Here is a 69,386-nt window from a genome sequence, read left to right as displayed (position 1 = left end):
TGCACATCTATGAAGGGCTAACAGCAAACTGGGTAGTGCCAGCCCCAACTCCCTGATGAACCAGACTGGTCATACAATGCTCCACCAGATGCTTAAATTGCTGCTCAGATGTATTTACGTGCTTCCTTGAAAAACAGGGAATAAATAAATATGTAAAAATGTTAAAATTGCTTCATATATACCAAACTCAGCTATCTCAGCTTGTCTCCAGCCACCACCCAGCAGAGCACAGCAGAGGTCACCGCTTTCCTGAGAAGCCTGGCATGGAGAGTGGGGAATCCTATCAGCTCTGCCCATGGGTCACCCAACGTGCTTGGTGCCACATGCCAAAATGCCCCCAATGCCCCCAAACCATGTCTTTATGGGTATCAAAATGTTTCTCTGCAAGAGGTGGGAAAAGAAGAAGATTCTCATGGAAACGAGGAGATGCAAGAAGGGGATAAAACCACCTTAATAGATCAGATTTGTGTAGGCAGGGTCACCCAGCTGGACCAAGGTCCATCTCCAAATCCTGCTACAAAGGATTATGTTCCTCCAAATAAGAGACAAACAAAATACTGAAACTCATGCCTACTCCTGTGCTTTAAGGAGCTCATTTGGACAAAGAAACCTCTTGATCAAAACCTAATGGATATGACTTTGAGTTTGCCTTGCCCTTTTATGGATTGGTCCTGCTCCCCACAGCAGAGACTACCACATAGCTTAAATACGAGATCATAGAATCATAGAATGGTTTGGGTTGGAAGGAACCTTAAAGATCATCGAGTTCCAAGATCATGCATCCAAAGATCACTCGTTATGTTCCAGTGTAGATGGCTGTAGTTAAAACTGGGCAAAGCTTGACAAGCTACCACCTTTTCTGCAATCGTCCCCAACTTCACCAGCATCCAGCCACCTCTTTGTCCCCACCGCCTCCTCCAGCAGTTTTCAGACTATGTGGGACAAGGGAAACGCAGGCTGTGCTGGAGGATGTGTTTTTTATGGGAATCACCCACCAAAATAAAGCCCAGCCAAAAGAGTGGCTAAGGGAACAACTTCATAAAGCCTGAAAATTTCTTCATGAGATGCTGTGAAATAAGCATCTAATGGGTTAGAGAGATTAGATCCAACAGTTAGACAGTGGGAACACGAAGGCAGAGGCTGCTAAAATGAAGCATATAAATGATCCCATCAAAACATGTCAGAGTCAAGAGTCCTTTATGTTATAGAATACCTTTTTCAGGACTGGGAAAAAGCAAATGGTTTGTTAATGATAGAGCATTAAATGCTGTTGGACTTGGAGGCATTTTCGTTCAGAAGTTGGCGCTGAAAGGGAGAACTGGAGCTGGCAGACTTCACATCCCTGGAAAGATACTTAAAGATTGAGAGACTGGGAAAGCTATAGCCGTTCTTAAACGTGAATCCACCAGCTCTTGGCAACGACCTTTCTTTTGGTCCTACAGCAAAAGGTAAAGGTAAATTCTCGTGTTGTTCAAGCTGTCCTAGCAGAGGAGGGTTGGATGACGCTGTGGCCACTCCAGCCAGGGTCTGGGACTGACCACCCAGGAAGAATCCAGCGTTCAGAAGAAAGGCAGCAGCTGGGTTGTCCATCCTGTCTCTGCGTACAGCAGCGCCGGGTGAAGAGCATTGCTTTTCCAGCTGTCATACGCTGTAAATCGCTGCCCTGCTCTTACTTTGATCAATGAGATGTGCTGCCATAGAGAGGGGTCTGCTAACCTTGGCAAGCAGAGCTGCCACACGAGAAGACACAGTGCCTGACTCCCTCGGGGCTCCCCGCTTGCTGTAATTATCCTCAGCAATAGCCCACCCCAGGCTTCCTGCAGGCTGGTGTGTTTTAAACTGGCAGTCCAGGCTCCTTCCCTCCAGGGGAAATCCTTGAAATCGAGGACCCTCAGGAACCGGAGACCAAAATGGAATTGCTTCGAGCAGTGTCTGTGCTGCATTGACCAGCTAAGAAGGAACATCTGTATCTCATGGTCAATTCTGCTGGCAGCAGATTGATGTACGGTGACCCCGATGGATCTCTGTGGTCTCACAGCCTCCAAACTTGAGAGCATCTGCAGAGTTAAAAGAAAAAAAGAACAACAACAACAACAACTATCAAAATAATTCACAAGTTAGCAATCCTCCCTCTAGCCTCTTTGTTAAAATATTGCTCACAAGCAGCTGATAGACACCGAAATAAATAGCACTATGAGAGAGTTAAGTGATGCATTAGACTTCTCACCAGTCCCCTGACTAAAGCTACTATTGGAAAATCTGCCAAGAAATATTAGATGTGAAGTGGCTACGCAATGGGAGAGTAAAAAATATTAGGAACCGCCAAAAACCCTCATCTGATGAAGACAAAAAAGCTGGAGGAGGCATCTAAAACCTAGAAAAGCTTTCTAGGTACAAATCCACTGCTGATAGCAGGATGCTGCAGACTGAGGATATAAAACACAGGTAACAACTACGTGTCCAGATAATTTATTGCTGGTCCCGCAGAAGCAATTGTGGGATTCACTCGACCCTCGGGAGCACCCAGGTACAGCAGAGGTAGTAGTGAAGACCAGAGACACATCATGTCACGACCACGACAAATGTCACAGTACTGCCCTTTCCATGGCGGAGGAGTACGCGTCTAAGAAGGAGGAGTAAAAGGAATTTTTTGGGTGTCTCTGAACCCTAGTGAAGGCTTAGTAACCTCAGCATGAATTCATAATCTGTCATTGCTTTTCAAAATACTGTTGGAAAAAGAGACTCCTCACTTCGGACACCAGACTCTGTTGAAGACTTCATCTAGTCTTAAGACAACGTTTACATATAGTATTTTTACTGTTTTAAGTCATTCCCGTTCTGAGATGGCATAATAAAAGCAGGAGCTCTCCCAGCTCAGATGCAGCAGCATCCAGACAGAGGTGCCTTTATGTAGGTGTCGCACATTCCTACACATTTACGGCACCAGAGCAGCAGAAGCCCCTTTTCACAGGTATAACCACGGCTGCACTACAAGCTCCTCTCTCTCTACTCGCATCGCTCACGGACACGGGGGAGTAAAAGCGATACAGAAACAAAGTGTGGACCTGCCCAAGTGACTCCACTCTGTTCAGAAGAGACTTCCTGAGTCCCTCTGTGGCCAGTTACTGCAGAGGCTTCCCAGTTACACACATCAGCCCCAGATGTCCTCCACCTGGTAGACCTCAGGTGGGGGGGACCAAGCAAGGCACAAACTAGCAGGAGAATCTCAGGCCCTAATTCCTGGCTCTTTTTACCGTACTTATGGTTTAAAGCTTGATGTTAGCAAGTAAATGAAACATTTTAATCAGATTCACTCAGAAACTCATCCTAAAGCTGAACAAAAACAGGTATGTGGGTTCTCATCTGCTCAGATCTACCAAAACACGAGATGCTGACACCCTCCCTTCCCTTAATTCCCCTACAGGAATAGGGGTCAGGGCATCAGCCCGTTTTCAGAGCGCCTTACGGGAATTCCGAATTCCCTATGGGAATGGGAAGACTGTTTTAAGATCAATTGACCCAAATTGTCTCCTTCCTAGCATTTGTCCACTGTTTGGAGCAGGCAGATAGGAAGGGAGGAAGGAAGATCCTAACAGAACAACTTGCTCTACAGAAGGAAGATGTCCACTGGCATTTGGAAAGGCACCTTGGGACATCCCTAAGTAACATCACTCAGCTTGATCAACTCATTTGAAAGCCTCAGCTCTAATTACAGCTGATGAACCAAGCCAAGTGGTGGGGAACCTCCCACCTCTCCCCTGCAGCAAAAATCATTGCAAATCTCTAATACCCCAGCACTGCTGAAAAGCAGCAAGTCTTGTTATCAGAAGTCTGCGTAGGATCCTTGACGTCACCAAATCCATAAACATCATCTATAATGAGCGGAAGAGGAATGTTATATTACCTCTATTACAACAGGACAACAGAGCAGAACAGCCTCTGTCAATATACTGTGTTTTTGTGGGTCACAGGAAGGTTTTATTTCTCTCTTAGAGCCTTGAATCCCCGTTTTAAGACAACCAGGGGACACACAAGGCAGCTTTAGAGCTGCTCCTTTTACTTCTCACCTGATCTATATTTTGAGATGGCTTCTTAGAAGAAGGGCAAACGTAATAAGCCAGCCACTGTACTTTTTATAACTCTCAGCCAGGTCTTTGATTTGGGCCAGCAGGGCAGCTTGTTAGATCTGATACAGCAACGAAGCACCTCTGGAAAACGCTGTTAAAAGAACATGAAACAAATGAAAAGCTGGGACAGAGTTAATGGTAAATACAGGGCCTGGCAGTGCAGCACGGCTACATCCTGTTTGCCATTATTATTTAATACTGGCATCGATTGGCTGAAGGATGAGACAGACCAGGCAATTCTCTGCGGGGTTTACTTGAATACCATTTCACTTGGAGATTAAACAAGCCCACGAGCTTGGATCGCGCTGTCTTGTTGGGAAATTTTAATTAATTGATTTAATGTCAGGGAGTTTACTGCTGTGGTCAAGTAGTAAACACCACCTCTTTGATCACCTACATGGACAAACCAAGTCCCCGCTAACTATCAAGTAGTGCCCAACTCTGGGTTAGAAGCAGGGCAGTGTTAATGAGCTCCTCTGGAATAACAATCTGTACAGCCACCGTCCCACATGCTGGTAGCATAAGAAGTTTGTATGGAAACAGCTATTCATAGAATCATAGAATTGTTTAGGTTGGAAGGCACCTTTTAGATCATCTAGTCCAACCATCCACCTAACACTGACAAAAATCATTGCTAAACCATACTTCTGAGTACTGTGGTTGTGGCTTAAGCTCTTTGGGTTTTATATTAACTCTGAGAGCCCACAGAGGCTTAGAACAATTTACACCAGCTCTCCATTTCATATCAGGGACACAGGATATGAAGAGAAGCCTGAAGAGTAACTAGTTCCACCACCACCACGTCAGCTGCTCGCCTTTAATGGCAGAACATGGCCAGTGACACAGACAAGGAGGCTGAACTTAGCAGCTACTTCCATCACACACTGCAACCAAGGTAGCAAAACTCAGCCCAAGACCACAATTTTATATTTACAACTGATTTCACCCACTCATTCTTGCATGTTCATGTTCTCACTAGCACCAAGACATGTGTCTAGGTGAGGATTACCAGTAGTGACACATGTTCTCACTAGCACCAAGACATGTGTCTAGATGGTCTAGTGAGGATTGCCTGTAGTGACACGGAGGACAAGTCCTCATCATGCTTCTGTGATTCACCCTGGGAGGTGAAGACACTGTATGATATTTACAGTCTTTATAGTCTCTCTTAATACAGGCAGCTCTGGGTCTGCTTCGTTGCATCCCCCTGTTGTTTCTCCACATCTGCATTGTGCTCTCAGCTGAGGTATGGCCTTGCTGCCACCAGCACTCATTCCTTCTGCTATTACATTCTTCTCTGCTCTCCTCAGCCTCCTGAAGTGCAGCACATACACCCCTCTTTGCCACGATGACGTCCACAGAGAAACATCTGTCTTCCAAAGCTCTCTCAAAGCACTGAGCAATCCCCACGGACACCCAGGTATTTAATTCCTGTTTGATATACAGTGCAAACAAAAGGCTGGTTTGGCCAGCAGTTTATTCCCGAGTTGCCTCTGGTAAGGAAGGTCACTTTAGGTAGACCAAATAAATTATCTTCCAAACAGCCTGGCTGGAAATCTGTGGCTACAGGCATCAATTCCCAACCTCTGTCTTTACAACTAAGCATTACTCTTTCCACCACCAGCACCTAAACCTTTTCCTCAGAGGAAATTGCCAGAAGTTTGGAAGCAGGGGCATGGCAGAACAAAACCAGCCAAAAAACCAGAATGATGGAAAGATGAAGACAGAATACCTTGGAGTAGGGGAAGCTTCCTTCCCTGGTTTGGAGGGGCACAGCAGCATTGCAGGAGCTGCAGGAGAGCACAGCTGAATGGCCTGGAGCACGGCATCCTCTCCCCAAGATGGAGCAGCTATCCTGGAATTAGATGTGCAGCAAAGCTGGAAAGGAACAAGAAAGAGGACAGAAAGCAACTACTCTGTTTTCTACAGGTTCTAATGAGCATTTGTATTTTTCTCTCATATAAGCAGATGTGACACCCAGCCTGTCTCTCTTCAGGAGAATTCAGCTCTCTCTCAAGAAGCAAACCAACAATTTCTCTTCTCAACAGCCATTTTTATTGCTTTTGACATTACAACATTGGAGGGAAAAATAAATAATTTTCTGCTATTCTTCAGCTTCCATTAGAGTAAGTAAATTCCCTGGGACTATTGATAAAAGGTAAATGGTTAACTTTGCAGCCAAGCTGACAATGCAAGTAAAAAGAGTTGGAAATTTCCCAAAGCAGGCTACTCTGGTGTAAGAATAGCACCACAAAACTGCCCAAGTAACTACTCTACGGAGTAATTAACGAACATTTGCATGGAGAGCAAGTTCTTACAGCCATTGCTAACAAGACTGAAAGTCTGCGTCTCAAGATGACATGGCAGAGGCTTCAAAGTGTCACCAACGTTTAGTTCAAGCCAAGAATAATCAACTCAAACCCTTCCAGTGGTTCCAAGGGGCTTTGGCTGAGGTCCCTCACGCGCACACGCATGCATGCACACACACAATCTCTCCAAACAGCCAGAAACAGTATCCCGGAATCACGCCTTCACCTCCCAGCTCCTGCCACAGTCCAGCCTTCACCTACAAAATAAATACACACGACTTTAACAATGAGGAATATTTACTTTCCTTCATTCGATACGTTCTGTAAAGTGCTACGTTTCTAAATTACACTGAGTTAAAATGATATATCGCTCTAGTATTTTAAATACAATAAATATAGAACGAGCTGTGTGCAAGTTTTATTCTTTTTTTAGTAGAGATTCTAAATTTAGTAATCAAAATAGCCTCCAATAGTACTCCGTGAAAAACTAGTAAGAAGTTATAAATAAAATCACATCCTTCAAAGATATCCTACGCACTTCTTCTGTCCACATTGCATGGATAGACACAGTGTTCCTGCAAGCATATGGAACGAAGACAAATAAGGAAGCTGAAAATTACCTAACAATAAAAAGCAAAACCATATAAATTAATGCTACATATCCTCCCATAAACAGTCTGTTTTTTTACATTTAAGCTCGGGGCGTACAACCCAGTTCTTCTACTATTTTTTTTTTTTCCTCCCCATTAAAAAACTCTTCCAGGGAGAACATCTTGCAAGACACGGGTCGATTCATCTTCATCTTGCTCCTTTTTGCTGCAAAGTGGAAAAGATTCTTGAACAAACTGCCTACACATGGGACACTGCTGGAAATACTTAACGCAGCCATCACACAAGCAGGCATGTCTGCAGGGCAGGAGTACCCAGTTCACTGTCCCGTTCTGGCAAACAACACAGTCCTTGCTGTTTTCTTCATGAGATTCTGGTTCATCTTCAGCCAGTCCAGCCTTTTCTAGCAAGCTTCTGTCAGTGCTTCTCTCACCAGGGGACGTATCGCTTGGAGACGGTGAGGTACTATTTGCAGACATGAAGAGTTGCTAAAATACACATACACACAAACATTTAGAAGTCAACAAACTCTCCCCCGATACCTGTATGCATACATGTGATGTAAGCTCCACTGGGTCAGATTCACTGGTTTCCACTGGGACAAATAGTGCCAGACTCACTCTTTGCCAGAGTCCAGACAGTTGCCTGGCAGTTAAAAGTATTTCAGAAGCATAAAATGAGTCAAATCAACGCACATGCACAAACTTTAGCAGAACTGCCCAGGTTTTGAAGAGCTCAGCTTTCTGCTTCTGAACATTCTCTCTGCCTGGAAGGATGTTTCTATCCATTCCTACCAAAAATATATGTCCACTGAGCTGGCAAATCTACTCAACACATTCTGCTCTTGCTTGTATTAAAATCCCCTACTCCTTTTAGTCTTATGTGAAGCTCAAATTCTTCTGCGCATGGTCCCTGAATAAAGCCAGTAAACTATTACACAGCCAAAGATTCCCACAGAGAGCACACTACAAAACTACACAAAATGTAGCTGCGCAGTTATTTCTGTTCAGTTTAAGCACTGTTTCAACAACGGTAACCACAACGAAAAGAAAGCTTAAGGAAATCAACAGGAAAGTTTACGTGGATCAACTACGTCAGCAAAAAATGGCCAGGACAAACATTTCTTTGGACAAATCTGTTTCTGAATGAACGCTCCTCGAGTCAATAGAATTAATTTGGCCCAAATTCTACATTATCAATATCTGATGTTATTTTTATTATCACAGTAATATACAAGTGAATCACACCGAATCATGTCATCAACTGCCTGACAGACACAGGACAAAGACGGTCCCACAACACGCAGGAATGGAATAATTAAAACGTTGGTTTAACTTATAATGGTATGTGCTAGGCAGATTCCTTACATTTGGGCATTTATTGCAGTAAAAAGAAATTAAAAAACCAAAGTTTCTTCTGAGGGTCTCCCAACTGAAGGGCAATAAAGGATAAAGTGCTGGTTTGGGAGACTATAAGAAGGTAACAAATGTTCTGGAGAGAGGAACCATTCGACCCAGCTGGTTAATTCCTTATTACTGCTTTAATAAGTGGATACAAGCCAGGCCTCCTAGACTGGAATCAAGTATTTTCTCCAGGAAATCTTGAGTATTTTCATATAAAATATTTCTGTACAGTAACTTTGGCTGGAACTATAAAATAATTTTAACTATTACCCAGTTCTTTGCATAAAATAAAAGCCTTATACTAATTTTGGCTCCTGAAAGCCTTCACAAGCTCAACTTAATGCTGTCGCCCAAATGAAACAAGACTCAGTGTGCGTCTTACCTTCAGATCATGGTATTGGCCTTGAGCTAGAAGCAAATACTGATATAATATTCTGCAGGAAAGTCTGTAGCTCTCATCAGGAATGTGAATTACAGCCACCATTGAAATCTACCAAAAGAAAAACTATGTTTAATAACATTCTTTGTGTTACAGGATTCATATAGAATAGTTCGCTTGAAAGATTGCATACTTTGTTATAAACTCTGACCTGCTTATTTCTTTAGACAATCAGGACTTCAACAATGTTGACTTCAAGCACAGATCAAAAAACCATGCTGGACGAGGTAAAAACAGGATGTGGCAGAAGACAGCACTTCAGCTTTCTGCCCTGGCTCTCCACAGAGCACTTCTATGGCCAGTTCACAGTGGAGACCCGCTCTGACTGCTCTCACCTAATGGAATCAGGCCCCAAACCAAAAAAGCACTGAAGGACATGCACATTCTCTCACTTGCCTCCCAAAAAACCACAATTTTTAGACTCTGAAAAGCATTTAGAAGTGTCGTTGATTGGCTTGTAAACTGAACAGGCAAAAGACAAATTTCACTGGAAAGGATTCTGAAAGGACCCCACAGGCTGACTTCAGAGTCACTTTTCGGAGAACAAAAGCCCTCCAAGCTTGCATGCTGTGCCTAACCCTTCTCACCCTGCCCAAATGATGTAATAGCCTCTAAAAAGCAAGAGAAAAAGAAAGTGAAATTCAATATTATTGTAGTTCCCAGAAGCTGTCAAAAGAAAAATGAAATATAGAAGAAAACTGTTTTGTTTGAAAAAAAAAATTTAAAGGCAAATCAGTCTTGCACTTCAAAACCCACTACATGGCTAGTGACATGCAGAGTTTAAATACATATGTACCTATGCATTTATACCAACTGAATTTACTATTCTTTGGCAATAAGGTCTTTTCTAAATCACAATGCCTCCCAAGGCCCCCCACACCACTATTAGCTTTGTTTTGCAATCTGGAAGCTATTAAATCTCCATTAAAATGATAGATTTTGAGTTTTGATAATAAGAGTTTAAATGTTAATGGATCTCAGTGTATTTGTATTATGTCATCCCACCATAAGTGCTTTGTCAATGACAACCCAAGTCCTCAAGTCATAGTTTGTTCAGACACCTAGGCAACTTTTTAACTGTGAGTGGGACCAGTTCCTAACACAAGCATCTCTATCTTCAAGCTACTGTCTCCTCTGTTATGCTGTCCTGTAGTATAGAAATATATACAGAAATATATTCTGCTACAGTCTAGCAGAAATGCTGTGCTGTTGTAGGTTGGTTGTAGAAGACCTTCCCCTCGAGCATCAGGTATTTTCTCTCTCTGTAAATATTTGTACACCATCAGCAAGTTACTCTCAATCTTATTTTTTTATACAAAGGCCCTAAGTTTTCTTCCACTTTAGCCCTGCCAGTCTTCAAATAATTTCTGTAACTCTCCTATATGGTCATGCTAATTTTCTGGAGATAGAGGAAAATTACAGGGAAAAACCAAATGGGTGTGATCTGGCCACAAAAACAGTTAGGATGAAAATCAGAGCCCCCAAAAAAAAAAAAAAAAAAAGATAGTGGAACAGCATCCATAGCGATGGATGGACTCACATATTAATTCAAGATGGAGCTTGATGCACTGATGTGACAAACCATATCATCCCTCGTGGAAATACCATCCCCACAGGGGCAGAGATCTCTTTCCACACTACATTTTACAAGTTTGTTTCAACAACAACAGATGCAATTTGCCTGGCAGGGAGTTCAGGTGGAGTTACTCCTTTGACTGTATTATTAAGAGATTCTAGTTGTGTTACTTTTCTCCAAAACCAGGAGAAAAATACCTCCCCCGCTCTCCTTCCATCCCTTTCTTCTAGTTTAAGGAACAAAAGAGCGGTGTGACAAATTCACCTCCACGCTAATGTCAAACACATTCAAATATGAAATTTACATTCTCTTTATAAACTAATCTGAACTTTTAGCATACATAAATGTACTAATCTGGGAAATAGCTTGGGGCAAGGAGGGAGGAAGGCAGTCCTACTGTCAAGTCACAAGAAGTCAAGGCATCACCTGGAAAGGGAACAGATTTCTTAGGCACTGGTGTGACCACAAACCATTTCCAAACGAAATGTATGGAAAAGCATTCAGTGGATCTAGGCATTTTGCTTCTGAGGTCATTTATTATTGTTGAAGCAGTTAGTACTATCAGACTGTCAACCAAATAAAATATGTGAGATTAAAGTGTGTCCCAAATCATTCCAAAAAGAGTCAGTCAATTTAGAATTTAGAAGGAATATTGAACTGCATGGGACAAGGCTGAATCTGCTTCAACTGGAAGAAAGCAGGAGGAGACCTCTCCAGGGAGCTGACTGTCTCACATCAGTCCACTGCAAGACCTCCACACCTTCCAGTAAACGCCCTGGAGGGGCTACTGTGAGACAATGTCCTACATTACATAGACTTGGGCCTGTTGCAGAAAGGTAATTTCTATGTTCCTAACAGTCAAGTCAGCAATCAGCTCAAATATCTGTGCCAGACACTAAAAAAAAAAAAATTCCTCCTACCTTGCCAACAGCAATGCAAAAGACCAGATCAGTACAAGAGCTCCACCACAGGTTTATGTGATCAGAAAAATCAGAGTAATAGCTTACTAACCTACCACAACCCTGGTCCATCTGACCACAGGGCTTACCACAGAGATCTCTACATATATGAGCTTTCTGAAAAAAGTCACAAACATCTTTTGAATGGTGTACATAATTTTTATATAACAATTATCTTTTCTCTTCTGCCATGTTCTGGAGTCATCAGTGACAAAGGACCAAATTTTAGGGGACAGGGAAAGGAAACTGTTTTATTCAGGCCCATCTCCTGAAACAGTCAGACCTTAAATATAGCGATCTTAAAATACATTCTTATAGTACTTACAATATCATATATTTCTCTGTCTTCCTCATCAGCCAACGTCAACAATGCTATCAATGGATAGCGAGATCTAGGCACCGGGCCAAAATCGACAACTTGAGCATCTTCTGGTAACTGACAATATTTTTCTTCCTTGTCATTTTTTTTAATGCTTTATGTGTGTCAAGGAAAACAATCAGTGTCCCTGCAATTGTAGACAAATGTGACGTATGCATAAAGAATATTTTTCATCATATTTGTTCATAAATATATTGTGCCAAAAACTGCCGAGTGTTCCCAAGTCTCAACGCTCCTTGTGCCAACAAATTTGCATATTTTGTCAAAACAAGTTAAAAAAAGGATACAAGTACTGTTGTCGATAGAGGTATTCGCTGTACAGAGCATCTTCTAATGCCTGAGGAGTCTTTATTCTGAAGCAGTAGACATGTTTCTGCAACGCTTCATGGAGTTTTTGAACACTGCAACCCCAGTAGCATGTAAGAATACAGTCTTCCAGACAATCAGGTGTCAGTGTTATACCCCCTTGTAGAAAGAAAAGAAGGATTTCATTAACTCTCAATATGTAGGAATTCAGGAACTGCTAAGTGTAGGTTCTTAAAGAGCAAGCGGCAGAAAACAACTTCAGTCTCCCAAATTTTTACCATTATAATCTGATCTTTCTAAGAATTTAGACTAGATTTAATGCTTATGAAAGTCCATGGAGATGAGGAATGGCTGATTAAGCTAACAAAAGTAGCAAGTGCATTTTACAAAGGGTAAATTTTAACTTCTGGTAACATTTTACACACCCACTGGCAGATCCAAGAACACAACCCCTAGCCCAAAGTCCATTCCTTCTTTAGATAATGGTATTAATTGGATCACTGGCCAACAGCACCCTCTCTGGTCCCAAAGATTAAGGCCCTCTTGATCATGCAGGAGGAGGATAAAAAGGATCTACGTGCTCCATTTCTCTTCTAAAAATCTAGTACCCAACCCATTAACTTCTGAACACTTTGCAGAAACAGGAGCAGAACTCTTGGAAAGTCCCACCTAATTCAAGTGCTCAAACCTCCTGAAAAAATCCAAGTTACCTGAAGACTAAGTTGTTGGGTTTGCTGTTTTTTTGTGTTTTGGTTTTTTTTTGGAGGGTGAGGGGGGGAGTGTAGGGGATTTTTACTCCTGGGGAAGGATAAAACAGCTGCAGCTCCTTTCTCTTTCACAGGAAGGCTCCGCATCTGTGCTGGCAGAAGATACTCAGCCTTGCTTACTACTCCCCAGTGACATATGAGGGCATGAATTTCACTTCCTATGTGGGTGATTTCGAGGATTTTAGGAACTATTTGAACTTTGATCCTCCGAGTAGATATTTAAATTTAGGTTTCACTGAAGCACAGATAGAAAGAGAGGTAGATTTTTATTTATCTATTTATTACAAGTAGTGCACTTCCAAACACCACTGGAGATCTGGACTTAGATTTAGGTGGGCAGCATATATTCTATAATTAATTCTATAGAATTCTACAATTCTGCAAAGTTTACAAGAACGCCCACAGTAGCTGGTAATCTGCAAATGTTTCTGTTACTTAAAAAAAAAATCTGTTGTAGCAGGAAGTGTTTCATTAATAAGAACTAAACTGTACTTAAATATCCAAACATTTCACTTTTAAAAGCACCACATTTGTAAGCTGTGTGAAAATTATTTCTGTTGTAATGATGGGAGGAAGCATGTTTCTGAGCAATTCTGATAAAGGAAAAGGAGAGGAAGAAAACATTGTACTAAGTTCCAGAACCCAAACTGACAAAAAACAAGGACATCAGAAACCCACTAACTTGTTACTGAAGCTGCAGCAGGATGAGGGATTTCTAACCCAAAAGGATTCTTCACTTGTCTCATCCGCTTTTTCAAAACTCTTGTGCTCGATTCCGTTTCTTCTGAGTTTCTCAGAATAACAGGAACACCCAACCCAAACCTAGGAGACAGGAAACAAGAAGAACAAGTGGGTTAAGTGTTGGTGTTGACACATTTGAATTTTTCTTTAGCTCTAAATAGCAAATAGCACAACAAACAGAGCTGGCTTGGCTTTGCAGAATCTCTGCTAGGATGTGTGCATAAAATAGCCTGCCAAGCTGTCTCCAGCTTCTTGTGGCAGAAGGTCAGAGTCTTCACAGTGATACAGAAGGTCTATAAAGGGGGAATACTTTACTCCTGCAAGGTTTCCAGCAAGAGAATAAAATTAATGAGAATGGTCAATGCCCTCTAGTGGTAAACGGCTATCCAGAGCTTTCTCCCAATTAACATTCTGCACATCCTGTCATAGGACCAAAAATAATCACTGCTTGCAAAGATGGAACAGCCTTGATGGACTGGGTGCTCGAAAGGAAGACCTTGGGGTAAATCACTCAGCCCTGAACATTTCTAGCTGTAACTCCAGCCAGCGAGATGTTTTTATGGCAGACTAACACCCCTGATTTCCCACAAAAACCTCAATTACAATAATATGCTGATATTAAATCAGTGGCTGTAAGGCCTCTGCTTTGAGCCAGAAACGAAATGCAAAATAGTCAAGACTCTGAATCAAAGCTGAATCTCCAAGACGCCTTCAAAGCCGAAGCCAGCACGCTAGCCCAAGCGATAGACTAACCCTAAGAGGGTAACACAGGAAAGATTTAAAATTTTAGACACTCTATAAATCAAAATAGAAATTGAAGAAAGCAAGGAAGAATATTTTGAGATCTGACATCAATTAAAAACCCCAAGATTTTCATATTGCCTGGGGCATTTAAAAGAATCACTACACAAGATCAGGATCTGCAAAACAAGCTCCACAACAGACTTCCTTTTACACTTGGCTCAAAATAATTCACTTTTTAAGGTGATAACAACTTTCAATAACCAAAAGCCAACTAGAAAAACTGTCCCAGATATGCAATCAGAAGACTACTTTGGAGACTGAAGAGATGTTCTTAACTGCATTAATCCAGTCCTGTCTCATTAGTAAGGCAACAGGGAGAGGCTGTGGGAGTCTTTTGTTAATGCATTTTAGAAAACAGTTATTAATTAGCTCAGGCTGTGTGCTTTACTCAATTTATGCTTTTGTCGCTGCCACCTGTACTGGTGAAGTGATGGCCTCTTTAATGGCTTTGAATTTTGGGTTATGCAGTCATCAGCATATCGGGTGCTGGAAAACTGAATGGCATGAAGCATAGGCTCTTCCCTGCATCAATTGTTTCCATTTAGTATACTGAAATAGCAGCTGTTACAGTAAGATGGGTCTCATATCAATAACTCAAGCTGAAAAGGGCACTACCAACTTCAATGTAATCAGTTTGAAAATTGCTAAAGTAATTTCATGTACAATACAGCTCTGAGCCAAACAGACAATTTCATGGCTTAACTGCTCCTTTTTCCTGGGTTTAAAATCTTTTCCACCTCCTGTGTGTCAAACGAAGAAGAAAAGCAGAGCTTTTACTGACATTGGGCTCCTTTCTATTGATTCGTGTTGGAGGGGTGCCCTTTGAAAGACTAACAGGGAAAAGCATCAGTCAAAAGTGATTTTCAAGTTGAGGAAACTACTTAAAGAAAAAATTCTCAAAGCCATTCTCAATAGCAACAACCTGTTCCTGGCAGTCTAACAAATATTTGCCTTTACCATTTAACGTCTTGCTTGCCTGAGTGTCACAGATACACCAAAAAGGAAAGAGATTGATTGAGCCAGTGGAAAATACTCTATACTCATTCCTCCACCTTTGATAAATGTCTTTGGTTTGCTAGGTTTTGATGGAAACATTTGCATTTCTTCAATGATATAATCTAGGGCGCTCAGCCATACTTAGTTTGTGTGCATGGAGGGTCAAATCTCTGTCCAATGCAAGTAAAACACAACCACACTGACTTCACTGGGGCTGTAATAAAGTACACCAGTTAAACATCATACAAAGAAACCAGGTGCAGCAGCTGTTTCACTTATTCAATATCCAATACTCAATGGAGCTAATCTCTCCAGCACTACATAAAGATGCCTCCTGTTTTATACCATCTGGCCGATTCTGAAGTAAAAAACCCTGCTCTTTGGAAACTTTCTTCGCTGGTCAAAAGCAACAGGATAATCACATGAAAAGGAGCCATAGAAAAAAATCTCTATTACAGTTTTAGCAGCAGCTGAAGGGAGAAAGGCCTTTCTGTTCAACAATAAGGTATAGTGCTTCTGTAAACGTTCAGGTAGTATTCAGCGTATGAAGGACCAGTAAAAATACAGTTTTTCTTTTACAATCTAATAGTCTATCAGCCTAGATCACTACCTGGTACAGGGGGAAATGAATTTATTTTGAACAATGGTTTTGTTTATGAGTTAATTTCTCAACGAGCAGTCTGGACCTCTAAAGGTGCTAAGGCCATAGCTCCTCCTAATACGAGTGTTCATCTCCAGCTAAAAAGACAACACCCAGGGCCACGTTCAGCTAATTTAAATTCCACTTCATTCCTATGTCCAGAGCATCTACTGGCCTGGCTCTAGAAAGCTACCTGGAGCAGTAACCTACTTTGACTCTCCAAACAGAACCACAGGCATCCAGGGCTGGCCATAAAAACAGATGCTCATGAAATCAACGCATGATTTTGCAAATGAAAACATTTAACATTCCTAAGCAGTTGGTGTTTTTCAAGCTGACTGACACCATCACAAACACATCCATAAAGCAAGCTGACAATTAATGCCGAAAATGATGGGGGGAAACAAAGTATCATTACAGCAGTATATCAAGTATTATGTACTCATATGACACCATATGCATTGTAGTACTCTGTGTAGCAAATAAAGGATCAAGCTGCTTTCACAAGTAAGATCAAGAGCACTTAAACTGTAACTGCAGCTGCAGACGTGCTGAAGTTGCTTGGAGGCTCTTGGTCATATGGCCACAGTACAGCAGAGTTCAAAGGCAGCAGGAAATATCTCTGAGCAACTGGCCACACACTCACCTACCAGTATATGCTGAGCTCCTGGCTACTGCTTCTCCTGGACTAACAGTTCTTTAACAAATTAGTTTGAATATGGCTTGCATGTATTTACATAAATTGCCACAATATCTAGTGCAGATGCACCTAGAATCTCTGATCCCGAAATAAAAATGCATCTAGGCGGTCCTCTGCACACCCTGTAGCCCAAAAAGCATCAAGAGACACGTGTGCAAATGGAGGGATCTTCTGGCACACCTATTGCAGACATTTTATAGCACGGGGTTGCAAAGCATTTATTATAAACAGATAAATAATCATTAAATTGAGAAAGGATCACTGGTTTCGAATATACATGCAGATTTATTTGAATCACGATTCAGTATCATTTTTTGTGAAGATAATATTTTTGAAGAAGTGATGAAGTGAAAAAGGAAAAGCGGAGAGCAATGGGTGGTAATATAATTCCATCAGTGTGCAGTGGGGCAGGGAGAATTATGAAAAGGATAACAACTCTCTTCTAAGTAAATAATGAGGCGGAGCTTCATCCAGCAAAAAGACAATAAAAACACGGTCCCCCACAACATCCTGATTGCCAAATTGGAGGGGTACGGATTTGATGGGTGGACTGTTCAGTGGATAAGGAACTGGCTAGATGGTTGCATCCAGAGGGTAGTACTCAATGGCTCAAAGTCCAGATGGAAACCAGTCATAAGTGGTGTTCCTCAAGGGTCCGTGCTGGGACCGGTGCTGTTTAACATCTTTATCAATGATATAGACAGGGAGATTAAAGGCACCATCAGCAAGTTTGCGGACGATACCAAGCTGTGTGGTGTTGTCGATACACCAGAGGGACGGGATGTCATCCAAAAGGACCTGGACAGGCTGGAGAGGTGGGCCCAGGTGAACCTCATGAGGTTCAACAAGAGCAAATGCAAGGTTCTGCACCTGGGCCGGAACAATCCTCGCCACCAATACAAACTAGGGGGTGAGGTGTTGGAAAGCAGCCCTGAGGAAAGGGACTTGGGGGTTCTGGTGGATGAGAAGCTGGACATGAGCAGGCAGTGGGCAGCTGCAGCCCAGAAGGCCAATCCCATCCTGGGCTGCATCAAAAGAAGCGTTGCCAGCAGGTCCAGAGAGGGGATTCTGCCACTTTACTCTGCACTGGTGAGACCTCACCTGGAGTATTGTGTGCAGGTCTGGAGCCCTCAATATAAGAAGGATATAGACCTGATGGAGAGGGTCCAGAGGAGGGCCACAAGGATGATCAGGGGGATGGAGCACCTCTGCTACGAGGACAGGCTGAGGGAGCTGGGGTTGTTCAGCCTGGAGAAGAGGAGGCTCCGGGGAGACCTAATAGCAGCCTTCCAGTACCTGAAGGGAGCCTACAGGAAGGCTGGGGAGAACCTGTTTAGAAAGGCCTGTAGTGACAGGACGAGGGGAAATGGCTTCAAGCTGGAGGGGAACAGATTTAGACTGGAGATCAGGAGGGGGTTCTTTACTGTGAGGGTAGTGGAGCACTGGAACAGGTTGCCCAGGGAGGTGGTTGAGGCCCCATCCCTGGAGATATTCAAGGAGAGGCTCGATGAGGCCCTGGGCAACCTGGTCTAGTTGGGGGTGTCCCTGCTGACTGCGGGGGGGTCGGACTAGATGACCCTTGGAGGTCCCTTCCGGCCTGGGAAATTCTATGATTCTATTCTAAGACCAGTCTTGCCTTCACTACCACCTACCCAGCACTAGGGGAGGCAATGCAAAACAAGAACAAAAAGTTCCCACAAAGCGTATCTAAAAGATCAAAAGATACATTTCTTTCACTCCGAAAGCAATAGCTGGCACATGTTTGAGCCAGCGGCAGCTAACAAAGTGATGTGAACAGGGGAAAGACTCTGCACTAAAGGAAAAGTGAAGCAGAGTATTTATAAGCTGCCAAGAGAACAAGCAGCTACAGCTAAACCATCTGTAATTCAAAAAGAGACAAAGGAAGGCAAACACTGAAGCACAGCAGTACAGGTATTGATGTTAAACCAATAGGAGGAAATGCAATAACTCAGTTTTATTCTCTCCAGAAGCGACACAAGTGTGGTGTATCCACAATTCCTACATAAAATATTTTGATTGCTAATCAATGCTCTCCACCTGGCAAGTATCAGTATTTACATTTACAGACACTCTCAAGTCAGCAGAAAAACAGACAGAACGGTGCTTTGTATACACATTCAAGGACCTGTTTATGAAAAGGGAACTGTGATACCTCTGTTGAACCCTTTCAAACACAAAAAGGGGGTCTTCCACACAGCACCCCTCTAGACACTTCAGTAGATCAGTCATTTAAGGCTCTTTCCCATCCCAGTCCCAGCACCCCGTTTGGTTCACCTGAAACACCCCCTTCTCCTCCAAGCTTAAGCAGTGGAACAGACTGGTGCCCCAGCAGCAGTCCTGGATCAGCTCAGTACACCTGTTACACCTCAGTAACAACCCTGCCTTAAAGCCTGGCACATTGAGCTGCAAAACAGCATTAACACCAGGCACCTTACTCTCACTTTATCTGCTTATTTTACCTACCACTAAGATCTGAGATGTCCATCTCCAACAGGGCCAAATACTTCCCTTGAAGCAGCCCTTCCTGACTCCCACTCCCTCACTCAGGGTCAGGTCCTCTCCTGGCAACTCTGTTTTCTCCACAATTCATCATCCTCTTCTACTGGAGCAGCCCCTCTTCCCCTAATCAGTGCTAGCCCTCCCCACCCTCCTTTCTTCAACACAACCCCATTTCCCCGACCACTGCCAGGCCCCACACATCCATCCCCACTGTCTCACCTCAGGGCCACCCCACACCTCCAGAGTTTACTCCCAACGGGGTACCAGCTCCCATTACCCCCCTCCCACGCCACACCACCTCATTACATCGCCAAACCTCCCTCTACCCCTCGGTGTGGGGCAGCCAAACCCCACTACCCCAGACAGGCCTCCCCGGGCAGGAACGACGCCGCACTCACCAGCCCAGCACCAGGCCGCTGGTGACGAGGAAGCAGACGAACACCACGGTGATGTAGAAAAGCGGCGAGTACTCGTAGAGCGTGACGAGGAAGACGGCGGCCATGGGACCGAGCCCCCCGGCGGGGGGGGGAAACTCTAGGCCGCACCGGCAGCCTCAGCACCGAGTCCAGCCGCGGGGCGCATGCGCAGCCGCCGGGGGAAGCCCTTGCCCTCAGCTTTGCCCGGAGGTGGGCGGGGCGAGGAGGGGCAGGGCCACGCGGTTGATTGACAGCCGGCGGGTTCCCCCCCCACCCCCAGCTGCCCGCACTTAGAATCATAGAATCGTTCAGGTTGGAAGAGACCCTTGGGATCATCGAGTCCAACCATCTACCCTACTCTACAAAGTCCTCCCCTACACCATGTCCCTTAGCACTGTATCTAAATGGCCCTTAAACACAGCCACGGATGGTGACTCCACCACCTCCCTGGGCAGCCTGTTCCAATGCCCTATCACTCTTTCGGTGAAAAATTCTTTCCTAATGTTCAATCTAAACCTACCCTGTTGGAGCTTGAAGCCGTTCCCTCTCGTTCTGTCACTAATTACCTGTGAGAAGAGGCCAGCCCCAACCTCTCTACAGTGTCCTTTCACGAAGTTGTAGAGAGTGATAAGGTCTCGCCTCAGCCTCCTCTTCCTCATACTAAACAGCCCCAACTCCCTCAGCCACTCCTCATACGATTTGTTTTCCAGCCCCCTCACCAGCTTCGTTGCCCTCCTCTGCACTCGCTCCAGCACCTCGATATCTCTCTTGTATTGAGGTGCCCAAAACTGGACACAACACTCCAGGTGTGGCCTCACCAGTGCTGAGTACAGGGGCACAATCACCTCCCTACTTCTGCTGGTCACACTATTTTTGATACAAGCCAGAATGCCATTGGCTTTCTTGGCCACCTGGGCACAATGCCGGCTCATATTCAGCCGTTTGTCAACTAGAACCCCCAGGTCTCTTTCTTCCAGGCAGCTTAACACAGAGCGTTTAATTACCAAGAAGAAAACCAAGGCGAACGTGCCCAGCCGGCACAACCCGCCTTCCAACACCTCCCTGCCTTCATTGCGGCAACCCTGGCGCTTGGAAGGCCGACCTCGAGGAAAGAGGGGATGCTGCCAGGTTCCTCCCGTGACCTTTAATTCCAAATAGCATTCATTAGGGCTACGTGCCACTAAATGGCATTAAACAGCACCACACAAATGTGTTTTGCATCCTGACGTGAATCACCGCCCCGCCTGCATGACACTGCACGAAGGAAGAGCTGTATCTAAGAGCACACAGAGATTAAGGGGTGCTTCAACAGCTGCTCGGCAGCCCTGTGAGCTCCCGCGGTGTTTATTGGAGCTCTCACTGAAAATCTGCCATTTTCATCTTATAGATCCGGCGTTTCAGTCGTTAATGTAATTTGGAAGAGGTCGTTATCTGAGATGCGAAGCCTTCATGTCTACTTTCATTCTCTTCGAGCGGGCAGAGTGATGGTATTTTTAATTCTGTTACCGGATCACTGAGAAGGCATTTTCTCCTCTGTCACGGCACGAAAAAGGCCAGATATTTCCTCCAGCGTCTCCGCCGACAGCCTATTATGGAAGAGAAGCATCTGCCTTGCACTTGCTGCTCCTATTTGTGATTTGTGAGCTCCAAATCCTGGTTTACTTCCAGAACTGGGCTCAATTTGTATAAACAAGTGTTATGGTTTGAGGAGCCCACAATGATTTATTGTCATTTAGACAATTATTCTCTTACCCCATGACCCCACCCCACCCAGGAAGGGGAATCAGGAAAAAACCAAGGAAACACGAGGGCAAACAGATTTAATAGGATGATAGTTAACATTAATAACACTAAAGAACCCCTATTGATCCTGATACCGATATAAAATACCCCAGGTCTATCCCTATCCCACCCCAGGGAGCTGTGCACTCCCCGCAGGGACAGCCAGTGTGGGACCCTGCGAGGGCTCAGGGCTCCGGCACCGGGGCAAGGAGGTCTCAGGATCCCAGCCATCGAGGGAGAGAGAGAGAGAGAGAGAAATCCTCTGCAAACCTTATAATTTCTCTGGAATGTGCCATTCATGGTATGAAATAACCCTGTCAGCAGCTTAGGTCAAGTGCCTGGGTCTTGCTTCTCCTCAACCCCGCACCTGGTGACCTTGAACACACTGAGACCTTGAAACCCACGTCTCCGAGCTGGCAATAAAGTAAATATTTTCACAAATTCAGATACTAGAGTCTTCTAAAAATGCAATTTTCCCAAGCATTAAAAGAGACCTTACTGACAAGTAAAATTACTGAAAGAGAAATAATTCCTGTGTGGCTCAAACCAGGTCAAGAAGAAGTCCCACAAGCAGCAGAACTTACCAAGTCTCCTTTGTACCTCATGCTTCGAATTTTTCTCACGTTTATTGAGAGAGACATCCCAGCTGAGCCTTTTTTAAAAGGAATTTTCCTGTGTGCATTCTCTGGTGTTTTAGTAAAGGATGTGAAGTCACTAGTAGGCCTCAATGGCCTCGTCTAACAGCGGTCAACCCCCTTGGGCCTGCTCCTGGCCCGGCCTGCGGGCTGATATCCCGGCCCAGCGTGTGGATGAGGGTTTAACCAGCGAGTCCTTGTCGCCCTGAAGGCACCTGAAGAGCCGCGAACCCGAATCCCTCCATTCTGAGCCCATTTCTCCCGCCGCTGACAGGCCGGCCCTGAGGGGACACGCGCCCGCCGCTTGCACACGGCCCCGCCCCGTTGCCATGACTCCACGGGGGGGCGGGGCCTCGGCGCCATGGCAACGGGGCGGGGCGCCGCGGGGGTGCGAGGCCGGGGCGTCACGTGGCGCCGCAGCACGCGCCCCTTAACCCCTCCCTGCCCTGTGGCGCCAGGGGCACGTGGGCCCCTCCCGGCGGGTCCTTGAACCTTCCCGCTACCCGTAGGCGGGAGGGGGCGCTGCCCGCCCCGGCTGGGAGGGCGGTGCTGATTGGTTAGGGGAGATGCGGTGGGCGGGGTCTGGGCGGCGCAGGCGCAGTGGGGTGCGCAGCCCAGTCAGGAGGAGGCAGCGGCGGCGGCGGGCGGCGGTTTCCGTTGTTGGCGCGCGAGCGGCGGCGGCGGTCGGACGGTTGCGCGCGCGCAAGATGGTGAGGGGAGCACGCGCCGCCTGAGGGGACGGGGATGGGACGGTACCGGGGATGGGACGGTACCGGGGATGGGGGGGGGATCCCAACCGCCTCCTCGGGTTCGTGTGGGGGATCCACCGCTGAGGCAGGAGGGGGTGGCCGGGCTCGGCGGGCCGGGGAGGAAGTTGTGAGGGGGGGAGCAGGTGCCTTCGGAGCGGCCGGGCCGGGGAGCGCTCTCCTCAGGGCCGGTCGGTGCCCTTCGGGATGGGGGTGGAGGTTGCCGCCCTGAGGAGCTCCGCCGGCCCGGCCCCGGCGGTAGTGCCCGGCTCACCTGCTGCCCCGCCGGGAAAAGCACCTCCTCGGTTGTTTTTGTGCTGGGCGGTGGCAGCCCTGCGGGGGGTGAGGGGGGGAGCGGAGAAAGGGCTGTTTGAAAAAGGAAATTGTGAGCCTTTGGGCAGGCGGCTACGCTGGCTTCTGAAAGTCATAGAATGGTTAGAGTTGGAAGGGACTGGAAAGATCATCTCATTCCAACCCCCTTGCCCAGGGCGGGGACACCTTCCACCAGACCAGGTTGCTCCAAGCCCCCTCCAATCTGGCCTTGAACCCCTCCAGGGATGGGGCAGCCACAGCTTCTCTGGGCAACCTGTTCCAGTGCTTCACCACCCTCACAGTCAAAGAATTTCTTCCTAATATCTAATCTAAATCTCCCCTCTTCCAATTTAAAACCATTACCCCTTGTCCTATTGCTGCTCTTCCTGACGAAGAGTCCTTCTCCAGCTCTCCTGTAGCCCCCTTCAGATATTGGTAGGCTGCTATAAGGTCTCCCTGGAGCCTTCTCTTCTCCAGGCTGAACACCCCCAGCTCTCTCAGCCTGTCCTCACAGGGGAAGTGTTCCATCCTTCTGATCATCTTCGTGGCCCTCCGCTGGACCCATTCTTGAAGGGCCAATCTTGAAGTATAATGTTGGTATGAATGGTGGCTGAGGTTAACAGGCAGCCACCCCCACTGCACTGTTTGGCAGGTGTGCCCACTATCTGTGCAGTCCTCCTGTCTCTGAGCTTGATTTTCTTTAGTTTTTATTAAACCAAGCGCCGCTGAGGCAGCTTAGCCCTGGTAGATGATCTGAATCTGATGTCACCATGCATTTTGCAGGCACAGCGTTCAGCTTCTTTTAAAGATTTATATTTGTGTGGCTGCACAGGTATTATGAACTGCTTACCCTACAGTGCCTGCTGGAAGATGTGAGGAAACTGCTGAGCCCAGAGCACTGGGAGAAATTCTTCCTTCAGAATAGAGCGTTTGATACAGAATATATAACTTCAGCTTTAAAATGCAGCCCTGGTTTCTGGAGGAGAGTGGGTATTAATGACATTCGTGGATCAGGGGGAGCCAAGAACAGTCTTTAAAGTTTCGGGGAAACCAGGAAAATAACAAGGGCTGCACACACAGTGCCTGACCTGTCCTGTCACAGCAGAGCCTGATTTCCTCTCCAGCTGTTGAAAGGAAGCAGAAGCACGAGACTCTGTGCCAGAATTTGGTCAAGGTAGAATTCTTTTTAGGAGTAACAACAAACATAGGGTATTTCCAAGGTGATTTTGAAAGTGGGGAAGGAGAGACACAGCTCTGCTTTTTGAGGAAATTCTCACAAACAAGCCAATGTTGAATGTGAGGAAAAAGAACTCAGGGTTTAAATAATAAGCAGTGATTTGTCTCAGTTAAACAGCTCTTTAGTAGAGTTTGTTATAGGTAATCGTGCAATTGATTTTTTTTATTTGCAAATTTTTTTCAAAGAAGTCTTGTCATACAGTTGTTTTGGCACAAAAGCCTTGGTGCTTTAGGAATTTACCAGTGCTATAATATGAATAAACTGGAGATGTTAAAGAACTTTTCTTTGTCTAACTGGCATGCATCTCTTAACTGTGGCAATAGAGGTTGTGTGTATAAAATGTTGTTCAGGAAACGGCAGTGGTTGGCTTGGTACAGTTTAAAAAATTGCATGTGTAGTGGAAGATAACCTGCATGGTTCCTTGTGAAATAATCATTTCCTTCCTCATCTTCAGTGTGATGACTAATATGTTATCTGAACATTTCTTCTGCAAACTTGGAGTTAGTGATGTACAAGTGCATGGGGGAAAAGCTTGCAATGCTTTTTGATTAAAATCTCTGTGTAAATCTCAAAAGTCCAGTTAATGTTTTTGCAGGTAAAAATAATCAGTGGCCCTTGATTACTCTCTGTATTCTTCTGAAATACTAATAATAGCTTCTATTATTTTAAATGCTGAAATTCCTGTAGCCATTTTACTGCCACTCTGAGGGGTTTCCCTGTTTCAGGGCTTGTCTTGACAAAAGAACCGTAAGATTTGTTTACTTCTAAGGCCTATGAGAATAATCCTATTTCAGGAATAGCTAGTAAAATATTTCTAGTTAACTCTGTGGCTCTGAGGAGAGTTATTAAAACTAATAAGTGTTCTTTTATCATGCTTTTAAAAACCGTTTTCATCCGTGTTTTTTCTAGTTTATGTGTATGTTCTGAAGCAGGATGCATTTTCATTTTAGTAGGGTTTATGCATGCGTATGTGTGACATGAGGGTTTTTATCTGGTTTACTAGAAAGATTTATCTTTCCCTCCCCTCTGCCATTTCCCTTTTGTAGAGTGAATCTCTGGTGGTTTGTGATGTTGCTGAAGACCTGGTGGAGAAACTGAGAAAATTCCGGTTTCGTAAAGAAACCAACAATGCTGCCATTATAAGTAAGTTAAAAACATGCCTGACAAAAATCACAAGGTCTTGCAGAAAATCCTATCTCCTCTTTTCCTTCCCCTGTAGTGTTGCTACTGTAACAGATAAATGGCAGCCAAGAGGCTGTTTCTTGTATGAACTTCAGTATTTCCAATTCTGCCTATAATTTGAAGAGTAAAGCAACACTGTTTTTATGATGCAAGACTTCATCCGCTCTTAGTAGAGTATTTATAAAGAATTGCATCTCGGAATCTACCACTGGTTGTAAAATGGTATTAAAAATGTTGTCAAGTCACAGTCATTTGGAGTTTGTAAATTTTGTACCCTTTGGGTAGGGGATTTTGACGTTTCTGTCTTTGAAATTTGAGAAGAGCATATTGCAATGAACAGTGCTGTGACTCTGCACTTCTCTTGACTTCAGTGATTTTGTGAAGTCATGGCTTAGACTGAAGAAGCAGAGTGGAAGCACAAGGAGTATACTTGTGGGGAAATGTTAAAAAGCTTTGTGCACACAATGTGTGAATGTGTTGAAAAAACATTGATCTATGTTTTATTTTGATTTATAGTGAAAATCGACAAGGATAAGCAGTTGGTGGTACTGGATGAGGAGCATGAGGTTTGTTAAATGAATTGTAAATAAGAGTATCTTCAGCCTGCAATGTATTGTTGTCTCTAAGGTACTGCCTTAGTTTCAAATTGTTATCAAACTCTTAATCTAATTTGGGTCATGAGCTTATTTAAATGCATGGTCACTCTGCATGTAAAGCACAGCACTATTAATAGTGGAACTATGCAGGAGCAATTGAGTTGACTAATTAATTGCACAAAAGAAGTTCTTCTGAAGCTGTTATGATACAACTATGTAAAAAGCATCTTTGGCACCTGCTGGCTTTTTGAAGAGATTTCTGCTGTGTTTCCACGTAGATCTGCATATTTGACTCTGAGCTGATCTGCCATCAATTAGAAGCTAGGATTGCTAATCCTCTGCAGACTCTAAATTTGATAGGTGGCATAATAAGGTCAGCCCAGCGTGTAGTGTTTCTTAATGGTACATAGGGCAAAATTAAATCCTTCCCAGGGATTTGAGCATTAACCATAGCTCTTATTCCCTACAATGTAGAAGTTAATGTAGTATCTGAATAGAATGGGGACTCTTTTTTGCTTGCTCAAGGAGGAAGGACTGAATTGTTTGAAAACACCATTTATGTAGCTGATTTTAACAAATACTTTTTGGTGTGTGCTTGCTTACTTCTGTTTAGCACTAGAGTTAGAAAAGCATAGTAGCTGCCAGCATATCCAACCAGAGCCAAAAATGTTTTCTAAACTCATTATGCCTAAAATAGGGATGATTATTCATGCTAACATTAATTCTGTATTTAGTCATAGTAATCTATTAGCGCACAAGTTTTCCTGAACTGCTCTAGTAATTTGTGGGAGAGATCGTTATCAGTTCAACTGTAGTTGTACATCTAACCTACAGCTGTTTCACTGTTCCATTATTCTGCTTTAGCCTTCATAGTGTACCTTCAAGTACAAGATCATTTGTTCAAATACTGCTTGTGTTTAATGTTACCAGGGTATTTCTCCTGATGAGCTAAAAGATGAGCTGCCCGAGAGACAACCTCGATATCCTTCATGTGCTGCTGGCATTTGGTCTTACTCACTCCTGGAAGCTGTTCAAAATGTTCAGAGTTGGACTTCACCTTTTTAGGCCAATACTTGCCTGTAGTGTGACTTTACTGATATTTTATTTGTGAGATAACCTAGGGATCAGTTCTCATGATGCTCTGAAGGGTTGTCCCACTTGTTGAAACCATGACTGACACATTCAAGCCTTTCCTGAGATTTTATTTCCTTTTTAGACTGTATAATGTTTGTGGAAGTAAAATGAAGCCACGCGGCTGTTAATGTAAAGAAGTGAGTAAAATGTACCAGTTTTGTATGTGGCTACTTCTAAATATAGAAAAGTGCCTGTGTAACTTAGGATCTGTTTTGGTACTTTCTCAGCATGTGGCCCTTGCTATTTTGCTGCAGTTACTGATTCTGGGAGTGCTGTAGGCATGGGATCTAGGAAAGAATCCTTGTATTTAAAAAAAAAAAAGGGGGGGGGGGAAAGAGGCAGAAGTAAATTATTCTTTAACTAGATGAAATGAAATAAGAGGGGTACTTAAGTTATAAGTGAAGAAAATCTCTGCCTCCATTATCCTCCAAAGCTGGCTGGCACTATTCCATGTGCCGTGCTGAATCTTTTCCTTTCATGACCGTAGTGCAGTAGGAGGCTATAAAGCAGGAGTCCTACTTCAAATTTGAGCTCAAATTCAGCAAAACACCTGAAACAATGTAGTGCTTAGTCTGCAAAGAAAGAATTTGGCTTTCATTAAGCCAGAAATGTGTTGGTGGGTGTGGGAAGTCTTTTTACAAAGCTGGGAGAGGAATATTTGTGATAAAAGGGTGACTTGAGCTCACTGAGACAGCCCTCACACCCGGCTGTGGCAGAGGTTGGTAAAGACAGGCGGGGTCGGTTCTGAAAGTCAAATATGGAAATGAAAAAAGGAGAACAGAGAGACTACTTATCAAATTTAAAGCATCTTTTAGAACGTGAGATTTATCTGTGCCTGCATCAACCTCTGCTAACTGAGGCTTATATCCTAATAAAGTCATTGCTTTCTTAGTTTCTTTAACCTCAGAAAAAACATTTATTGTGTATAGTTACAAGTATCAGCATGAAGATGGAAGAGTTTCTTATCCATTGTGCTTTATCTTCTCCAGTCCAGTTGGTGAGTGAACATTGGGAATGGTAGCTACTATGTCCTATAAATATGGGAATGTTCTTTGCTATGGAAGATAAATGGAGTGCTTAATGCTTGAATAGAGGTTCAGATACTTAAGGCTAGATTTGCTTATGCCACTACAGGAAGCAAGGCACTATAAAGTTATCTGGAGACCTTCTTTGGCAGAAAGGAATCTCTAGTGTATTAGCTCCATCTTCACCGTCTACCATGACAAGGGTGAGACTTCCATCTGCCCAGATCTCCCTATTTGCTAATGGTTTTCACTGCCTCTGGGGTTTACATTTAGGGCACTTAGGAAGTATGGGAGAAGAGATTTCTTTTTTTCTGAAAAGCAATGTTAGGTTCCTGCATAGTTCACCAAAAGGTGTGTCTTTCTAAATGTGCCTGCCTGCTATGGTGGTGTGTGCAGCAACACCCTGCTGTAAAGGAAAGGACTCTGGAGCACTCTGCACCCTACATGTTTCCTGTCACCCTCTCAAATCTTAGAAAGTACTCAAAATGTGACCACACAAGGCTCAGGAAATGAGCAAGGAGAGGGCTGGAAGATGCCACTTCTGTTCCCAAGGTTTTCTCTTCAGCTCTGTCCATTTTGCTATTCGGATGTTAGTGACAGTGTGGGAAGAAATTCCTCTCCTTCTCAGAAGGGCCTGGGAATCTATGTCTATCCATGAAAGGAACAGGACTCTGTAAAAGGGTTAGGATGGGATTAGAGAGGAGATTCTTCCAGGGGGCCTAGCTGCGACGGGCAGCAGCAGAGGATGCCTCCAAACAGTGCTGTAATGTGAAAAGGCTGTCACAACTATGGGTGAAAAGAAGGAAAGGAGGGCTCCACAACCCAGATCTGGGCAGGTGAAAGTGCAGGGTGAACAGACCTGTTCAAGGAGGAAGAGACTGTAATCTTAGATTGTGCCAAGTTTATATAGAGCAATATCTTCCTCTGCTTGTGTCACAGCAGCCCTCAACATAAACACCTGCACAGGGAACTGTGTAATTTTAATAGAAGCCAAATAAGCTGCATTTGGATTTGGACTTACAGAGCTGAATTGCTCCTGTGGCTTCCATCTGTGTTCTGAATTGTAGTAGGGTAGCTTGCTGGTATTACTGGATTATCCTTGTTATCCTCTAGAAGAAGATAAACTGATTGTATTGTTTTACCCTTCATTATTCAGAAGTAGAATAACTAGGTAAAAGAGTTTAGCAGCTAGTGTGCATATTTCTCTGTAGGTACCTGAGAATTTTGAGTGAATATTATGGGTGTTACTTCTCTTCTGAAGGACAGATCTTTTGTGAGTTAGAACAGCAGTAAGAAATTTCCTGGGAGACCCTGAAATAGCAAAGCAGGTAGACTTGTAGTACTTCGTGGAGAAAGAGAGCTTAGTGTTCTTTATGGGTGGCAAGATTTAAAAGTACTCTCATCTAGAAACTTCCAAACTTAAGTTGCTTAACTCTAAAGAAAAGCAACTTCTTAGTTGCCTAACTTATAACGAAAAGCCTTTTTTCTTTTCCTTGAGGTTTTCTCTTTCAAAAAATTCAAGTTTGACTGCTGCAGTGCTTGCTGTTAGCTTTAAGCAGAAACACAGGTACAAGTTGAGACCACCAATTCAACCCGCACAACTATTGCTTCTGGAAATGTTTTGCAAGTACTAGATACGAAAGTAAGAGCAAGGATGATAATGTATGTAAAGAAATAGGTCACTTCTGAATGGGGACTTCAGCTTTCAGTTTGGATTCTTTAAAAAAGAAAAAAAAATCTTATTTTTGAAGTGTTGCAGTCGAACTAACTAAATAACCTCTTTCTTTTCCACACAACTACAGGATGTAAGCCTGAACAGCAGATGATGTATGCTGGAAGCAAGAATAAGCTTGTACAGACAGCTGAGCTCACTAAGGTATAATTGACTAGTTGAAATAACTGTTTCCCCCTTAAATGCAGGTTGCAAAAGCTCTTCTGTGTCTTGCTTGAACCTATCGCAAGAAGGGTGTTGTGTGGCTTTGTAATTAGAGTGCATAGATTCTGGTTTAGAAAGTCTGTAGAGAGGAGCACAGGTGGGGATTTCTGGAGTTTTAGGGTGCAGGGAGAACAGTGTTCTCTAAAACTAGAGATGTCCATCAGTAGGATGGATGTCTTTACTTTGGAGAATGAATTTACTGATGGGAAGAACAGACTGAAGTCTTAGTATGGTGTGGTGCTGACTGGTTTTGCTGCATGGATTTGTGTGCTCACAGAACATCCCCTTCAGAATAAGTAGCATGTGCCAAAGTGTGGAACAATTCTAAATCTTCTTGTGTTTGTCTTCTCCAGTACTGAGACCAGAAGAAATCACTGCATTCACTAGGCCTAGATGTATGAATATTTTTTAAATTGCCACCTAATGGTCATTTTGGAGATCCTTGAAATCTCTACTTAATTGGCACTTAGATTTCTTAAAGTTTCAGTTTCAACCAGTAAAGTTAAATAGAGTCAGTGTTTACTTCAGGTTTTTCATACAATGTGAAATGACTTCACCATTCCCCAACAGCACCGTTCCCTTTTGGTCTTTCTTATCCTGACTGAGTACTTTGACATCCCATTAAAAATTTATATTGGGGCAATAAGAGAACTGTGAAATTCTGCCTTTTCTAGCTGGACCTTGTAAGAAAGGACCTCTCTGTTTTAAAGTAGACATCAAGTTTTACATTAGAAAGGAATAAATAGAAGGGAAGCAGAAGATGGTGGAAGTAATCAGTACAGCCCCAAGAAATCTTTTTTTAAGTCTGCTGAAACTGCATCTTAGAGGCCTGAGAACTCTGGCATCTTTGATAGAAAAGAAGAATTCCTTGGGGAGGAAGGCAGTTTTCAGTGAGTGAAAAGAGTTAATGAGGAAAAGGTGAAAACCTGGGGACTGGATGTATTGGAGTTACTCTCGCCTCTCAAGTGAGAGAAATTCAATTTGAAAGGCTTTTGAATGAAAGCCTAGGAGTGGATCTAGAGGTCCATGATCATCTTCCTTCTGAAGCTGGAGAAGATAGCCTGTCTGCAGTTCGGGTTGCTTAATTGCTCTTCAAATGTGCTTTACTCTTGCCACGCACTGAGCCATGTTTCATTTTGGCTCATGCTGTGACTTCCTCCTGGTGCGATTTCTGCATGTGACTCAACCGAATCCTCTTATTTTTTCCGTCCCTTGCATGTTAGCTTGGCTTCTGTTAAGCTGTTCTGTTCTCCTAACTGAATTTTGGGGTTCCCCCCTATTTTTTACTTGAAATAAAAAAAAAATCAGTATTAGTTGATAGTAGTGGATCACTGCCTGAATACAAGAAGCCGTGTCTAGAGCTCACTCCAGCAGAGATGAGAAATGAGGAAGAAAAGACAGAAATCTTGAATTGTTTACTGAAGAAGATTAAAATGGTAACATGGCTGAGGACAGGGCTAAATAGGAAGTTTATTCCAAACAGCAGCTTCACTGAAAAGCTTGTTTTGTGAGTCTTGCAAAAGCCCATCCATTCCATTGGCCTGAGCATGCTTTTTGCATCTATGTACTCTGTATAGTTAGAAGGGCAGAAAACTCATTTAGTGCTAATGGGGCTTTATTTTCAGTATTGTCAGAATAGTAACAGCAATCTCCAGTTAGAAGATTTTTCTTGTTTTCATTGCTTAGGAGGCGGCTTTTGAAGGCCTGTGGATTTGTTAAAATTACTCACCTGATTCTTCTGAAAAGATGATCCATTTGTGGGCGTCTCAAAGACTCCAGTTAGCAATACAGAATTAACAGGCTCTCTTCAAGGGAGAGGCAAAAAACCACAACCCAGTTACTTGCCCATATGAAATGTAAAGAGTATATTGGTGTCTTCGGTCTTGTTTTCTGCATCAAGGCTGTTTAAAGGTTTAAGGCTTCCACAAAGCTTTGGGTTGGTGGTTTTGGGGTTGCTTTTTTTGCAAGTTTTCTATTGAGGTATCTTGGGCTTTTTCTTACAGAACTTATCTTACTGGATACTATGTATTTATTTCAGTTCAAAGAAGGAGTAACTCTGTTTAACTCTGTAAAATTCCTTAGCTTTGGGTTTAAGTCAGCCCAGAGGTTAAATTAATTTGTATTTTTCAAATAGACAATCTTGTCACCCATGAGATGGTGCCATTTCAGAGTGACTTCAAAATGTAGTTCATGTGCTGTTCTCACATATTCTTAAAGGAGAAGAACGAAGTCTAGAAATAGGAATTATGGAATTCTTATGCAAGTTAGTAATATTCCTTGCCACTTAGTCTTACTATTTTCCACTGATGTCAGTAGAGGATATTAAGTGATCCTTTCAAGAAAGCACATGAAAACTCTAGGTTGGTTACTGGTTTATTATGGCCCAACTTGCGTAAAAAGATACCGATTGCATTTTATGCTTACCCTTCTCAAGTACTATCATCTGAAGAATTCATGCAATGCAATTTTGTTTAGGTATTTGAAATAAGAAATACAGAAGACCTAACTGAAGAATGGCTGCGTGAGAAACTGGGCTTCTTCCATTAAGAAAACCTCTGTACTAAGTATTTATGTACCATCCTGATAATACTGGAACCAGACATGAATACTTACATCTAAAAAATGCACTGTATTTACATCTTGTCTCCTGCAGTATATCTCTTGTGCAAAGTTTGTGCAAAGAATAGCAGGTCTGTCTCCTTGAAGTAACAAACCTTTGCAGGTGTTTCCTTATTTGTACTTGTTAAAAGGGAATACTCCTCTGCAGGGACTCCTTTTGCACTCTTGTGACTAATATTTCTATAACTAAAATAGTTCAGTTCTGGATTTATAACTATCTACAAACATAATTTGGAAGCTGACGCTAACTTTTTCTGAGCTACAAATGCATCCTCATGACATATACTAGCCATTTATAAGCAGAAATTGTGTACTGTCACTTACTTCTCAGACTTTTTGAGTTAATATCTTCTCAATTTTGAAAACTACTCCCTGGAAGCATTTAGTATTAAAAAGACAAAAATCCTTGTACAGCAAATCCATCCTTTTAACTTTCCATCGAGTCCACGTGAACTTTCTCAAATTCTTGGAACTAATTTTTGTCATTCCAGCAATTCCTTAGTTGACTGAGTAAATCTTATTAAATTTCAGGGCGAAGCTTTGACTCTCCAGTTCTCATGCTAGCGTAGTCTTACAGGATCTAGGTGATAACTAAGGGCTGAATTACAACTCTGGTTACTCTCATACCAGATGTCCGCGTATATAACTTATTACACTGTTAAGAAGTTTACCTCTTTGCTCATTTCCTGTTATATGAACACCTGGTAATACTGTGTGCCTTTAATTTGTTAGCTTTAAAATGACTTGAGAATTTTACACTGCCACTTACTACAAATTTGGTAAAATCTTTGTTAAAGAGTCCAAGTAACGTTTTTTCCTAGTGCCTGGTGTTGCAGTTGACATCTGTTTTAAAAAAAAAAAAGCTAACCTCATTTTCTTTGAAATTCCAGTCATCTACTCCATTTGTAGGAGTCAGGAGGTTAAAGCTTTTCATAATAATGAATGATTTATATCTCTTTTGTTATAACAGTTGGCCACACGTAGCTTTTGAGTACTTTAATTACAGTCTCTAACTTTCTTAACTGCTTGTTGGTCAAATTTACATTCCAGATAAAGCTTTTTGCATAAGCGATAATTTGATTTTCATTTACTTAACGGTTCATCTCTTTGAAACAGCAAGAATTCTAATGTGAAAATAGTATTTAACTTTTATAAATGACCGGTCTTTTTACAGGTCTGTTTTATATTGAATAGAATAGTTGTCTGATGTGGGATGCGTTCAGCCCATGCAGTGGCAAAAGGAGTACTCATGTGACAGTATCTCACTCTCTTGCTCATGAGTGTTTGTTGTGCTACTGAACAAATATCTGCGTAAGAGCAGCTTCCTGTTGATAATGTACCTTAAAATACAGCTGCCCTAACAAATCTGTTTGGGGAGGAGGGATGCAGTGTTCAATTTGGAGGCCAGTATTTCATGCTGTGAAACCTTTGCTGAAAGAAGGTTTATTTTTCATGTGTAAACATATGTTGTGTTAGTGTTTAAACACTAATTCCTCTTAAGATCACAAGGAATTCATTTGCAGAGGTCCTCAGTGTTGGTAAATCTCTTCTCTAGTTTGATATTACTGCTCATTTATTTCTATACAAATCTGACTTGAGACGAGCTTTTCAAAATACATTACATACATTACATACAAAATACATTAGTATGATCCAATTAAATTGATCTTTCAGTGCAGGAAAGAAATGCTTGTAATTAAAATCAAATTTCTGTGTTAACGTAGTGAACTGGAAAACCAATTTCATTTCCCTGGACAAAAAAAAAAAAAAGTTGATTATGAAGCTGTTGCTTGATGGTTCTGTACTGCAGATCAATAAAACCAATGTCTTTTGTGACAAACATTGTATAAATAAGACTTTGGCTTAAGGAATAGTCTTGAAACAGCAAGAATGTTGTTTTGTTGGCATAGTGCTAAAGGTAAGGCGTGTCAAAGTACAGTGTGAGACAGAAGCTGCCAATTGTAACGCTCATCTTGATTTGCAGTGGGGGAAACTGGATTAATAATCTTTGTCATTGTACTTTGTACACTGGTGGGCTGCCAGCACCCAACTGCTGCTCGTGCAGGTCTTGATAAAAATAACTCTAAAAGGGGCCTGGTCTCTCTTGGGGGGGGAAGGGAGGAGCTGCTGCTGTCAAATGGTTGAATTTGATTCTTCATCTCTGGATCGCTCCACCTTCTGCCAAGAAAATAATGCTACTTAGGACTGTATCTTCAGTCTGAGTTCTTTTCGGTTCACTTCAGATGATCTTGTTGCCTCCATTTAAGGACTTCCTGCCTTGGGTGCTGCCCCTCAAGTCTTGGAGGAAGCAGACAAATCCTGATGAGAGTATTATAAACCCCACTTTTTTTTGTGAAAGGGGATGTTGATGCTGCTCAGCCCACCAGTATTATTCTTCAAACAGCCTTGCTTGGAAGCTGTACCTCCTTCCCCTCTCTGAGCCGTGGAAGCGAGGAAGCAGGTGCAGGTACTTGGAGAATGAGTGCACAGGAGGATGTTTGCTGTTCTAGGCTTGTTTGTGGTTTCCTTTTTAATGCAGTGTTTTGACACAACTGTCTGCTGCTTACTGCCCTAGGCTCTTGAGATACAGGTAGCGCTAATACTTGGTTAAACAAAGACATTAATTATGTTACAATCTTTCCTGCACAGATAATACTTGTTTTCATACCATACTTTTCCCACCTTATCTTTAGAACTGTGTTTTTCATACTGCTTCCCCCTGATGATTGGTGGGAGGCGGATGTGTCTGTGTTCAGAAGGCCAGTATGTTCTGACTGTGCTTCACTAGTGAGTTGCCCATCTGTAATCATACATCCATCTTGAATTTTCACATCTCTGAAGAGGGTTCAAACTAAAGGACAACATAAAGTAACTAATGCCACCTATGGGAGCCTTTGTAGCTAAAGGTCTGAGAGTCAGCATTTTCCATTGTAAGCTCCTATTTTTCAGGAGTTAGTAAGTTGGCCATAAAATCCTTGGCCTGGAGTTAAAGGTCTCTCAAAGGGAGACTTCTGCCACAATTAATCTGGTTTGTTTAAATATTGAATAGATGGCTGGGATACAGCTCTTGTAATCCTATTAATTGATGGTAAGCTGAATTAAAGCATGACTTTGCATGTCAGCCCATGAAATGGACTTGTATTGTTTGAATATTTTTAACAAAAAAAAAAAAATTAAATGCTGGTTATTTGATGGTTCAAGTGTGTTTCTAGTATCATGAATGCTGTTTTGATCTATCAAAGGAGGCAATAATGCGGGTGTTGACACCTTTTCACTTCTCCAAAGGAGCATCTTATGTGTTTGTACCAGAATTACTTTTTTTTTTTGTATCTTTAACTGTAAAATAGCTAGTCCAGAAACAATGTTCAACTGGGAACAGGGCTCTGAATCAAACACGCAAAAGCAGGGGAGTTCGGTTCCTCGCTCTAGTGCACTCAAAAAAGGAAATGTCATGCAATGTATTTTTTTGATACCATACATCAAGTGACTGGGGTATCCGGGGGTGATGGCATGGGAAAAGGGGCACAGTGAAACCCCTGCTTTTGTTACGTGATCCAGACTCTGTCACTTGTGTCCTGTGACACGTCAGGGCTGGCACCAGCGCTGTGGGTGGCAAAAGGTGCGAGAGGTTCACGGCCAGTTTGGAGAATTTGGCAATTCCATGAAAATTATCAGTAACCAGTACAACTTCCATATGCTGTTTAGTCTCTGCTAGTTCACATTGCATGTTTACTTTAAACCAAATCTTTTTTTGCTAAGCATGGTGCTTGTATTGGTTTAAATAAAATGTTTAATTAAGAGGTTCTGTTGCCCTGTTTTAATTGCTAAGTAGCATATCTAGGGTGTCTGACGGGAAGAACTGTTAATACTAGGTATGACTTTTCTCCTTTTTTTCAGCTTTCTGGAGTTCGCTTTGGACTTGTAGCATGGTCTTCAGTCTTGAATGTGTTCCCTCACTTGCTTTTCTGCCTAAAATAATCCCTCTTGCCATCTGTTGTGAAGGCTGGCGGCGAGGGAGAGGAGAGGACAGCAGCTGGTGGAGTCCTGTGAGATAACTGCCGTCCTCCTCCGCTGCTTTGCACCTTTGTGTCACAGAACTGAGTGTGTGAGTTCTGTGAGCTGCCAGACAGCGTGGGGGGCTCGTTTTCATTCTGAAATGCAGCTTTGACTTCCAGGTGGCACCTCTCCCACAAGGTCACAGCTCCTGGCGTAACCTGGAGCTGTGAAATACAACATAGAGTGTTCAGTTGGCACCTGCAACGTTAGTGTAGTTGTCAAGGAGACTCCAGAGCTTGAAGGAGTCGAAGGAACTTAGTTGTACAGTTCTGCTGGCAGTCGTTGGCTCATTGTAACTACTGGAGGAAGAAAGGAGTTTCCTTGGGATCTGAGATGAAGCCTTTGGTGTTCCTCAAGAGCAGTCCTGAACTGCCAGATATATCGGAATGTAGTTCCTGCAGCTTAGCAAGAAAAAGGACTTGTAGTTCTCAAAATATATCTCTGGGGGCCAATAGTCAGCCTTGGGGAATTGACAACCTCCCTCTGGGCTGTGGTACAAGGTGTTGGACTGCCTTGGTTTGTGTGATATTCAGGGTGTTAGGAGCTTCGTTTCCAGCCGTGTTTCAATTAACACAACAATCCTGAAGTTCAAGGAGTCCTGTTATTAGTTTTTAATGTCTCCAATTAATGCGCATTTGTGTCTGCCAGGACTCTGTATGGAAGGGCTGAGTGTGAGGCTGAGAGATCGCACACCGCAATTTTTCTATTAACACTCAATTTTCATTTTGTGGAAAACAGTGAAGGAAAATGGTGAAATGAGTGAATACAGTGAGTATCCTTTGGTGGTTAGGACACCACTGGCATGTAAAATTGTGTTCCCATCTGGGTAAACTTGGCCACCGTTCCCCTCCTGGTTCTCACAGGCTTTTTTCCATATCTGTTGTTCCCTTTGGTGATACTAAGATTATGTGATTTTGGGGAGATAACTGGCTGCCTGCTGCAGTGTGCACATGCAGGATTTTGTCTGGCCTCCCCTTGACTGGGCTCTGTGTCTTTTCCCTAATGCACCCATGAAGTGAAGGAGATGATTTTAATACATTTGCATAGGTGTAGTTAAGCAGCGTGGTCCGTTTTGTCCCGCCATGGGGGGAAATAGTCTCCTCTGGACTGTTGTGTCATGTTTCATTCTTTCAGGGACTGCAAACACGCTGTCACTTAACCTCGTTCACCTTTAGTGATAAGTGAGACATCTCGTACGGGACGTGATGGAGCTTGGCTGAAACTCCCCTGACAGCTCTAGCGGCTCCTCAGCAGGAGACAGAGAGGAGAAGAGAGCAATTATCAGCCAGAAAGATGCTGAATGCGGAACAGATGTGGACACTGGGAAAACAGCATGACTGTCTTTCACGGCAAATTTACTCCTGCGATGGGGAAGTCCCATCAAGGCTTTTTGAAAGGCACACTGTTAACCGTTCCTGCTGTTCCGGGCCACGGCAGGCAGCTAGTACCATGAATGCAGCTTCTCTTCCCTTTTCTGCAGTGCTGAGCTCGACAATTAATATAATGCACCCTTGAAATCCCCGCGCCAAACAGCATCTGTTGTTGTCACCTCTTTTCTGCGGAAAATGGGAAGAGAGCAGAAGAAAATGGGGCAGAAAATACTCAGTTGAAAGGGAAGGGGGCACCAGCCATCCTATACACTTTCTCTGAAGCCTTAGAGGACAGAAGCAGAGCAGAAAGTTCGGGGTCAGTTATTGGGCTGAATAAGGAACAAGAGAGATTTAGCATTTCTTCAAAATAATGTCTGATTTTAAATATCCGCCGTTGGAAAATGCCGCGGGATAATTGGGAGGAGAAGGTGCCCGCCTTGCTCATAAATGCGGTCTGCCCGGCCATCTGCTCTGCCAGCAACAAATCCTGGATTGATTTGCCAATGTGATTAATTCAGCCAGGACGACTGGATCAAGGGATCAGCAAGAGACAATATTTATACCCTACCTCCAACTGTGAATGTGCAATTGTTTGGTTCAGCAGCACAAAGCATTGTATGGCTGTATTACTGGAAGAATAGGAAAAAAATAGATGCATCCACTCAACAGCCTTGTTTTCCTTGGGTGGCCCCGTTCCAAGGTCTGTAAGTGCTGTCTGACGTGAGCCCATTTTCTCCGAGAGGTGAAGCAGAGCTTTTCTGGCTTTATGGAGAGCTTCTGCATCTTTAATCCCATGTCGATGCTGCTGTTGCTCTCCTTGCTGCAGTTTAGTCCTAAAATCTTGGAGCTCCTGGCTCTGTGGCCTGGAGAGGCAGATGGGGAGCTTGAGCAGCCTCCCCACCCCATGCCCGAGGTTACTACTGGGAGAACTAGTGCTGATCCAGAGCAGGACTTCAGTCTTAAAAAAACAACCAGGGAGGTGGATTTCTAGCACTAGTAGGAGCCTTAAGTTGATTTGATAATAGGGCTGTAGCTGGAGAGGTCAAAAGCAACATTTGTAAAGGAATTTGGATGTAGATGAAGCCTTTTGAAATCCTACTTAGTGTGATTTAAGTGTTGAAAAACACATTGGGCCTGAAGGTGTGGTACTCCAGGCTACATGGAACAGGGAGACCAGTCTCCTGCATCTTGTGCTGACTCTTCTCTCCCCCCAAATCTCTGCTGGGGTCTGCATGAGCTGCCTGGGGGAAGCATGAGGTTGTGATAACCTGGCTGTGTCATCTGGCTGTTGACAAGACACTGAGCCCTGAACAGCTTATTTCTTTTGATACAAAGCAGAAGTGGGATTTATCTTGCCTCCTTTGGGGCAGACACAATACTGATGTTAGGGCTGGTGGAGGAGAGAATGCCTCATTTCTCCCACTGAGTAGCTGCCCTGACTCTACCTTGACTCAGTCTTCCTACCATATCCAGCAGTGCCCGGCTTTCTGGTAGCAGTGAAATAATTAACAAGGGAGACTTTTTTTAGGTGTTACCATTCGGTACCAGATGTAAAACCTTCTTAAATTGCTGCCACTGTGATTTCAGCTTCTTTTTATTCAGGCTCCCATCGCTGTACAGATTCATGTTTGGATCAGAATTTAAAATAATTCTGTGAAGAACTAACGATTAGGGGTGACATTTTCGGAGTCATTGACACTAGTTAGCCTAACGCAGAATGTTTTGGAAAATCCCCTTCTTGCTTTGTAAATGAGCAGCTGAATCTTGAAACACGATATAAAATAGCTCTTGAAAACACAATTATTGGTCCATTTGCCTGGTTACACGCTGGTGTTAGGCCCTGGGCTGGAAATTGCATGGAGAGCCATGAATGGGAGCTCTAGGCAGCAAGAGAAAAACAAATGCTGTTATTAAAAGGAGAGGTTGAGTTTTGGGTATTTAGCCTATTAAAAGAAAACTGTTGCCATCTGACGGTACGACGTTGGAGGGATTGAGGCCACGAGTGGATTCCATAATGAGATGGGGGAGATGCCTGGCGGCGTCTGTGTTTTGAAATTACATTTTAAATGCAATTCTTGTTTTTCTTGAGCCTTACTTTTATGTGCAAAGGAATTTATAACCGTAATTTGTTTATGTGGCCACGTACATAATGGCAGAGCCTAAACAGGGATTCTAATGATGAGTTAATTAGCGCAACAGGAAAGGATGTTTGCCGGTTCGGAAGGGAAGTTGGTGCCCTCGGAAGTCCAGGGATCTTTTCATCCTGCTGATCAAAGATTGAGGAGGGAACCGACATCCTCCAGCCTGATGTCTGTCAGCGCATGAAGGAGGTGAGTGTGTGGAGACCTGCAGTGCTTCTGCTGCTTCTGACGTGTATTTGAAAGGTGTGCAGATGGGTGACCTCCGCTCGACGACATTAGAGGAGCTTGGAGAGTCTTTTCTAAACTCTAGAGAAATATTCAGATCTGCCTCTCCTGAAAACCCAGTAAGTGAAGGCTTTATTGAAGTCAGCAGGACTTTTATTACAGTTTTAGACTGCAGTATCAACAGTATTAGATTCTTCCCTGATATCTATAACTGAAATGGCTGTTTTTTCCAGGGATATTCTCTTTAATATTGAAGGACGTGCTTAACCCCTGCATTTCAAACATGATAAATTCAGAAGAACTGCTCCATAATCTTCATCCCCAGCTCTGTCAAAGCAGCGTTGTTGTGACCTGCCAGAGTTGTCTTTCTTCAGCTAAATCTTCCTTCTGAACAGACTGCAACGCCCGGAATTATGGCTGATTATGCCACTGTTTTCCTGTAAGGACAAATACTTGAGAAGGATTTAAGATGAAGCGAACAGACACTGACGTTTTCCCTTGGGATTCCAATCAGGATTAAACTCGATGAGTCCAGGCCAAAAGGAAAGTGCATTAAAAGCTGAAGGCCATCTCCAGATCGTCGCTGGCTCCTCCTTGCCTTGTTTACAAAGTTTAATGGGAGGAGGTTCTGAGAAGAGACTCAGTTGCTGTTTGATTTGAGATCCCAAATAAATGAATAGAATGAATATTGATTAGACCCTTTTCTGCAGAATTTGCTTTCCATTTCCTTTTGTGTTATCTTAAAAAGACAATCTGTAATACAAGAAATCCTTCGTGGAACAAATCTCTGTTGTGCCAGATCACAGCTGCCTTTCCCTTTTCCTGACAAGATAATTGCAGCCGAACGCTCCGCAAGCACCAGGGGTCATAAAACGTGGCGTTCCTTGAGGTGGAACCTGTGTTAATTGCAAGTACGTGGCTGACACACCTCTTTATTTCTGGTACGACACCGCGTGTTGCACAACGTTCAGTCGTAGAGGAGCACAGAATATAATTAGCAGCGTAGCAACACCGTTGCTTGTGCGAGTGTAGAAGAGACCCTTTGTTTCCCTCTTCTTTCCCTGTGTTTCAACCGATATGGATCACGCATCCCCAATCCAGACCCGTCAGCATCCGTGCTGCGAAGGAAATCTTGCTGCTGGAGGGCATTGCCTCGCCAGGGAGGCTGTAGGTGTAAGAACTGAAGCAGTGATGGTTGCTTCTGGTTCGAGGAACCCACAACAACTTATTGTTGTTTAGACAATTATTCTCCCACCCCATCACCCCTCCCCACCTGGGAAGGGGAACTAGGAAAAAAACAAGGAAACCCGAGGGCTGAAATATAGACAGATTTAATAGAATAAGACTAGATAGTTAGCATTAATAACACTAAAGAACCAATATTGATCCTGATACCAATATAAAATACCCCAGGACTATCCCCATCCCACCCCAGGGAGCCGTGCACTCCCTGCAGGGACAGCCAGTGTGGGACCCTGCGAGGGCTCAGGGCTCTGGCACCGGGGCAAGGAGTTCTCAGGATCCCAGCCATCGAGGGAGAGAGAGAGAGATGTCGTAGAGGAGCACAGAATATAATTAGCAGCGTAGCAACACCGTTGCTTGTGCGAGTGTAGAACAGACCCTTTGTTTCCCTCTTCTTTCCCTGTGTTTCAACCGATATGGATCACGCATCCCCAATCCAGACCCGTCAGCATCCGTGCTGCGAAGGAAATCTTGCTGCTGGAGGGCTTGGCCTCGCCAGGGAGGCTGTAGGTGTAAGAACTGAAGCAGTGATGGTTGCTTCTGGTTCGAGGAACCCACAACAACTTATTGTTGTTTAGACAATTATTCTCCCACCCCATCACCCCTCCCCACCTGGGAAGGGGAACTAGGAAAAAAACAAGGAAACCCGAGGGCTGAAATATAGACAGATTTAATAGAATAAGACTAGATAGTTAGCATTAATAACACTAAAGAACCAATATTGATCCTGATACCAATATAAACTACCCCAGGACTATCCCCATCCCACCCCAGGGAGCCGTGCACTCCCTGCAGGGACAGCCAGTGTGGGACCCTGCGAGGGCTCAGGGCTCTGGCACCGGGGCAAGGAGTTCTCAGGATCCCAGCCATCGAGGGAGAGAGAGAGAGAGAGAGAGAACTCCTCTGCAAACCTTGTAATTTCTATTGAATATGTGTTATTTCATGGTATGAACTAACCCTGTTGGCAGCTTGGGTCAAGTGCCCGAGTCTTGCTCCTCCTCATCCCCAAACCTGGTGACCTTGAAAACATTGAGACCTTGGAACCTGCACCCCAGAGCTGGGGATAAAGTACGTATTTTCACCAATTCAGATGCTAGAGTCTTAAAAGTGCAGTTTTCCCAAGCATTAAAAGAGACTTTACTAAAAAGTAAACGAACTGAAAGAGAAATTAATTAATCCTGTATTGCCCAACCCAGGACATCGCTGTCTCTGGGTGCCTTTTGGAGTGAATACCTGCCCTGGATGGCTCTGACTGCTGGTTTCCGTACTGGGGGCTAAGACCAGCCTTGCCCGCTCCCAAGGTCTAAGAGCATTTTGTGTTCTTCCTTTCTAATTAATATTCACTAGGGTTAATTTTTAAATGTGTTTTCTGGGTTTGGCAGTGAAGTTTCACTGCTCGTTACGCCGCCGCAGCGGATTTATCCACCACGGTTTGGGGACGAGACGAGGGATTTCATACCCAAAGATCAACTTCATGTTCACAACAGCCCATTTCCCAAAGCCAGCTCCTTTCGCCCCAGTTCTCCCTCTTCTTTTGGTGCAGGATGTTCATCTTCTGTTCCTTTCCCTGGACGCTCCATGAATTGTGCATGAAGTTTCCTGGGAGAAAAAAATAAAAATAATTGTGGACTATTCGGCAGCTGTTATTTGTATGGAAATCATCGCTCACGCTGCTCGCCTGGAGGAAATGGCTGCAGGAATCCTACCCCCACTTGCTTTTATTGCCAAGTTTCGTTGCTTAAAACTGAAACGCCTTTTTTTTTGGATCCGCCGGGAGGGACGCGGGCGGGCGAGGCGGGGAATGGTGCTGCGGGCGGGCGCCGACAGGGGGCGCTCTCCGCGGGGCTGGGCGGGGTCCCGGCCGTGAATGATCCTTCCCGGCATCCCCCGCGTCACCCCCGCGCCGCCGCCGCCGCCCCGCCGCGGCTCCACCGGCCCCGCCGCCATGGCCTTCACCTTCGCCGCCTTCTGCTACATGCTGGCGCTGCTGCTCACCGCCGCCCTCATCTTCTTCGCCATCTGGCATGTGAGTGCGGGCGGCGGGCGGGCTGAAGGGACCGCGCCTCGGGGTCCTGAGGGGACTGGGGAGCGGGCCTTGACGGGGGGACTTGGGGCCGGGCCTTGAGGGGGGACGGCGCCCCGCGGCCCTGAGGGGACTGGGGACTGGGCCTTGAGCGGGACACGGCGCCCCACGGCCCTGAGGGGACTTGGGGCCGGGCCTTGACGGGGGGACGGCGCCTCGAGGTCCTGAGGGGACTGAGGACACCGGGCCTTGAGGGGGGGACGGCGCCTCGAGGTTCTGAGGGGACTGGGGACACCGGGCCTTGAGGGGGCTGGTCGCCCGACGGCCCTGAGGGGGGTTAGGGAGAGTCCGGTCGCCCCGCGGCCCTGAAGCGGGTGGAGGTGGAGGGGACGGCGGTCGCTCCGCGGCGCTGAGGGGCCGGGCCCAGAGCCGGTGCTGGCGGTGCGGCCCTTTCCCGTAAAACCGCCGCCGCTCCCCGTGTGGAGGCCTTGGCCAGGGGGGTCCGGACGCCTGCCCTGGTCGGGGAGGTGTCCGTCTGTCTGTCTGTCCGCCGTCTCCCCTGAGGCCGCCCCCCAAGGGTTTCTCCTCCCAGAGCCTTAGCGTCGGAGCTGGAAGCACCAGGGGGTCTCCTCTCTGCCCGGGGGCTGGCAGGGCGTCCCGGGCCGGGCAGAGCCGTGCTGGGAGCCCCGGAACCGCGTCTGGTCCCCATCGCCATCCTTAACCCTGAAGAAGCAGAAATTGGGCAGCGGAAACTGTGGATAAAGTGGATTTTTGAGTGCTGATATAAGATACATCCATTTCATTAAACAGTGCTTTAAATGAGTGCAGCCTTTTTAAAATAGCGGTTGAAAATGGTTTGGTCTGAAGTCAGTTTGGCGGCTTATTTAACAGAAATGATGAATGGAATGTTGCATTCTTTTCACGCTTTATGTTGAGACTTAGTTTTTGAAAATTTTTTGAAATAATTATTATTTTTTGGAGAGTTTTCTGTCTTGAAGCTGACAGGGGGAGATCCAGGAACCTACCGTGGATCAGCTGTAGCTGTGGGTACTGCTCTAGGAGAGGACGCGGGGAGGATGTTCTTGGCGCTGTGTCAAGCTTCGTAGTTATCCTTAACAAAAACCTGCTCCATTGTAATATCAGCCATGTCCTGTGAGCTTATTGGGGCTTATACTGAATATAGATCAATCTCATACCGATGATAAGATGGTTGTCTTAAGACTTTTTTAATGTTTGGTATGAACGTTCGTTCTGTAGAAGTGGCTTTTGTTGCATTTCATGGTGCCTCTTAGTCTGATTTTTATGGCAAGAAAAGGTCCGGTATCCAGGGTCTTTTTATGGATTCACCTTTTGGATGTATAAGTGGGATCAGCATTTACTGTGAGAGTAACAAGACACAACATTTAGCTGATTTTAAGATTGCTGTTGCTTTTTCTTCATTAACGAGCCCTGTCTCAGGCTCCTGCTGGCAACCAAGAGAGTTAAGCACGATATTTGGGGTCAGTGCAGTGGGGTTAAAAACTGCTGTAGGGGCGCTGGAAATTGGTTGCTGCTGAGGATTAAAAAGGCAGAGTGTGGGCAGCAGAGGGTGTGTCTGGAGTATCTTCTGCTTTCTTCTTTGTCAAATGCGTATTATTTATGACATTAGAACATACTCAGGAGAAGTTATGTTCCCGAGAATGGTGGCAGCACTCCAACTTTGCTATTCTGTACCAAAATGTTACTTTTCATGGATAAAAATACATTGTTGCTCTCAGACTGAAGAATCACAACTGTTTCAATTTTTTTTTCAGATTATAGCATTTGATGAACTGAAGACGGATTACAAGAACCCCATAGACCAGTGTAATACACTCAATCCTGTAAGTTGCCTGCTGAACTTTTTCTCTTTTCTTTAAATAAACATATGTGAAGTGATTTGGTTTTGATGTTACCTTGATTGACGAGGCAATAGAATTGCATCTGGGTGGACAAAACCTATAGCTGTTCAATACAAGTTCTAGGGAAGTTTCTTTGTCTGATTCTTTACTTTCAAGTTGAATATTCTGACTGTTATTAATCTGCTGCTGATCTTGTCAGCTGTCGTACTAACATTCTTTCAATCTGCTTTCCACATTTTTCGGCACAAAGACAGTTGAAAAGGTCAAAAAGATTAAAAGAGTCAAAATTGCATTAAAGGTGTGTACTGCTCTTCAGTTTAATGTTTTTAATGCCACTCCCCTTTCATTTTGTTAGGAACATTTGTAATACTATTAAGCTGTTTTGTTTAGTCTGCCTGTTCATCTGCTCGTTATTTGTTTGTTGGGGTTTATAACAACTTCATGGATTTCCGTTTTGTTTGCTTACCCAGTGAAGTGGGGAAAACTGTTACATGCCTGTTACACATGTCCTTAGCTGAAGTAAGTTCAGACAGAAATAAATAGCATTTCTCAAGCAAGATTTATTGAACCCTGAGATTATAGGAGACTAGTTCTTTTTTTTAGGTATTGGCTGAGTAAATTCTGATCTTGCCTGGGGACTTAGGTGGGTGAAACGTGATAGGTGTTATCTTCACTTCTTTGTTTTATGTTCCAGGATCAGGGGTGTATCTTGGTGTCCTCTTGGATGCAACTCTTGACACTCCTTGGTTTGTGAAAAGACTTACAGACAGACTGTTTCCTTGCGTCTGTAACAGGCCAATAATAAAAGGGGTGCTTGTTAAAGAGCATTTGGTTTGATACAGTTGGGTTTTGTGCATTTCTCATGGTTTTTACTGTGCCCAGGCTGAGGTAGAACGCAGGAGCAACGCAGCAGACTGCAACTGGACTGCAACTTTATTGCGTTTTGAAGAGTTAAGGAAGTTTTGCAAATTAAAAATTAATTTAGAGTAGCTGGGAGGGGGGGGAATGCGTGTTAGACATAGGGCACATCAATTGACAGTGAGTATTAAGAGCGTGCAAAGGGGTGGGGAGGAGGAGAGGCGATGGGCAAGGGGATATTGCACCCCAGAGAGCCAGGTTTGCTGCCCGGACAGCTGTGCATCTAACAGTTTCCCTTGCTTGGTCTGTTCTACTCTCATTTCTGCTCCGGTTCGGGGGAAGGCCAGTTCTCATGACATCGATGCATTATGATCTTATCTCCACCTTTGAAGTATTGTAATGCGCATGTTTAACGCAAATATTAACCTCCTGTTAACCCCCGTGCATGTAGTGTTTATTTACATGGTAGCTTTGGGAATTGAAAATATTAAATAACTAAATATTTGCTGGTCTTGTGGAAGTAGATTAGCCACTAAAAGTGAAGTTAAGATCCAGACTCTTGAGGGGAATCTGGTAAATGGTGCCGGACAAACACAGCGAAGCGTTGTTTTCCTGTAGAAAGAATCAAAAATCCTGGTAGGAACCGAGAAACCTCAGGAGAAAGATTAGCCCAAAATAGCAACTGCTTAATACACTGTTGATGCCTTCTCTTCCCTGCTCCTATTATAGTAGTATCTCTTCTCAGCAACAAGATTTCATCCTCCCTCACTTCCCTGATAAATATCACGGTAGAATATGATGTAGTTCATTTTCCTTAAGGACAACCAGGGAGGATAAAGTGTGGTAGATTTGAAAGAGTCAGGTATTTTGGTGTGGGAGTAGAGTATAATAAACAAGAGAAAGAAGAACGTGTTTTGAGATGTATAGTTAAATAAACTACAGCTTTTAAGAGCTGGTAAATCTGTCTCAGCAGGCTGCCAAATGCATTGTGTTTGGGGTAGGGTTGTTGTTGTTCCACTATAAATAACTGCTGAGTTGTAAATGGTAAGTACACAAAGAAGGATCTGGACAAAAATATTGACTTGAAACGTTTTGTGTCTGACAGCTTATTTTTGTTGATGCAAGTTTGCTTTGTTTGATATTCTTCATTCAGAGAAGCAGAATGTTGTAGCAAAGTAGGTGGTGAAAATGTCTGTTTGTTGGTAGTTTTTAGATTTCCAGGAAGATATTCTTGGGGTTTAAAAGAAGTGTCTGCTTAGAGAAAATGGAAAAAACTACAAAACACTGAAGCTTCAGTGTAGTCACCCCATTAAACATTTGTGATATCACACACAAAGAGGGGCACAGTGTGGGGGGTGTGTGTGTGCACACAGACAATTTAAATCTTTGGGTAGAAACGGAGTATTTTTCACGAGGAGATGTTTCAGCGATCCTGAGTTGAGAAGTCAAAAGCTTACAGATTTGCTTCTTCCCCAGTTCTGTGCTAAAGGAATAAATAATGTCACTTTGGGGGTGTCTTGTTTTAGAAAACTTTGGTCCTCTGGCGGGTGTGAGGTTTTGCTGGCTCTTTGCATGCCTTTAATCCGTGTATCTCTCCATAGCCTTCCTATTAATAACACTAATGCTACCTGGCATTTCACGCTTTGTGTGATTTCGTGGTAAACTGATAATTAGCTCTGTGGGCTTCTGCTGGCAAGCATGATGCTCTGAGGCATGGCTGGCAGGTACTGCTGAAGGAAAACAGAGCTGCCTTGTCTTCCCCAAGCCCCCCATGCGGAGCTGCCAGCACAGCCCCAGCCACTGCACGCCCCCGTGCCCCATAACCACTGCTCTTCTGGCTTGATAAAGCCTCTGCCAAGGATGCTCCATTTTGGCAATATTTAGGATTTGGACAAACTTGTGGGGGGGGGGGATGAACCCCAAAACCAAGCTGTGAAACAGGAAAAGGCAAACCATCTTTTTGCCTATAAACCGTTGCGTGGAGCATGTTCCCTACTGATATTTCTCTGTTGCATGAGCAGAAATATCTCCAGCTCTTCTGTTGTGAAGGTCATCTATAAAGCGTGGAATCTGTTAACGGTGCACTTCATGTAATAGAAGCAATAAAAACCTATTGATCTCAGCATTTAATTTTATAAATTTTTCTTCATGGCTCACAAATATCATGTGAAAACAGCAAGGCTGGTTGCTGTTTTCACTTTCTGCAGTCTTGTTAGTGTTGTGGTTTTTTTTAATAATATATTTTTTTTAAACAATAGCTTACCTCCAAAATAGATTAAACCCCACGCCTTTTGCTTTGGATAATGGAAATTTCTAACTCGTATTTTTCTTTTCCAGCTTGTACTTCCAGAGTACCTCATCCATGCATTCTTCTGTGTTATGTTTCTCTGTGCAGCAGAGTGGCTTACGCTGGGTCTCAATATGCCTTTGTTGGCTTATCATATTTGGAGGTAATATTGACCAGTCTGGTATCTCTCTATTTGCCTTAATTGTTACTCCTTCTCCCCTTGCGGCGTTTTCTGTGAAGTGTTTGGTGTCTTTGGTGAACAAAGATGCTTTCTGATGTGACACTGAGAAAGTTCATGTCCTGGCTGTAAAGTAAGAACCATCACTTTGCTTTCTGTCTCGTTTTTGTTTGTTAATCTCTTGTGCTGTGTCAGAATGCCAGAATGTTGTGTGCATTGAAGGCAGCTGGTGTGTATAAAGCGTGGAATCTGTTAACGGTGCACTTCATGTAATAGAAGCAATAAAAACCTATTGATCTCAGCATTTAATTTTATAAATTTTTCTTCATGGCTCACAAATATCATGTGAAAACAGCAAGGCTGGTTGCTGTTTTCACTTTCTGCAGTCTTGTTAGTGTTGTGGGTTTTTTTAATAATATATTTTTTTTAAACAATAGCTTACCTCCAAAATAGATTAAACCCCACGCCTTTTGCTTTGGATAATGGAAATTTCTAACTCGTATTTTTCTTTTCCAGCTTGTACTTCCAGAGTACCTCATCCATGCATTCTTCTGTGTTATGTTTCTCTGTGCAGCAGAGTGGCTTACGCTGGGTCTCAATATGCCTTTGTTGGCTTATCATATTTGGAGGTAATATTGACCAGTCTGGTATCTCTCTATTTGCCTTAATTGTTACTCCTTCTCCCCTTGCGGCGTTTTCTGTGAAGTGTTTGGTGTCTTTGGTGAACAAAGATGCTTTCTGATGTGACACTGAGAAAGTTCATGTCCTGGATGTAAAGTAAGAACCATCACTTTGCTTTCTGTCTCGTTTTTGTTTGTTAATCTCTTGTGCTGTGTCAGAATGGCGTTGTGCTGTGTGCATTGAAGGCAGCAAAGCTGTCAGACAGTGCAGGGGCACAGTAGTAGTGACAGTCCTGCTTCCTTCCTGCCACGGAGACACGGGCACTGCCTCTCCTTGTGCTGGCATTAGTCCTGTGCAGGGAGGAAATGCAGGAAACGGGAGGAATTTTACCAGTTGCCTGTGTTAAACTACAAGTCCAGCATCATTTTGTATTGAGTGTTCCTTCAGCGTGGCAGCTGGTGTGTGTTGTGTTAATGCACAGAGGCTGTAGGTTAACGGAGGGTTGTATGTTGGTCTCTTCTCCAGCTTTTCCAATCCATAAGGAATCCCATTTTTCATTTATTTATAAATTTGTCCTTTTGGTGTACTGGAGTCCACGTGGTTTAAGGCTGAGGTAGGCTATCACCACGCCTTCTGGGAAAGCCCTTCCGTGGGCATGTCCACTTTGGAGCTTCCTGGTGCTCTTCCAGTTCACCATCTCCTGCAGGGAGCTGAGGGACATTGCTCTAAGGGGCACCTTGGCTCGGTGCTGGTGTCACTCGGTGGGTGGGGGGGAGGAACCAACGTTTCCTGTGGCCCCACCACAAAACTAACTGTGCATCACTTTCAGGTACATGAGTAGACCCGTGATGAGCGGCCCTGGTCTGTATGATCCTACAACCATCATGAATGCAGATATTTTAGCCTATTGCCAGAAAGAAGGATGGTGCAAATTAGCATTCTACCTTCTATCATTTTTTTACTACCTATATGGGTAAGTTTGGTTGGTTTTTTCTTCTCTCCCATCTAATCTTTGGTCTGAAACTTTGTGCACAAGATAAATTTTGTAATGAAGAATATATATAGTGCTGAATTGCCTGAAAAAGAATTCATATCACCATTTATTCTATTTTAAATCACGTCTTAATTTAGTCAGAATTACTGATTTGAATCTGTCTACCACGACTGGAGGCTTGAAAGCTCTGAGCTTTTCTTCTTTTAAGCATAATATAATAACACCCCCCAAGTGTTTTCATTAAGAAGCTGGAACAATCCTAGTTTTAAAGTAGGTATTTTGATGTAAATGTGATTTTTATGGATGTCAAAGGTAGAAGGGTCATTCCAAGAGCGAAAAGAGGTGGGAGGCACTAAAGCCACCACCTGGTTCCTCCTCCCAGTTCTTCCCTCAAGCCAAAAACCGGAGTTCACATCTGCTTTGGGCGTGTGACACGGGCCCTGGTGTGTGGTGCTCCTTCTTCTCCACAACTCCTAGAGCACAGCTGAGGTAGTTCAGGCTCTGAAGGCATAGGCATGGTGTTTACAGAGGCTCCCTCTTACCGTGTCACTTGTTCCAGTGACATCTGGCTGTTGCATCACTTCATCTCTCACTTTCTGATGCCCTTTGGATGCTTTAGCGGCTTCGCGTAAAATCTTCGGTCACAACCCACCTCCCTCACACAGATTTGTTCCTTAGAGTATACGACTGTGTAATTAAATGTATAACACTAATCCAGACAGTGCATTTTAATATTCTTATTTTCTTTTCCAGCATGATTTATGTTCTGGTGAGCTCTTAAGAAGACATTCAGCAAGCTTTGTTCCAATTAAGTGCATGCAAAAGCCACAAACCATGGATTCTTTACAAGGAGAACCTCCTACCAAGATTAAATACGGAATCTGACGATCGCATTTCCATTAGAAAACAATGACTCCCCTATTTTTAAAATATTTCCACGCTTTATATTTGTGGAAAGACTGTTTTCTTATATTTTACCGGGACACTGAAATCAAAGAATTACATGTAAATTACCATAAAGATTACCGGGTTTTGAAAAGTTTTGACTTTGCACTCTGTAAGGAACAGCCGTAATCTTCGAGTAGGCGTGGGGGTACCGAGTAGCCGTAGGGCTGTAGGATTTTCTTTAGGCTGGGCTTCCTAGTGGCTCATTTGGACTTGCCTTTCCCCCCCTGTCCATCAGCTGCAGCTGGAGGTGCTGCGTGTCTCACCTGTAGGCAACCTCGGTCTTAAGAGATGAACTCGTGGATGCAATCGCAAAAATAGGAGCTCTGTTTCGGTTTATTTTATTATTATTATTTTTTTTTTCTATCTGGTTTGTCTTTCCCTGTATATGCATGGTTCAGATTTCTGTATTTTCACCGAACGTTAGCCTTGCTTTAACCTCGAGCATATGTCGTTGTGATGGGAGAAGTCAAATTGTCCATGAAGGGATGAATTTAAATGATGATGTTGTATTATTTTTTTTTTTTAAGCCTGTGCTGTCTTATTAACAAATGGACAAACCTACTACATTTATCAAGTCCAATGATGGAAATATTCTTGGGTTTAAGAGTAATGCTACAGACCTTTTGAAAGCAGAAAGTGAGATTGTGAAACTGCCCTGCTGTTCCTTAGTGCAATAAACAATAAAAACAAACAAAAAAAATATCCCAAATTCAGAAACACTTATTTTTACCTGGTGCCTTGTTTTGTTTTTAAATTGAACTGATACTTGCTGTATTCATCTGTTCGTTTCATGATGGATAATTGCGTTACCTTTTAAAAATAGAATGCTCAATCGAGTTATGTCTGGAAAAGGGAAGCTCTGATTTCCTGCTTTTTCTCCTGAGTCTGCAGCCAAACAGGAGATGGGGCAGGGGAAGATGTTTCAGCTTGAATGATAATTCCGCGTTGTAAATTGTTACTGCAACAGCTGCTTAATTTAGGAGGAATAATTAGGAATCTTTTTTTTCATTTGCCTGTGCTGGAGAATAATGAATAGTTTCCTGGTTCTAGTAAAATGGTTTTATATAAACTGTTTATTTGGTCTCTTGGGTGTTAGATGGAATAAAACCGGCAGGAATGGCTGAGCTGGGTTGTACCAGAATCCAGTTCCCCCAGTGCTGGGCATTGGCAGGGACTGAGGAAACAGAGTATGAACAGGGCAGGCGTTGGATATCTCGGCCTGGGAGAATGGCTTTGGAAATCTCCCTGTTACACGTGGCCTGAGCCAGGGGTTTGGTATCTTCTGTGTCCCTTGAATCACTTTTCTTCCATTACAGAATCACATGGGGTTGGAAGTGACCTCTGGAGATCATCTAGTCCAACCCTCTGCCAGAGCAGGTCCACCCAGAGCAGGTCCCACAGGAACGTGTCCAGGTGGGGTTTGAATGTCTCCAGAGAAGGAGACTCCACCACCTCCCTGGGCAGCCTCTGCCAGGGCTCTGCCACCCTCAAAGTGAGAAGTTCCTCCTCATGTTTAGACGGAACTTCTAACATTCAAGTTTGTGCCCATTTCCTCTTGTCCTGTCCCTGGGCACCACTGAAGAAAGCCTGGCCCCATCCTCCTGACACCCACCCTTTCAGTATTTATAGGTGTTGATCAGATCCCCCCTCAGCCTTCTCTTCTCCAGACTATAAAGACCCAAGTCCCTCAGCCTCTCCTCATAAAAGAGATGCTCCAGGCCCCTCATCATCTCTGTAGCCCTCTGCTGTCCCCTCTCCAGCAGTTCCCTGTCCTTCTGGAACTGGGGAGCCCAGAACTGGTCCCAGTGCTGCAGATGGGGCCTCCCCAGGGCAGAGCAGAGGGGCAGGATGACCTCCCCCTCATTAATTCAGTTCCTTCTTGAGCACTTCCATAGCCTGGTCTGGAAGTTATGCTGAAACAGCGAGTGGAATTACTCAGTATTTAAAAAAAAAATATTAAAAATACTTGTTTCAAAGTTCTGTCAGACTTCATTTGGTGCCTCTAAGCTCTTATTTTTTTTTAGGACATATTGAAAATTTCCCCTTTTCCACCTTATTTACACCGAGCGTGATTGAACAGACCTTCATCGCGTCATCTGTCGAAGCGGAGAAGTCTGTTTAATCTCTTCTTGATTGAAAGTCCTGCTGTGGCTTTGTGATTATCCCTTCTCCTCTGCAAATGTTCCCTCCCTAAGCTGGCGGAGCCCGGGACTGGTGTCATCAGGCAAGATTTGGGTGCCCGGGGGATTTAGAGCGGGGGTTGGTTGCTCTTTGCATCTGAATTTGTCTCCTTTTTTATTCTAACGTGCTGGGAGGATGAGAATTCAGGCTGGGAGAACTTCAAATTCTCCTTCCTCAGTGATAAATACCTGACAGCTTATAGCTATGGATATAAAATTGTTTTTCTCACGTGTTCCCTCTTTGTGTTTATTGACACAATTTCCCCTGTTATTATTTTGCCCAAATACCACTACAAGAGTTCTGTTGGTTTTTTCCCAACCCATTTATGGCAGTTGCAGGTGTTCTCTCTCATTTTCTTTGCAAAGTTTTCCACCCTGAGCCCCTCCTCACCCCCAAACTCGTTACTCCCATTCTGTAGTTTGACAAGATTTTTTTCTTCCTTGCGCAATCGTAACGCGGAGCTTTTAGCAGGAGAAATTTTGAAAGGCTTTTTTGGAAACTCAGGAAGGTTGTGAAAACGTAAAAGTCCACCGGGATGTTCCTGGACAGAGGAATTCAGAGGTGAAAAGGGCCCGGTTCTGCTGGTGAACTTGAATTTACCACTAACCCCAGGAACAAAAGACTTTCCTGGTGCCTGTCCTGCCTCCCACAGTTAAATGCAGAACCGAATAATTTAAGTAATCTCCTTTCAGAGATCTTTAAACTGTCAAAGCGTCGCAGAGAAAGGTCCTGAGTGTGAGACAGAAGTTACAAAGCCCCGTAAGAACCCAGCGTGTTGAATTGTGACAACCACCCAGCGGAGTCCCCCAGAGAACGGTGTTTAGAAACTTGCTTTCAGCACTTTTATTTATAAAAAAAGGTTAGTGGCTGCCGGGTGGATCCAACGTTGCCGTCTGTCCTGGCCAAGGGAGCCTCACGCCAGGGATTTGCCCGAGTGTCCTTGTGACAGCAACAGATGGTGTAACGGGGACCTGTGTGACACCGACCGAGCTGGGGAACCTCTCATTCCACCCTCAAACTGCAGACCTGGGATTAATGGATTGTTGGAGTTCCAGGAGGCAAGAGATGATGGAGAAAATACAGAACATTCCACTCTCCCCGTCAGCAAGTTTCCTGCTAAACCATCTTAAAAAGCCATCTGAGATATACTGAATTTCTGAAAATCATCAGTTGTGAGGATTTGGCAGTGAAGAAGGGACAGACACTTTTTTTGGTTTTCTGTTTGAGTGTCGGGGAAGGGACAATGTACATTTTGAGCAAAGTATTCTCTGTGATTCCACACTGTGGAACTGGGAGAGTTCCTGTTGTCTGTTTTAGGGGTGGAGAAGGGAATGGCAGGAAAAGCTAATTAAAGATAATCAGTAAAAATCACCTTTAAACGTGTTACAGTGTCTGGCTCCAAACAGGGTGTTTAAAAAGGCTGTAAATTTTAAAGTGAGCAAAGCAGTGAGTTGTACTTCAACTCAAACCCACCCGTGCTGTGGTAGAGTCTCATGTCACAACTTCTGACTTGAAAAGTTCCTGAAACTTTATTAAAATAGCCCAGAAGCCCCTGTGTGACTGCAGGCAGTAGGGAAGCGGGGGGTGCCACCTCGGGGAGCACAGGAAGGTGACCTTGGGAGCAGGACAGCAGCTCTTGGTGGTGCTGGAGAGGCAACCAGCCCCTTTCTTGAAGCACTTGGGGAGGAAAAAAGCACTTAGAAAGGTAACTCCCAGGGAAGAGGAGATGGTGGCAGGGCAGGAGGACAGTGGGGATGTGGACACTCAATGACTTCAGCCCAGAGGAGTTCCTCAACTCCGCTGGTTTGTCTGAGAGGGAAAGTCCTGAGTGACACAGGTCACCTTCCTAGAGCCAAAACTTATCTCTGGAGACCTGGGCACTGAGGTGGATGATCATCATGTCCTTGGAATGGGACAGAACTAGTTAAAATGTTTTTCTTGAGGAGGCTGTTAATCTTCTCAGGTCTCTCTGGGTGGGTATGGTTACCAGGGGGGATGGAGTGTTACCCGGGTGTTGCTGTGAGATTCTCCCCAGCCCACAGCTCACTCTGTGTTTACTTTCTCCGCCGTTAGCACCCGGGAGGTGCCGTGCCAGAAACTCACCCACGCACCTACGGCACGGCAGGCTCTCCTCACATCCACTCATCCTAAAATTCATCTAAAATCCCACCTGCTTGGTTTGTCCCGGCTCTTCAGCATAAAACCTCCTTCCGTTGGGACGAGGGGACTCGGTCCCAGGTACCCCTGAATGCACTAAGAGGAAATAAGTGACCTTTTAGACCGAGTTCTTACTAGTTTCTAAGGGCCGAGCACTCCAGTGTGGGTTTTGATGCTTGACTTTCCTTTGGTTTAAAGCTAAAGGTTTTTTGCAGGGGTTACTTTCTCCCAACACAACTTACAAAGGCAGTAGAGAAGGAATTACCTTTCATCTCTTCTCCTACCCACCAGGGGCAGAAGCCAGCTATGGGCAGTGGAGTCTGCGCTCAGCCACGAGGAGCTACAGACCATTCTCTGCCTTTGCCTCCAATTTGTTTGTCCCTGTCTTCAGCAGGGGAGTTGGACTAGATGATCTCTACGGTCCCTTCCAACTCTAAAAATTCAGTGAAATTCTCATGCTCTGTAGAACAGAGATGAAGGCAAAATAATATTTGGAGCCCTTCCAACTCTAAAAATTCAGTGTAATTCTCATGCTCTGTAGAACAGAGAAGGCGGCGAAACGATATTTGGAAGTTTGGTCCTCAAGAATATGGTTTAGTGGTTTGGGATTTTTTTTAATTGCTTTTTTTCTTATTTATTTTTTTGTCAGAGTTGCTGGTTGGACTAGATGATCTTTAAGGTCCCTTCCAACCTAGACAATTCTATGATTCTAGGTTATTTTGCCAGCCCCACCAACCTAGATGATTCTATGATTCTAAGTTATTTTGCCAGCCCCGGCCTCCCTTCCTCTGGGTGAGTTCCCTGCAGCCGCCCGTAGGATGTCAGCCCACCAGTTTTGGAGGGGGATGCAAATGCTCTCAGTACTGAGTGATGTTAAAAATGAAGTAGACACTGTGTAAGAGTCATTATTGTATGGAAAACAAGCTCCTGAGGCGTGCAGGCCACCTACACTCCCATATATTTTTAAGGCAGTGAGTATTAAAGACTGTGCGTGCGCGAAAGCGGGCGGTTGGGTCCCGCAGGCAGCAGCCAGGAGAAACCAAAGGTGAGGAGCGAAGCGTCTTGTCCCTCTGTCTGGTGGCAGCCCCGTGGACACAAAGACAAGCCACACCGCTACGGCCGGTCCGAGTCACCGCGACACCGATCTCAACAGCGTCTCCTTCGTCGCCAGATACGCCGCTAGGTTCTGCCGAAAGTCGTGGAGGTAATTGTACTGCTGAAAAAGCACAACCAGATGCGTCAGGAGCAGTCTATAATTTGGGAAAAGGCACTACTCATCTTAAAAAGCTGATGGAAACCGCACCCTCTAATCTGTTTGTTTGTTCTTTTTGTGTTTACTCCCAATTCTCCGGAATTTATCCACTGGATCCTGGCTTGGCTCCTGTGGTTCCTCCTAAAGGGCGCCCCTGAGGTCAAACCGTGGCCCTCAGTAGGTGGGTGCTTCGTGGCAGAATTCAAAGCTGCTTTACTGGGGTCACCAAGGGTCTCACTCTCCCCATAATGAGCCAGTGACACAGAACACGGCCTGTAGCTGGGATGATGATCTACAACAGCTTACAGTAAGAGTTCTTTGGTCAACTCGTACATCACGTGGAGTGATACACAGTCATGGAATTGTCAGGGTTGGAAGGGACCTCTAGAGATCCTCTAGTCCCACTCCCCTGCCAAAGCAGGGTTGCCCAGAGCACATCACTCAGGATGGCATCCAGGTGGGGCTTGAAGATCTCCAGAGAAGGGGACTCCACACCCTCCCTGGGCAGCCTCTTCCAGGGCTCTGCCACCCTCATCCCAAAGAAGTTCTTCCTCAGATTTGAGTGGAACTTCCCATGGTCCAGCTTGTGCCCGTTGCCCCTTGTCCTGTCACTGGGAACCACTGGAAAGAGTCCAGCTCCATCCTCCCTCAACCCACCCTTTAGAGACTTACAAGCATGAATGAGGTCTCCCCTCAGCCTTCTCTTCTCCAGGCTAAAGAGCCCCAGCTCCCTCAGCCTTTCCTCATCAGGCAGGTGCTCCAATCCCTCTATCATCTTTTATCGCCCTACGCTGGACTCTCTCCAGCAGTTCCCTGTCTCTCTTGAACTGGGGAGCCCAGCACTGGATGCAGGATTCCAGCTGTGGCCTCACCAGTGCAGAGCAGAGGGGGAGAATGACCTCCCTCTATCTACTGGCCACACTCTTCCCTATGCAGCCCAGGATCCCATTGGCCTCTTGGCAACAAGGGCCCATTGCTGGCTCATGGAGAGTTTACTGTCCACCAAGAGCTCCAGATCCTTCTCCTCAGAAGTGCAATACGCCAGCGTTCAAAATGAGATCAGGATGTTGGTCAGTGGAGGCTCAAGGACAGATCACCCACCCCAAGTGGCCACGAGGGCCTCCAATGAGAACATTTGGTCATATCCTTCCCCATCTCTTCAGTCAGGGATGCAGAGCTGCTCCTCACCTGCCCTCTCGCTTTGGAGAAAACTAATTTTCAACAGGGAGTTTAAACAAGATTTGCCTTCCAGAGAGGCTTTGAACTAGCAAAGAGACAGTATTTAGGCAACTCTTTCTCCATAGAAACTACTAGAAAACTCTTTAATTGTCAGCTCCTCTTTCCTTTACGTAGAGCTGTTTTAAAAGCACAACATCTACGAGTATGTACACAGAGTAGCTAAAAATCCCACCAAACCAAGAAAAACCCATTACGTTCAGCAACTCAGGCCTCCCCCCACGTTGGTTTTATCACTAGTGCTGGGGATACTTCTTACAAGACAGCTGCCAGCGCGTTGATGTGATAGCGATAGAAGGTGGAATGAAACCACAACAGAAAAAATCAAGCAAGTGTCCAAGTTGTGAGGAGAATGTGAGCAACACAAAAAGGGACAATAGCTCAGTGAGTGATGAGCAGGGAGAAGGAGGTAGCTAAAGAGGATTAGGGAGGTGATGCTCCGGGGAGACCTTAGAGCCCCTTCCAGTCCCTCAAGGGGCTCCAGGAGAGATGGGGAGGGAACCTGGATCAGGGAAGGGAGCCATAGGACAAGGGGGAACAGTTTTAAACTGAAAGAGGGGAAATTGAGATGAGATCTCGGAAAGAAATTCTTTGCTGTGAGGGTGGTGAGAGCCTGGCCCAGGTTGCCCAGAGAAGCTGTGGCTGCCCCATCCCTGGAGGGGTTCAAGGCCAGGCTGGAGGGGGCTTGGAGCAACCTGGTCTGGTGGGAGGTGTCCCTGCCCAGGGCAGGGGGTTGGGACTGGATGATCTTTAAGGTCCCTTCCAACCCAAACCATTCTGTCATAAGGAAGAGAAAGCAACAATGGTGGTGAAAAGCAGACAGGGAGAAAAGCTGTTGAATTCAACAGAAGCAGGACAAGAAGCAGCATGAAAGCAGAAAGCCAGAAGCAGCTCAAACCCAAAAGAACAGCAGGGGCACTAGCTGTGGAGCATCTCAAACCCAGAGGGATCCCTTTGTGTGGTGGAGGAGAGGACCGTGCGAGGTCTCTGCTCTTGTTTCAACACGTGTGTTACCTGCTGTAGCCTCGTTACCTTGATGGTCTGTATGGCCCCGGACCCTCTCAAGCTCCTGAGGCTGTCTATGGCCTGCTGAGGTGCCAGAGCCTCCGAAAGCTGAAGCAGGAGACACGCAGCTACTGTAAGGGAAAGGTATATACACATCTGTGTGTGCTTCTGAGCCCCTCTTGCTGTACACAGCACGACTTTATGCCATGAAAACCTCTCTAGCAAAACTCAGCCTCTTCATATTGGGGTCATGGATCTGTTGGATCTTTTATTGAATACTATTTCTTGGCCCTGACCCATCTGCTGCTCCTGCCCAGAGCTTTGGAAATGGGTGAAATCCCTCCCACTGTTTCCTCACTGCCTTTCCAGCAGCATTTGAGAGGCAAATTCTAGGCTTTTCAGGAAGTTAATTCCTCTTTGTGTCTTCTGACTATATTTGCTTTTTTGGCAGTATATATTTGCTTTTTTGGCCCCTTTCCTTCTGGGGCACACACAGTAATTAATGCCCCTGAAAGCTTTAAGGGGGAACATTGGGCTGAAGAAAGGTGCAGAGGAATAGATTCGTCTCCTGTTCTTGAGGAGATGTTCGGGGAAGAGGGGAAAGCGCAATCCAATCAGTCAGAGGAGACTAAAATTTGCAGTGAAAACGTAGAAAGAGTCAGAAAATAAGAGAAAAATTTTCTATTGACCTCACTGAAAGACTGACCAAATATATTAACCACCCTCCTACCCACAGCAGCAGTTGACATTGTAACCATAACTAAGCTTCATGCAGATTTTGGCTCCTTTGGACAGTGCTGTCTCAGGAGAACGGGTTCGTAGGATGATTAATTAGTCAGCCATCGAGAGGGAAAGGACAACTTCTTACCGAGACACGAGCGTCCAAGGCCACCGTAGCAGCTGAAATAGCAGAAAGTATTTGGTTGTAACAAGCTGTAGGATGCTGCAACACCCAGAGCCCACTCAATACATAAGTATGGGGACACAATTCTTGCCTTAATATAATCAAGAGGAGCAGTGGTACAAGAAAGTCAGAATATACCCACAAAGCTGTCTCCCATTTATTCTTTAGACCTTCCATAAGAAGTGCCTTTCTAGAGAAACCACAATTTCCAAGCTCCCCTTCATTTGTGATAATAATCCCAAAGGCACAGGAGGACAGCAAACGGCACGAAGATGGACAACCTTGATTTTCTTTCCATCCTGCACCACATTAAGGCTTTGATGACAGTTGTGAGCTAACGAGAGCAGCAGGGCTCTGCCTCAGCAGGGAGCCCGAGGACTCAGTGGATGTCTGCGCGGGGAGCTGTCAGCAGGATCACTCAGGGAACGCAGAACTTGGAAAGCTCTTCCCCCTCCACCCCGAGCTCAGCTACGAGTGTCTAAAGAAATTACTTTAAACCCATTTCATGCAATTTAAGAGTGAGTTTTGCACTGCTGGAACCCACTGAGTCCCTGATAAACAGCCCAGGGGTGTGTTATCCTCTGACAGCAGCTGTTTTAGTTTACAGCTCGGATTGTATACCTGATACCCAGCCAGGCCAGCGGCAAGGAGCCATATGGTGCCATTCAATACACATTTTGAAGCGCTTGCGGGATTGAGCAAGGGGAAACGGGAGACTGAAATCTTGCAAAGGACAAGTTGGCTCCAAAAAAGGTGCATGAAGAGAAACAAGCAGCTTTTCACAGCTTGAACTCTGAATGCAGTTGTCATTTGACAGGATTCTGTTACAGCTAGTCATGTATCTAGAGAGAAGCTGGTATCTTTTACAGGAATGTGGGGCGAAAGGGAGGCAGCCAGAACCTACTGTACGATTGTTTTCCGGTTACTTTCCAGGCAGCTTCTGAGCTCTTCCAGAATTTTGTAGCACTTGGCAATGTCAGGAGCGTCCCCGTCAGGAATAGGGTAGTGGTGCACGCAGATCCCGTGCTGTTGGTAGGTGTCTATAAGGTTTGGTACTCGGTATTTTAAGAGCTCCCCTCTGGTACAAAGCACAAATATATCCTGCGTCCCATAGTTCTTTAGTTCTTCTGCCAACAGATCAAGACATTTGCAAATAAACAAAAGCCTAAGTGCAAGCTTAAGGATAAACAGATAAGCTACTTGGTATTGATTCTTTTGTTTAATCTTTGAGGTTAAGACAATAGGAGTTAGCAATTTTGCTCTGAGCAGCTTTTACTTCTCCTGAGTCTCTCCCACACTTGCTTCCAGGTAACCCACGAGAGGAATTTCCTCAGCTCAGAGTGAACCTTGGGACAAGCCTCACCAGAAAGCACAGCAGCACATTAAGCACCAGCTTAAGCACAATTCTGTCCCATCTCCTGCTGTGACTATGTCCAAACACTGTGGGGTTTTGCTATCAGTCTCTGATCTTCTAATATTTACAGATGACTACTTGGCACAAATCATTACGTTATTTCATGTTTTCTATCCCAATCGCTCTTCTTTGGGAAGAAGAGATTACAAATTTGTAATTCATCATGGTCTTAGCTGTTTTGAAGATGCCTTCTCCTGCACATGACTTAGACCTTGTGGTTACTGTGAAAGATATAGAGATACCTGTATAGCTCCAGCCTGGAAACACCCTGACTATCCAGTATTTATAGAGAAGCCACAGAGAAAGTGGCACTGCACAGGTAAAAGTGGTATCTAGTACTTGTAATGATGACTGTGCTAAGATAATTTGCTGCATCTCCAAGAACAGTGTTACCAAAACTCAGGTAGACATTGCTGTCAGATGTAAACCCAGAAGACACTGTAAAGACCTGCCCTGCATTCTAACATCGTGGCATGTTAGACAGACAACTATAAATTACTATCCATTATAAAAAGTACAAATCAAACACCACCACCTCTCAAAGTGAAGCCATGTTTTAGATACCTGGTGTCTGGATCCCTATGCCCAGATTAGATAAACGACAGCTCCATCAGTCTCCAGACTAAGACAAAGTAAACCTCTTTACTTTAAATCGCTTCTCAATAACTCAAGCTTTCAGTTTACCTGCATGTTGTTCTCACTCATTACATGGAAGTGAGAGGCACTTGTACAGCGGCCAGAAGACTCACCTATATCTTTCTGAAGATTTCTTCTAACATCCTTAAATCTGCAGCCTAAAACAAATTATGGATGACAATTACCACTCCAAATATGTGACATTTGTGGAATGGCTGAAGAACACAGGACAGCTGAAGAATTTGGACAGACAACCTCCCTCCAAAACCAAAGCAAGTATCAAAGCAAAACCCCAAATAAAACAGTTCTTATTTTTGCAAACAGATCACTAGCACAGAAGAGAGTTTAAACACCATTATCCGCTTAACGCTGTAATGTAATAGGATTAAAAAAAAACCTGCCCAAGGTTTTAAGCTGCTATGTATTTTCCAGATGAAAAGTTCTGGATATTATAAATCATGACTGGTAGGAAAGTAAGTTCCCTCTTCTGTAATTCTCAGCACAAATGACATTAAAAATCATCCTTACTATTCAGTTTTCCTCAACTCATGGTACCAAGGCATTTTTGCGAGCCCTGTGGAATACTGCACTGCGCTATTCACAGCTACTGTTTGGTTTGTGAGATGTAACTGCTCAAAATACTCACACTGTGTCCTCCCTCTGTCTCCCCTCCTTTCCTTACAGCCCCATAGGCACACAAGCTTTACGCCTGCCCTGACAACAGTCAGGATTGTTCACCTCTTGAAACACCTTTTCAAAGCACAGCAGCAGAATCCTGAAGACCAAGAGCTGTATTGAGAGGGCTACGACTGGAGGTTAGTATATGAAGATTAAACAGCTATGAAATGAGCAGCTCAGGTGGCTAAAAAACATAATGCAGCAATTTTTTTGGCATTATATGTTAACTGGCGTTCAAGTGTTAGTGGGATTTTCATCAGCACTGGCCATCACTCACTTCAAGACACCTTAAATTGTTCAGCACTTGTTTTCTACTTCTTTAGTCTGGTATTAGTCCCAAGCTTATATTTCTTGGAGTTGGCTAATGAAAATAACTGCTTTAAACAAAGTAGGGAAAGTTCACATTGTAATCACCAGCAGTTCTATCTCTTTTGTGACCACAAGAGATGCACCACAGCTGCAGTTTTGTTAGTTAAAAATACAGTGAAAGCTTATATGTTTATTTTTATGTTATGGCCATGGTACTGCAACCCAGACACTAAGGGAGAGCAATACAGACCTGTCAGCAAAATGAGTGTAATTTGAGCCTAATATATCTTATAAAGGAATTACTTGTCAAAGCAGTCCTGTTTGACTGTTGTTGCTTGTTATAAATAGTAAGCCAAGCTAAAAAGCCAAATATTTTAACTGACGATGGAAGATGGGCCGTATTCTCTTACCAGATAATCTTGCATTAAGATATTCTCTAGACTATCTCTATCTTTGGTACTTCTGAAAGAATTATTCCAGTAGTAGATTACGAAACAAGTCACCCTACCAAATAAATGTGACACAGAATTTTGGGGTACAAGATGTTACATCTCCTCAGTTTTGAACCCGCTTGCAAATTTCAGTGAATGCTTCTTACCTGGAAGGGAACACAGTCCCAGGAATTTAGAAGAGTAGGCAGGAGACAAAGGCAGCCTTTTGGGAAATAAAAGAAAAATAAATTAAACCAGAAGTTTTTGATTATTTGAGTAGAGACAGCTCACTATAGAGACATAACTTCCTACCAGACATTCATCTTCTCTGGGACCATGAGAAGAGTTACCTAACTCTAATCCAATTTTAAGAATAAAACGGAAGTATTCCAGTGCTATTTCTACAACATCTACCACACATTTAGCACTGTACTTCATCACATACCCCTATGCAAGAGGAGGAGAGAATTTTTGACAAATCCCAGCCTTAGCACCGAGGCATTTGGGCTAGCACGACCGATGGTGACTAGTGAATGCTTCCAAAAGCAGACCTGGCCCCACATCCCCTGACAGGTCACCAGCACCAACTTAACCCCTTTTCGGGGCACCATCAGGCCAGGCACCGCCTCAGCCCTCGCTGCAGCCCCTCACCAGAGCCTGGCGCGGGCTTCCTTTGGGAAAAGGCTCCCGTTTCACAGGAGGGGGATATAACGTGGTTTCTGAGGGAAAAGCCGGCGGGGCGTGTCTCACCAGGAGATGGGGAGCGGCCTCGGGTCCTCCTCCTCAGCGGCCTCTTCGTCAGAGGAGTCAAAGCCGCCCGCTGTCACGGCGCAGGGCTGCGGCGGGAGGAGAGCGCGGAACTCACCTGGGGGCCGGGGGCCGCCCTCCCCCTCGCCTGAGCGAGAGCTGAGGCGACCCCGGGGATCCCGATCCCGACCCCGGGGATCCCGATCCCGATCCCGACCCCGACCCCGACCCCGACCCCGACCCCGACCCCGACCCCGACCCCGACCCCGACCCTCACCGGCTTCATCATGGCGCTGCTCCTCAGCCGCTGCCAGTTTGAACTATCCCCGCCCACCCGGGCCACCTCATTGGCCGAGCCTTTCCCGCCCTGCGTCCAATGGGGAGCTGCCGCTCGTGGAAAGCCTCCGCCGCCTATTAGGAGAGGAGCATTCCGATTGGTGGGCAGCGAAAGAGAGGCAGGCTTTAAAAAAAGAAACACAGGAGCTGGCGGCGGCGGCTGTCTTTGTGCTGATTGGCTGAGGCGCTGTGGCGGGAAGGGCCGCGTCTCGAGCCGCGTCTCGAGCCGCGGGTGTCCGTTGAGGGCACTCTGAGGGCTCTGTGAGGCAGCGCGTGCGCCTCCCTCTCCCTTTGGTGCCTTTTCAGAGCCGGCTTCGATTTTCTGACTGAAAAAAGGGGGAGAAGTTGTTTTTTACTGGCTTACCGTGAATTGCTTCTGAATTACCTGAGCCCTTTCCATCTGGGATGCTGTTCACGGGATAAATGTGGCGCTGGAAAAGTACCCAGTGAGTGAGGAGTGCTCCCCAGGCTCTCGCGGCCCCGGGCTTTTATTTCTTTTTGTTTCTGGTGGTCTTATGTCTGCTGTGGTGTGCACAGCGCATATGGAGCGGGAAGGAAAAGTTGAAGGGATGGGCTCTTCCCATAAAGTGGGTCTGTGGGATCTGGAGTCCACACAGGCTGTGAGGAAGACATGGCGGCAGGCATTAGCCTTCATGCACAGCACACAAGAGGAGTGGTCTGCTTGAATTTAGTGGATTGGAGTGCAGTTTGGTGGCTCTTTTTGGCATTAGTGTGGTTTTTGTGTGTGGCCTTCATGGGTGCAGGGGAGTTTCAGGGGGCTCCCAAGTACCCTGCAGAGATTCTGGGTGGTCCATTCTGGGTGCAGAGAAAATAGGACTTTCTAAAAGCAGAAAATGAGCAATGCTTGCTGGTTTAAACCATGCACTTCAAGTCAAATATTCTGGCAGCAGCAGGACATGAAGCTCTTGGGAGTGTCCAGACCTCACAACAAGTCAAATATTCTGGCAGCAGCAGGACATCAAGCTCTTGGGTGTCCAGACCTCACAGATGTGCTTTTAGCATTGCTACTTAGGTAAATGATTTGTAACTCCATGGAGAAGGAAAGCTGAAGGTGGCTCTTGGGAGATCTCATGGAAAATTCAGACTTAAAGCGGTGAGATGTGTCCATGTCCTGCTCTTATCGTGGTGCTCTTTTCTAATGTTCTGTTCAAACAGGTTTTAGGGATATTGCATAGAGTTTTTATAATATTCAAACTAATATGAAAGATGGCTCCAAGGGAAAAAAAAATATTCTGCCTGATTTTTAAGAGCTAGGCTGCTGCCCATGGTAAGGGCATTTTAGTAGACCTCTTTTTGCAGCATTTCTGGTTTATTGTGCCAGTAGCTTTGCCTGTTAATTAATAGGAAGAAATGCATAAATTGACAGTGGGGAATTTTGTTTTTGTTTTTTAAAATTGTATTTCTACATTCTGTGTTTGTACATTCTGCGCTTAAACGTGTCAAGTATGTTGTGAAGGAGCCAGGCACAAACCGATATTTGCCATCGATCTGGAGGATGATGTATAGTCAAGGTGACTTTCAAAGCTGTTGTTTGAAGTCAAAAGAATGTCCGTGTACAAATTCCTTAAGTGGTGTGAATTTGGTGGGATTCCCAGTAGGGCTGGTGCAAGACCTCCAGGTGTGGAGATTTTTAGATTGTAGTTCTACATTCGTAGCATTAGCTCCACAGCTGGAGGGTTTCAGTGAAACCTGCCTGAGAAAGGATTGTAGAAGCAAATTGCTTGGTATTGCAGGATTTAGGGTAGGTTCAGGGAATGAAGAAACAGATGATGTGAGGATCAAAAAGACCAGTTTATTAAAACCCAGAATATGATAGCAGATGTACAAAAATTATGTCGCTGAGCAGAATGGAGAATTAAAGCAATGCAGATGTTGCTGACTAAGATGAGAAATGGAAAGAAATACGTCCTAAGTATTGGGGCAACATGCGGACAGTCAGCCATTGTAGCTGCAAACATCCTTTTAATAATTCCTACAGCCACTGCATGAAGGAACAGGTAAGTTGTTTGCTTCTGTTCACTGTCTTTTTAGCTTTGGTGCCCTTAGAGATTATCTGCAACACCTGTACTGTTTGATATAGATGTGAAATTTGACATTATTTTTTCCCCCTTGATTGATTTGTGCCTATTCATGCCTAAGTGTTGCAGGCTTTAATGCTGAGGATTTTGTCTTTACAGAAGCAGTGATGTGATACTGATAAATATAAACAAATAGCAATGATGATAATGCTCCTGGTTGTTCTTTAAAAAGATTAAAGGAATTCTCTGGGGTTTGGGTGCCTTCACGTGGCAGAAATCAGTATGGTATTGCATGGAATCTAAAATGGTAATAATAGGTGATAATGCCAAAGAGTGTGCAAAACGTGAGGCTAGGGCTTGGAGTCTGTTGTGGCAGAAATAAATTAGTATCTAAGTGTGAAATCTGAAGTAAACATAGGAAAAAGGTTTGCGGGGGGGAGAACCCAACTCACAAACTTGAGGAGGTCCTGTGAGATTCCTTATTACCCTAAGCATCTTGCAGCATTAAATGATAAATATTATGTTTATTAGCTGACTACCTATTAGGATTGTCTGTTTATTTCTTAAATTGAGCTGTTGCCCAGCGCATCAAACTGTAATCTGCTAAAGCATCTAGATCTGCTTGTTTGTGGTGTGTTTTATAGGAAAGAGTAACAGGAGCTGGTCTGCAAGAAAGTGTCCTTTTTGGCATATAAAAAGGAATGCATCAGGGCTTTAAATTCTGAAATTTTTGTCAGTGTATAGATTGGAGGCCTGTGCAAAGTGAAGAAAAATAGTCATGGGCTGAAATAGTTTGAAAGATTATTCTTGTTGGTGAGAAAGGGTGGTGAAGAAGGTATGAATTTTAATTAGGCTTTTAGATAAATGGTTTGGGCCAGGAACTGCCATCTGCAAATACCTAACGAGAGGTTCTAAAAAAGATAGATCTGGACTCTTAGAGGGGAGTAGCAGAAAGAGAAGAGACAATGGACAAAAGTTAGAACATGGGAAGTCTCTACTCTATATAAAAAAATAATTGTGTACTGCGAGTGTAAGAATTAATGAGAGTTTGAGTGGTAAGTTTGTGCTTACATAGTGGCTACTTGGGGTTATGCTTTTTTGGTTGGCTTTTTTTTTTAAGAGAGAGATAATAACACTTACATTACATGATATAAGACACTTATGCCTCTAATGCAATAACAGATACCCTCCCAGAGATATTAAAAATAATATACAGTGAGATGGGTCAAACAGCAAGATTTTCCAAGGAGCCCTATGTCCCAGGCTTTAAATACACATATGTAGAACAGGTTTGTGGTCTGGCAGCAAGACCCATATACAAATTTGTAATGTAAGAAAATGGTGTATGTGAAGCCAGGCAGGTGTGGTGGGTTAGGTAGGGATTTTTTCTTGGAGCAGTCATGACTCCTATGAAAGCAACAATCCTATTCACACCTGTCTGGGGTTCAGGTCACTTTAATTTGTAATTTCTCAGCGAACAGTTGTGCTCCTGAGAGCCAGCTGCCTTTTGAGTGTTACTCTGGTTATACCTGGCTCTGTGTGTGCCAAACTGCAGACAAAGTGAAGATCTTTGTACCCTGAGTTCATGGCTTGTACTGGTAAACTGTTAAAATTGAGATTGCCAGACAAATATGTTTAGGCCTAACCTGGTTTTGCTGTCCATGGGTCAGGGGGAGAGCCTAGGGACAGTAGAGTGGCTCATACAGGGAGTATCTTCTATTCTGCACTTGGGTTTCCTGGACAAAAGAAATAATTTATTTATTTCAGGTAAAAGCCTGGGACTGAACTAGTGTGTGTGTGGAGTGAGACAAGGAGTGAACAAACCTTCAGGTTCCAACCTTCAGGTTCCAACCTTTTGTGACTTAACCCCTTTTCGGGGGCACCATCAGGCCAGGCACCGCCTCAGCCCTCGCTGCAGCCCCTCACCAGAGCCTGGCGCGGGCTTCCTTTGGGAAAAGGCTCCCGTTTCACAGGAGGGGGATATAACGTGGTTTCTGAGGGAAAAGCCGGCGGGGCGTGTCTCACCAGGAGATGGGGAGCGGCCTCGGGTCCTCCTCCTCAGCGGCCTCTTCGTCAGAGGAGTCAAAGCCGCCCGCTGTCACGGCGCAGGGCTGCGGCGGGAGGAGAGCGCGGAACTCACCTGGGGGCCGGGGGCCGCCCTCCCCCTCGCCTGAGCGAGAGCTGCCGCTCGTGGAAAGCCTCCGCCGCCTATTAGGAGAGGAGCATTCCGATTGATGGGCAGCGAAAGAGAGGCAGGCTTTAAAAAAGAAACACAGGAGCTGGCAGCGGCGGCTGTCTTTGTGCTGATTGGCTGAGGCGCTGTGGCGGGGAGGGGCGCGGCTC

The 69,386-nt window shown here is 44.6% G+C and overlaps 4 protein-coding genes across 9 annotated transcripts; 2 read left to right on the top strand and 2 right to left on the bottom strand.

The window, feature by feature from the left end:
* Positions 1–6,159: 6,159 nt before the first annotated feature.
* CGRRF1 (cell growth regulator with ring finger domain 1) lies at positions 6,160–22,144 on the bottom strand. Of its 2 annotated transcripts, none has more exons than XM_014947083.1 (6): positions 22,058–22,144; positions 13,557–13,696; positions 12,089–12,266; positions 11,748–11,895; positions 8,831–8,938; positions 6,160–7,533 (listed from the first exon to the last, which is right to left on the bottom strand). In XM_014947083.1, the coding sequence occupies exons 2-6, from the start codon at positions 13,618–13,620 to the stop codon at positions 7,183–7,185; spliced, it is 849 nt and encodes a 282-aa protein (XP_014802569.1). In that variant the 5' UTR covers positions 13,621–13,696; positions 22,058–22,144; the 3' UTR covers positions 6,160–7,182. The 2 variants fall into 2 exon arrangements, with proteins under 2 accessions (XP_014802569.1, XP_014802568.1); XM_014947082.1 differs by lacking the exon at positions 22,058–22,144 and adding an exon at positions 19,674–19,857.
* Positions 22,145–22,714: 570 nt separating this feature from the next.
* GMFB (glia maturation factor, beta) lies at positions 22,715–36,695 on the top strand. Its single transcript, XM_014947037.1, has 7 exons — positions 22,715–22,818; positions 25,450–25,546; positions 26,102–26,151; positions 27,112–27,161; positions 28,230–28,312; positions 30,143–30,216; positions 32,752–36,695. The coding sequence occupies exons 1-7, from the start codon at positions 22,816–22,818 to the stop codon at positions 32,821–32,823; spliced, it is 429 nt and encodes a 142-aa protein (XP_014802523.1). The 5' UTR covers positions 22,715–22,815; the 3' UTR covers positions 32,824–36,695.
* A 7,077-nt stretch (positions 36,696–43,772) lies between these two features.
* Positions 43,773–52,787, top strand: CNIH1 (cornichon family AMPA receptor auxiliary protein 1). 2 transcript variants are annotated; one of them, XM_014947049.1, is made up of 5 exons: positions 43,773–43,955; positions 45,746–45,814; positions 49,028–49,140; positions 50,606–50,749; positions 51,524–52,787. In XM_014947049.1, exons 1-5 carry the CDS (start codon positions 43,797–43,799, stop codon positions 51,549–51,551), a joined length of 513 nt encoding a protein of 170 aa, XP_014802535.1. In that variant the 5' UTR covers positions 43,773–43,796; the 3' UTR covers positions 51,552–52,787. The 2 variants fall into 2 exon arrangements, 1 of the variants encoding a protein (XP_014802535.1); XR_001412599.1 differs by lacking the exons at positions 43,773–43,955; positions 45,746–45,814; positions 49,028–49,140 and adding an exon at positions 49,643–49,784.
* Positions 52,788–56,952: 4,165 nt separating this feature from the next.
* Positions 56,953–65,001, bottom strand: CDKN3 (cyclin-dependent kinase inhibitor 3). 4 transcript variants are annotated; one of them, XM_014947043.1, is made up of 8 exons: positions 64,946–65,001; positions 64,672–64,757; positions 64,089–64,144; positions 62,617–62,661; positions 61,358–61,580; positions 60,418–60,449; positions 59,559–59,680; positions 56,953–57,272 (listed from the first exon to the last, which is right to left on the bottom strand). In XM_014947043.1, exons 1-8 carry the CDS (start codon positions 64,955–64,957, stop codon positions 57,186–57,188), a joined length of 663 nt encoding a protein of 220 aa, XP_014802529.1. In that variant the 5' UTR covers positions 64,958–65,001; the 3' UTR covers positions 56,953–57,185. The 4 variants fall into 4 exon arrangements, with proteins under 4 accessions (XP_014802529.1, XP_014802533.1, XP_014802534.1 ...); XM_014947047.1 differs by having other exon boundaries at positions 59,577–59,680; XM_014947048.1 differs by having other exon boundaries at positions 56,953–57,269; positions 59,577–59,680.
* Between the last annotated feature and the right edge of the window lie 4,385 nt (positions 65,002–69,386).

This window comes from Calidris pugnax, unplaced genomic scaffold, assembly GCF_001431845.1.
Source record: "Calidris pugnax isolate Ruff unplaced genomic scaffold, ASM143184v1 scaffold127, whole genome shotgun sequence".
In the NCBI taxonomy this organism is placed as follows: Eukaryota; Metazoa; Chordata; class Aves; order Charadriiformes; family Scolopacidae; genus Calidris; species Calidris pugnax.
The sequence above is the reverse complement of the archived record's forward strand: the minus strand, read 5'-3'. Positions and strand labels throughout refer to the sequence as shown.

Coding starts and splice junctions, on each gene's coding strand:
- CNIH1 (XM_014947049.1), top strand. CDS start 43,797: ATGATCCTTCCCGGCATCCCCCGCGTCACCCCCGCGCCGCCGCCGCCG. Junction 45,815..49,027: donor AGTGTAATACACTCAATCCT/GTAAGTTGCCTG, acceptor TTTCTTTTCCAG/CTTGTACTTCCAGAGTACCT. Junction 50,750..51,523: donor TTTTTTTACTACCTATATGG/GTAAGTTTGGTT, acceptor TTTCTTTTCCAG/CATGATTTATGTTCTGGTGA.
- CDKN3 (XM_014947043.1), bottom strand. Junction 62,662..64,088: donor GGGACTGTGTTCCCTTCCAG/GTAAGAAGCATT, acceptor AATTTGTTTTAG/GCTGCAGATTTAAGGATGTT. Junction 60,450..61,357: donor AACCGGAAAACAATCGTACA/GTAGGTTCTGGC, acceptor CTGCTATTTCAG/CTGCTACGGTGGCCTTGGAC.
- GMFB (XM_014947037.1), top strand. Junction 28,313..30,142: donor TATCTTCTCCAGTCCAGTTG/GTGAGTGAACAT, acceptor ACACAACTACAG/GATGTAAGCCTGAACAGCAG. Junction 30,217..32,751: donor AGACAGCTGAGCTCACTAAG/GTATAATTGACT, acceptor AATTTTGTTTAG/GTATTTGAAATAAGAAATAC.
- CGRRF1 (XM_014947082.1), bottom strand. CDS start 19,777: ATGGCCGCCGTCTTCCTCGTCACGCTCTACGAGTACTCGCCGCTTTTC. Junction 13,697..19,673: donor AGCGGCCTGGTGCTGGGCTG/GTGAGTGCGGCG, acceptor CCTGTCTCCTAG/GTTTGGGTTGGGTGTTCCTG. Junction 11,896..12,088: donor CTCTATCGACAACAGTACTT/GTATCCTTTTTT, acceptor ACACACATAAAG/CATTAAAAAAAATGACAAGG.